This window comes from Mizuhopecten yessoensis, unplaced genomic scaffold (genome assembly GCF_002113885.1).
Source record: "Mizuhopecten yessoensis strain PY_sf001 unplaced genomic scaffold, ASM211388v2 scaffold9899, whole genome shotgun sequence".
Classification (NCBI taxonomy): domain Eukaryota; kingdom Metazoa; phylum Mollusca; class Bivalvia; order Pectinida; family Pectinidae; genus Mizuhopecten; species Mizuhopecten yessoensis.
The window spans coordinates 31271-82802 of record NW_018408278.1 but is presented as its reverse complement, the minus strand read 5'-3'; the positions used below and the strand labels follow the sequence as shown (position 1 = coordinate 82802).

The 51532-nt window shown below is 38.1% G+C and overlaps 1 protein-coding gene across 4 annotated transcripts; it reads left to right on the top strand.

Moving 5' to 3' along the window:
- Nucleotides 1-9067: 9067 nt before the first annotated feature.
- LOC110459003 lies at nucleotides 9068-43107 on the top strand. Of its 4 annotated transcripts, none has more exons than XM_021511022.1 (15): nucleotides 9069-9788; nucleotides 16032-16091; nucleotides 18482-19082; nucleotides 19299-19431; nucleotides 19647-20009; nucleotides 27512-27730; nucleotides 28026-28157; nucleotides 28689-28769; nucleotides 29361-29441; nucleotides 30723-30838; nucleotides 39108-39239; nucleotides 39774-39831; nucleotides 40021-40109; nucleotides 40506-40580; nucleotides 41811-43107. In XM_021511022.1, exons 3-15 carry the CDS (start codon nucleotides 18492-18494, stop codon nucleotides 41898-41900), a joined length of 2160 nt encoding a protein of 719 aa, XP_021366697.1. In that variant the 5' UTR covers nucleotides 9069-9788; nucleotides 16032-16091; nucleotides 18482-18491; the 3' UTR covers nucleotides 41901-43107. The 4 variants fall into 4 exon arrangements, with proteins under 4 accessions (XP_021366698.1, XP_021366697.1, XP_021366695.1 ...); XM_021511020.1 differs by having other exon boundaries at nucleotides 27960-28157; XM_021511023.1 differs by lacking the exon at nucleotides 40506-40580 and having other exon boundaries at nucleotides 9068-9788; nucleotides 27960-28157.
- The last annotated feature ends 8425 nt before the right edge of the window (nucleotides 43108-51532 follow it).

The following is a 51532-nucleotide window of genomic DNA, read 5'->3' as shown; positions in this document are numbered from 1 at the left end:
AGGTAAACATCCCTACGAGTGGGTCACGCGTACCCAACAATAGCCAAGCCGACACGAGCGAAGGTGTATATCGAGGTCAAATATGTTCAATAGAGTCCTCTCCTACGGCAGCCCATGAGCGCGATGAACATCTTGAGCAACCTCCAGACCATATCGTTGCTCTTCCGAATAGCTGTATGACGAGTGATCGCACAATTTCTTCACACAAATCGCCTTCTCATGTAACTTTACAGTCCCAAACTGTCAGTTTAAAGCATCCATTTGAGGGTGATGTCTCAGCCAACGGCTCCATGCAGCTGGAACAGGCCTCTACATCATTAAACTACGCTGCGGCAGCGCGTAAAATCCCTGTTAGAATCGGGTCGCGGGAGTCTAACGCAACTCTGCCAGTTACTAACGATCCGTGCTCACCTGATATTTTTGTTGGAGCAAACAGATCTAAAGTTGCCCAATATTATATTGGCAATATTGGTGAAACTTCGACTGAAACCGGTATTGTGAATTTCTTGTCTGCGGCTGGAGTGTCTGTGACAAAACTCACCATGTTCAACGCTAGAAATGGTCTTCTGTCTGCGAAGATTATCGTACCACGCCGCCAAGCACATATCCTAGAAAGCGAAGGTTTCTGGCCGAGGAAGATTAGGTGTAGAAGATGGCTACGTAACAAATTATGGCGTGATAAAGTCGGGCCTCAACCAGTTAGTTCATTTGGAGATATTTATGACAGGTCGTACTAAAACTCCTTCGTCAGTGTTAGCCTCTAGGTTTCTTATGACTCTGTCAATTCTTACTTGGAATGTCCGAGGGATAATCTCTTCATCCCTCTGTGTTAACAGATTATTATCAACGCATGCGTATGATGTAGCCTTTCTTTGCGAACTCCGTCTCCCCGTAAAATGTGCAGAGTTTCCTGATAGTATCCATGAACGCTACGATACATATCCTATGCTTACGGACACGGAGTATAACTCAGTGTGTTGTGGTAATGGTGGGCTCATATTTTTAGTCCGGAAAGAGCTTCGCTACTCATTTGAAGGTATACAAATTGTGCAATCAAATCGTATTATTGGAATGTGCATCCATCGTGTCAACTCAAAGCCTCTATTCCTGTTTGGAGTGTACTTGCCTAGTGACTCCAATATAGCTGATTTTACAGAAGTTATTGAAGCTCTTGGAGATATTGTTCGGTTCCACGCAGATTTGGGTGACATAACTGTAGTTGGTGATCTCAACGCACAGTATGATACGGTTCCCATCTCATACTCAGCACGGCGAAAACAAACGCTTGTCCATAGGTTTATTTCTTCCAATAACCTGATCCCTGTCAACAAATCGGATCTGTGTACAGGTCTACCTTACACATTTTCTCCCCTTGAAACTACCATCGACTATGTTTTGATAAGTGACACAATGATTGACTGTATCCAATCGTGTAGAGTTTTCGTGTCTGCCGATACAGATATAGCATCCGATCACGCGGCTTTGGAGTGTAGTATCCGGTCACCTGAAATTTTCCATACTCCGTATCACATATCACCCTCGCAGCCTAACTGGAGGAAATGTACAGTTAATCATTTGATACAATTTCAACTGGCAGTTGACAGTATCCTATGGGATTATCTTGATTTTGATATTAATGCACAGTCGGACATTGACACCTTTAATACAATCATTACAGATACGCTTCTCAGCTGTGCACATTCGTGTATTCCTAGTTCAACATATGACTCGCGGTTAAAACCATGGTGGACGAAAGCGGTGAGAGAAGCGCACAAGTATGCACGTGATCGACGAAAGGAATGGATAGCTGACGGTAAACCACGAGGCTCTCAATATCCAACCTATCGCCAATATAAAAGCGCTAAACGTCACTTCAAAACGATTCAAAGTAGAGCATATGAGGAACATCAGCAATCCCTATATCAGAACTTGAACGACGCAGCGGATTGTGATAATGCAACATTCTGGCAGGCTTTGAAGAAATTAAAAGGAACGTCCTACACTAGATCTTCAACCATAAAAGTTCAGGGCGAGTTACTTAGGTCACCTGAAGATATTGCGGAAGCATTCAAAAACTATTTTCGGAACGTTTTTAAATGTGACACTGATGCATCGGACTTGATAAATTGTGAAATTACAACTGACCCCATGTCTGTTTTGGATACGGATGAACTAAATCGAAAAATCGTGTTTAATGAAATTGAATGTGCCCTAAGAAAACTTAAGTTAAATAAAGCACCCGGAACCGATGGTGTTCGCAATGAACATCTACGTTATGGAGGACGAGCCCTGATACTATGTTTACAAAAGCTGTACACCAAATGTATCGAACTTGCTCACGTACCTGGTATATGGAAAAGAGGTTTAATTCTTCCTATTCACAAAGGTGGTAACAAGTCTCGGTGTGATCCCGCTAATTATCGACCAATTTCCCTGTTATGTTGTTCCTACAAATTATTTGAAAAGGTCATCAGCAATCGGATACAGGCCTCCCTGGCGACTTCAGTCCTTCCCTTCCCGAATCCACAACAGAACGGTTTCCGCAAATCTTTAGGATGTACGACGGCGTCTTTCTCTCTCCAGGAGACGATTTACCATAACCTTGAGTTAAACAGCACCGTTTATTTAGCCTTTCTCGATATTAAAAAGGCCTTCGACACTGTTTGGCACGGAGGGCTAATGGCAAAAGTAAAAGATCTTGGAGTCAATGGACAACTCTTCCAGTGTATTCGCGAGTCTTACACCGATATGGTGAGCGCTGTGACGTGGCAGGGAACGACGTCACCTTGGTTTCCTGTTGAGTCAGGGGTTCGACAAGGAGGAGTACTGTCGACATTTCTATACCAAACATTCATCGATTCCCTTCTTTGCAAGTTAGAGAATAGTAAGCTTGGTGCTAAAGTCCAATGCTTATTAACTGGAAATCCGACGTTAGCCGACGACATATCCTTGATCACAACTTCCCCGCTTTCACTTCAAAAGCTTCTGAACATTTGCTATGAATACAGTCGTGAGTGGAAATTCGTATTTAATCACTCAAAGTGTAAAACTGTTGTTATTGGAAATTACATCCCAAGACAGCCTGATGCTAGTTGGATGCTTGGACCTGTCACTATTGAGACCACCTCCTCTCAAGTTCATCTAGGAACTATTGTAAGCTCACAAATGTCTAACGCCGAACGCATCCAGGCTGCGTGTGACAAAGGGAGAAAGACGCTACATTCTATCATAGGGCTTTGTCCCTCAGCATGTGATATCAATCCTTTAGTAAAAATCAGTCTTTATAAGAAAGTGATACTACCTTCAATTCTATATGGATGTGAGCACTGGGTTCAACTCGGTAATACCGACCTCGCGAAACTTAGTCGCTTTCAACATTACGCTGCTAAGGTCATTCTTGGAGCTGATCGTCGTGCCAGGTCAGATATTGTTGAGCCTATACTTGGTTTGATTAGAATTTCTGCAGCTATTGATAAGAGGAAGCTAATATTTCTGGGAAAGCTTGTTCTGATGGAGCAGTCTCTCTTAACTAAGCAGATCTTCACAAGAAGACTATATTCATTCCTTCATTTGCAAACGGAAAATGTTGGAAGTGTTCGTGAAAGAGGGTTTGTTCCGGATATTGTGCAGATAATCTACAAATATAACCTGTCGTCTTACTTGGTTGCACACCTTCGTAACTACACGTTCCCCTCTAAGCTTCAGTGGAAGGGAATAGTGAGAAATTCCATAATGGCTACAGAAAACCTGACCCTAAAAGATCGACTAAGAAACAACCGTGATTTTGATATATTTAGGAACTGTCACTCCTCCTACAACCCGTACATTATGTTGCGCGCAGCAAAATCTAACAGAGACATAGAAGAAATTTATTCATTGTGCAGATTATTGGCAAAGCCTTCGCCACCTGACCAGAACGTTTGCTCCAAGTGTTCCCAGCATTTCTGTGACGTCATATCTCACTATTGCTGTACCTGTGAGTACACCAGCGAACTCCGGGCTCATTTTCTTCAGATGATCCTGCATAAGTTTGGATTGAATGTGTTCAATTACATTGATCAACATGACACTGCTACCTTTGTTCACAATTTATTAGGTGCAAAAACAGGTCCCCAATTTCAGGATGATACAACTCAAAAACTGTTTCTGATGCATGCAGCATACTTTGTCGTGCGCGCTTCGCGAACTCAAGTGAATGGAATGATTTAAGAAACCATGACTAAGACTTTTACTCGCATTCGCGAGGACACAGTTCTTTAGCTGCGCCCTACCGCGGCATTTTCTGTCCTTTTTGTAATTTTTGCTTTTTTTTCTTGTACTCAAATATCTCCTTTTTGGAGGAAATAAAGTGTGATGATGATGATGACGAGTACATTATATAAATATCATGTTATATTAACTACCGTACATACGAGTACATTATATAAATGCATCGTGTTATATTAACGATTGTACACACGAGTACATTATATAAATATCATGTTATATTAACTATTGTACTGTTTACTCATAATTTGTTCAATAAACTTTTCGGGATCACAAAAATTATATATGAGTCATCTCCCTTAGAACATAACGATAAGTCATTACTCTCAGTGTCCCAATATAACCCTTAGACAAAACAGGAGTTAGCCAAAAGTTACATGTGAGAATAGCTTATTGTCGTGCGATCAGACCTTAACTAGGATAATATTATAGTCAATGAGAGGAAACACTCGATTCCGTGTAAATTGGTCGATAATGACGGATCCATTCGTGATGAAAAGGAAACGACTGAATAGTTAAAACATGACTTCGCAATATTAACAGGACGAATTATTTTAACAAACAATCCAACTAACCGGTCACTCGAGACGGAAACTCTGGATTGTGTTCTGGTTGTTTGGGGAAAAATCGTTAAATAGATATTATGGAGTAATATAGGATGACTCTCAAATCCTACCGTTTGTTTTGTCGTTTAATTCCCTCAGCTGTTTGTATACATCTCTCTATGTGTGTGCTTACCTGAATTTTGTTTTTGTTGTTGGGTGCCATGTACGATGTCGAATGTTTATTTCAGACCGTTTTATGAGATAATTACTACTAGTGAACACGTCATACATTGTGAAAAGAAAACTTCTATTCAATGTCATTACTTCGTATGCCATGAGTAAGTTAAAAAAAAATCAAATGTCAATAGATTAATGTGAATGAAAGATGAAAGAATGCCTGATTTGACTGAAGTTGGTTGTTTAAGGGGAAGTCCAGCACACCTCAACTCTGGCCTTCCCTATTGAGTTAATATTCTAAAAAAAAATAGGAAATAAGTGAAATAAAGAGGAATATTTTCTTATCTTAACAGAATACTAATGATATAGTAGTATATGTGTTAACCTACCAGGACGTTAAGTACGTGAGGTCGTAAGACCCATAAGATTCTATGTAAATAGACTCGAAGTGATTATGAATAAATTTGATAAACGTGGTATTGCAGAAACTTCGTCTAGACCAGACTCACCTATAGACCTACAAGACCAGACTTACCTACAGACCTACTAGACCAGACTTACCTATATACCTACTAGACCAGACTCACATATGGATCTACTAGATCAGACTTACCTATATACCTACATTTTACTAGACCAGACTGACCTATATACATGTACCTACTAGACCTGACTTACCTATAAACCTACTAGACCAGACTTACCTATAGACCTACTAGACCAGACTTACCTATACACTTACTAGACCAGACTCACATATGGATCTACTAGATCAGACTTACCTATATACCTACATTTTACTAGACCAGACTTACCTATATACATGTACCTACTAGACCTGACTTACCTATAAACCTACTAGACCAGACTTACCTATAGACCTACTAGACCAGACTTACCTATATACCTACTAGACCAGACTCATATATGGATCTACTAGGTCAGACTTACCTATATACCTACATTTTACTAGACCAGACTTACCTATATACCTACATTTCACTAGACCAGACTTACCTATATACCTACTAGACCTGACTTACCTAAAGACCTACTAAATCAGACTTACCTATAGACCTACAAGACCAGACTTACCTATAGACTAACTAGACCGGACTTACATATATACCTACGAGACCAGACTTACCTATATACTTACTAGACCAGACTCACATATGGATCTACTAGGTCAGACTTACCTATATACCTACATTTTACTAGACCAGACTTACCTCTACACCAACTAGACCAGACTTACCTATAGACCAACTAGACCGGACTTACATATATACCTACTAGACCAGACTCATCTATTGACCTACTAGACCAGACTTACCTATATACCTACTAGACCAGACTCATATATGGATCTACTAGGTCAGACTTACCTATATACCTACATTTTACTTGACCAGACTTACCTATACACCTACAAGACTAGAATTACCTATAGACCTACTGGACCAGTCTAAACTATAGACCTACTAGACCAGACTCACATATGAACTTACTAGACCAGACTCACCAATATACCTACTAGATCTGACTCACCTATATACCTACTAGACCTGACTTACCTATAGACCTACTAGACAAGATTGTCATATAGATCTACTAGACCAGACTCACTTATAGACCTACTAGACCAGACTTACCTATATACCTACTAGACAAGACTTACCTATAGACCTACTAGACCAGACTCACATATGAACTTACTAGACCAGACTTACCTATAGACCTACTAGACCAGACTCACCCATATACCTACTAGACCAGACTCACCAATATACCTACTAGACCAGACTCACCAATATACCTACTAGATCTGACTCACCTATATACCTACTAGACCTGACTTACCTATAGACCTAATAGACAAGATTGTCATATAGATCTACTAGACCAGACTCACTTATAGACCTACTAGACCAGACTCACATATGGATCTACTAGGTCAGACTTACCTATAAACCTTCATTTTACTAGACCAGAATTACCTACAGTATATACATGTACCTACTAGACCAGACTTACCTATACACCTACTAGACCATACTTACCTATAGACCAACTAGACCAGACTTACATATATACCTACTAGACCAGACTCACATTTGGATCTACTAGGTCAGACTAACCTATATACCTACATTTTACTTGACCAGACTTACCTATACACCTACTAGACCATACTTACCTATAGACCTACTAAATCAGACTTACCTATAGACCTACTAGATCAGATTTACCTATAGACACAATAGACCAGACTCACATATAGACCTGCAAAACCAGACTTACCTATATACATACTAGACCAGACTTACCTATACACTTACTAGACCAGACTCACATATGCATCTACTCGATCAGACAAACCTAAATACCTACATTTTACTAGACCAGACTTACCTATATACCTACTAGACCTGACTTACCTATAGACCTACAAGACCAGACTTACCTATATACCTACTAGACCAGACTCACATATGGATCTACTAGGTCAGACTTACCTATATACCTACATTTTACAAGACCAGACTTACCTATACACCTACTAGATCAGACTCACCTATAGACCTACTAGACCAGACTCACATATAGACCTACTAGACAAGACTCACATATGGACCTACTAGACCAGACTTACCTATATACCTACTAGACCAGACTCACATATGGACTTACTAGACCAGACTAACCTATATACCTACTAGACGAGACTCACCTATAGACCAACTAGATCAGACTTACCTATAGACCTTCTAGACCAGACTTACCTATAGACCTACTAGACCAGACTTACATATAGACCTACTAGACCAGACTCACCCATAGACCTACTAGACCAGACTCACCTATATACCTACTAGACCTGAGTCACATATATACCTACTAGACCTGACTTACCTATAGACCTAATAGACCAGACTGTCATATAGATCTACTAGACCAGACTCACTTATAGACCTACTAGACCAGACTTACCTATATACCTACCAGACAAGACTTACCTATAGACCTATTAGACCAGACTTACCTATATACCTACTAGACCAGACTTATATATGGACCTACTAGACCAGACTTACCTATATACTTACTAGACCAGACTTACACTTAGACCTACTAGACCAGACTCACATATACGCCTACTAGACCAGACTTACATATAGACCATACTAGACCAGACTCACCTATAGACCTACTAGACCAGACTTACATATAGACCTACTAGAACAGACTCACCTATGGACCTACTAAATTATAAATACTTTTACATGTCTGACATTAAGTTTATAAAGAAAATGAGAAGATCAAAAGGGGGTCTTTATTGTAGCCAGCGCCTACACAAAGGCATTTACAAATGTAACTTGTCTATAAAAGACATTACGGACTTAGGTTTAATTTAGATACACATACATTTGGCTAAGAATTTGATTGATACCTGGCAATGATATTTTCATAATCTAACCTAGCCCGAGTTTCTTCTGGCGCTGACACCAGACTTAGACATGTATCTGTCAAAATGTCTAAGACTAGTGTCAGGGCTATAGGAAAACTCGCGCTACATCAAACCCGAATATGTACATCACACAATCTTGGTTTGGCCATTAGCTCAAGCAATGGGAATAGTATGTTCTCATGTGATTTTAATGTTAGGATTGGAACTTTAACAGACTTTGTCAAGTCACCTCACTGACGACGTATACCAGATTTAAACCGGAATGCCCAAGGGGAAGCTACTCCTGGAAACGTGTGGACTCTGTTGTAAATTGTACTTATTTTGACGCCAATGAAGGCCACAGTTGTTTAGATTACATTATCATATGTGACCGCTATCAAATTCCATATTCAAAATTATAACTGGTAAATATTTTCTTGCTTTGTAAAGTTCACAAAAGCCTGCGACTCTGAGTGGAGTGGGGAGGCCTCTTTGTCAAGCTATGTGAGTCATAGCTTGCCAAACGGTCCTGTCGGTCTTGAGATTGTGTAATATGTAAAACTTTTGATACATACATGTACATAGTTGTTTTGTTTTTGTGTGTGTGTGAGGGGGTGGGGGTCCGTTTTCGGAACATCCAGGATCACATGGAAACGGAAGCTACGGCCAGACACCGCCGAAAAGAAATAGTAGTTAAGTAAAAAAGAAAAGAGAGAAAAAAAATATTGGAGTTGTTACAATAGGGGCAGCAGATACCTTCGTGTTTATGCAGAAGAAACAGGGTGAAAACCCCACGTTGATGACACATTAGTCACCTTTTACGACATGCAATGGGAAAGTTACCTGAACCGACGAAGGTTCGCATTACACAGATGTTATACAGTGTAGTACATAGTTATGTGTTATGTACAGTGTAACCTATTTAATGTCTATCACATTGCATCGTTGGTATACAGTAAACGTGGTAGAGGTATGATTAGATAACCTCAATCATCGTTACACACCAGTAACATTTAACACACGTTTAGTTTGTCATTCTGGAGATGGCTAAGTTGACCCACGGTATCAAATAGCTGGGATTTTTAGAACAGTTTACCTGTAATAAACAGTACGGAAGCAGGAAGAAAAGGGAAATTCCCCTACCTTACCCTGTTTGTAACTTATTTATAGAATTTACATAATGGGATTTTTGATAAAACCAGAAAAGGAAGTGGCTCTGAGCCTGATTTACCGTATACACCTATACATCAATTAAGTCCCACGGTCAGCAACCATCACGTACGCTATGTTGATGTGAAGACGTGTGGAGAGTTACGCTGTCCCTAACGTACACGTGAGAGCTGTATCAGGTAAGTGTGTTTACATTTCTCGGGTATCATCTAACATTGACGACCCCATGGTTTAGTGTATAAGGCTTAGTAACACTAAATATTGCTTGATGTGCGATCCGCGTGCTGTACCCCTGTACGGCTGTATGATTTGTGTCGTACAGCATATCCTCCCAGTCGTACCACTGTACAGCCGTATGACCTGTGTCATATCGAATATCCCCCCAGTCGTACCCCTGTACGGCCGTATGACCTGTGTCGTACCAAATATCCCCCCATTCGTACCCCTGTACGGCCGTATGACTTGTGTCGTACCGAATATCCCCCCAGTCGTACCCCTGTACGGCCGTATACCCTGTGTCGTACCGAATACCCCCCCATTCGTACCCCTGTAAGGCCGTATGACTTGTGTCGTACCGAATATCCACACATTCGTACCCCTGTACAGCCGTATGACCTGTGTCGTACCGAATAACCCCCCAGTCGTACCCCTGTACGGCCGTGTGACATGTGTCGTACCAAATATCCCCCCATTCGTACCCCTGTACGGCCGTGTGACCTGTGTCGTACCGAATATCCCTAAAGTCGTACCCCTGTACGGCCGTATAACCTGTGTCGTACCGGATATCCACTCAGTCGTACCCCTGGACGACCGTATGACTTGTGTCGTACCGAATACCACCCATTCGTACCCATGTACGGCCGTATGACTTGTGTCATACCGAATATCCGCCCAGTCGTACCCCTGTACGACCGTATGACCTGTGTCGTACCGAATACCCCCCATTCGTACCCATGTACGGCCGTATGACTTGTGTCGTACCGAATATCCCCACATTCGTACCCCTGTACGGCCGTGTGACATGTGTCGTACCAAATATCCCCCCATTCGTACCTCTGTACGGCCGTATGACCTGTGTCGTACCGAATATCCCCCCATTCGTACCCCTGTACGGCCGTATGACCTGTGTCGTACCGAATATCCACTCAGTCGTACCCCTGTACGACCGTATGACTTGTGTCGTACCGAATATCCCCCCATTCGTACCCCTGTACGGCCGTATGACCTGTGTCGTACCGAATATCCACTCAGTCGTACCCCTGTACGACCGTATGACTTGTGTCGTACCGAATATCCCCCCATTCGTACCCCTGTACGGCCGTATGACCTGTGTCGTACCGAATATCCACTCAGTCGTACCCCTGTACGACCGTATGACTTGTGTCGTACCGAATATCCCCCCATTCGTACCCCTGTACGGCCGTATGACCTGTGTCGTACCGAATATCCACTCAGTCGTACCCCTGTACGACCGTATGACTTGTGTCGTACCGAATATCCCCCCATTCGTACATGTACCCCTGTACGGCCGTATGACCTGTGTCGTACCGAATATCCCCCCAGTCGTACCCCTGTACGGCCGTATAACCTGTGTCGTACCGAATATCTCCCAATTCATACCTCTGTACGGCCGTATGACTTGTGTCGTACCAAATATCCACTCAGTCGTACCCCTGTACGGCCGCATGACTTGTGTCGTACCGGATATCCACTCAGTCGTACCCCTGTACGGCCGTAGGACCTGTGTCGTACCGAATATCCCCAAAGTCGTCCCCCTGTACGGCCGTATGACCTGTGTCGTACCGAGTATCCCCAAAGTCGTACCCCTGTACGGCCGTATGCCCTGTGTCGTACCGAATACCCCCCATTCGTACCCATGTACGGCCGTATGACTTGTGTCGTACCGAATATCCCCCCATTCGTACCCCTGTACGGCCGTATGACTTGTGTCGTACCGAATATCCCCCCAGTCGTACCCCTGTACGGCCGTATAACCTGTGTCGTACCGGATATCCACTCAGTCGTACCCCTGTACGTGCGTATGTCCTGTATCGTATATCCACTCAGTCGTACCCCTTTACGGCCGTATGACTTGTGTCGTACCGAATATCCATTCAGTCGGACCCCTGTACGGCCGTATGACCTGTGTCGTAACGAATATCCACTCAGTCGTACCCCTGTACGACCGTATGACTTGTGTCGTACCGAATAACCCCCCATTCGTACATGTACCCCTGTACGGCCGTATGACCTGTGTCGTACCGAATATCCCCCCATTCATACCCCTGTACGGCCGTATGACCTGTGTCGTACCGAATATCCACTCAGTCGTACCCATGTACGGCCGTATGACCTGTGTCGTACCGAATATCCACTCAGTCGTACCCCTGTACGGCCGTATGACTTGTGTCGTCACAGGCCTTTATATATAGCTAGAGGAAGACACGTCATGGGCCTTTATATACAGCTAGAGGAAGACACGTCACGGGCCTTTATATATAGCTAGAGGAAGACACGAATATCCCCCCAGTCGTACCCCTGTACGGCCGTATGACCTGTGTCGTACCGAATATCCACTCAGTCGTACCCATGTATGGCCGTATGACCTGTGTCGTACCGAATATCCCCTCAGTCGTACCCCTGTACGGCCGTATGACTTGTGTCGTCACAGGTCTTTATATATAGCTAGAGGAAGACACCTCACGGGCCTTTATATACAGCTAGGGGAAGACACGTCACGGGCCTTTATATACAGCTAGAGGAAGAAACGTCACGGGCCTTTATATACAGCCAGAGGAAGACACATAACGGGCCTTTGTATACAGCTAGAGGAATACCCCTCACGGGCCTTTATATACAGCTAGAGGAAGACACCTCACGGGCCTTTGTATACAGCTAGAGGAATACACCTCACGGGCCTTTATATACAGCTAGAGGAAGACACGTCACGGGCCTTTATATACAGCCAGAGGAAGACACATCACGGGCCTTTGTATACAGCTAGAGGAAGACACCTCACGGGTCTTTTTATATAGATAGAGGAAGACACGTCACGGGCCTTTATATAAAGACAGAGGAAGACACCTCACAGGCCTTTATATATAGATAGAGGAAGACACGTCACGGGCCTTTATATACAGATAGAGGAAGACACCTCACGGGCCTTTATATATAGATAGAGGAAGACACGTCACGGGCCTTTATATACAGATAGAGGAAGACACCTCACGGGCCTTTATATATAGATAGAGGAAGACACGTCACAGGCCTTTATATAAAGACAGAGGAAGACACCTCACAGGCCTTTATATATAGATAGAGGAAGACACGTCATGGGCCTTTATATACACATAGGGGAAGACACGTCACGGGCCTTTATATACAGCTAGAGGAAGACACGTCACGGGTTTGAAACTAGAAGATTATCTATATCTTCTTTATGATTCTGTGTGTTTACACGGAGTTCATTTTCATTCTTAAGGCACACAAACATCCCATACCAAACATTACGTACTGTTTTAATGGAATATTCAAACGCCTACAATGATCCAAGATATGACAAGATACAATACATATCCAGCACACACACAGGCATACACACATAGGGAGATATTAGCCAGGTGGTATAGGACTGGTAGTTAGCGCCTGATAAGGCAAGTCCTGCGAATTCCTCAATATTGTATTGATTCATATATATGCTAATTGTATTGACTGTATAAAATTGTATATCTATGTACTGTAAAGCGCTTTAGAGTGGCTTATGTTAGCTAGACAGGGAGCTATATCAAATGCTGTACATTTATTTATTTAAGATTATATTATTAATGGGATATGATTCCTTTGAAATTGCATAACCCTTTTCAAGGAAGGGAAGTACATTTATTTTTCATATAAAAAGACCATTCAAAGTAAGATTTATTTCCTTAAAGTATGTTGGAAATAGAATCAGCCAATTGATTTACATTCTCGTTCGTCTTCCTGTCAGTGACTATGTAGGTCTACAGAAGCAGTGTATTTGTTCAACATGCAATTATTTTCTTCATTATTCAAAAGAAAATTCTACGAAAACACGTACATTTTTTAAAGGCGAGTTCCTATAAATCTTACAATAGAAAGCCGGTGACCAATGAAAAGATATGCAGATTTGACCCAGTTCCAGCAAAAATATGTTACCTCTTTAATATGCCGCGCCGGAGGGCAGATTGACGATACTATTGAGTTGAAGATTAAACACGGGACCCTTCACAGATTTGTATGATAATTAAAACAGACATCATTAACACTCTCCTCAACAATTGGGATTGAACGCTTTTTTTTTGCATTGTAATTTTGAAATTGATAAAATAAGATGGGATGACCAAGACAATGGCCTGTAGGTATACAGAGTTGATTACGTTCTCTTCTTTGGTTTAGTAATATCTTAGTTTTGGGTGGCATTTTAACCACATTCATTTTCGGATTCACTTTTTTGAATTGACCACCTGGAACGGACCATTTCTATTCTACTTATGTCTACAGTCTAATATTACTTTCTCACAATTATACCAGGATTTAATATACTTATGAAGGGTGTCGTCAATGAAGAATAACACGCGTATCCTATCTGATGGCTGATCGTATTCTCCTTCTACCGGTTTGTTAATGCTATATGGGTAAATCTTTCTTCTGCTCATATTTTGTCCTAGTTTCATCGATTTTGAGTTCTAATCAAAGTCTCGTTTTTTGTTTTTTCCCATCTTGTCTTACATCACTACTTAACAAGATCTTTCTGATGGTCAAACATTTCTTCCGACTGGTTCCATCATCCAATACATGTTATCCTTGCAATCTAATTAAAACCAGATATCTCATTACACTACGTTACGTAGTGTAACGAGAGATCTGATTTTAATTAAATTGGTTTTCCTTGGAGACAACAAAAACATACATATTTTACTCCACAAAGATGTTTAGAGATGTTCGATCACGTGACGATGATATAACATCACGTGCATATTAATCACATTCATCGTCATTTATATTTTTTTAAACATCAACACAGTAACATACTTAACAGTAGTTTTATGTATCAGTATTTTACGTATTGGATATGTATTTGCTTTAAAAGACAAACATCCTCAATTAACATTATATCAGCGGTTCTGTCTGTCATTGGCTCCCTGCAGGTAGGGCGTATGAATTGTACCTGCTGCCCCCATTGCATGATCGTAAGAGGCGACTTAATTTGGGATTTTACATTTTCTCTTCTTTCTAAACAACTTTCTTCTTCCTTGAAAATGCCTTGCTTTTGGCCTTTAGTTGAGTGTCCACCCCTGTGAGGAAGGCTTTGGGTTCTGTCCCCTGGCCGAGACATACCAGAGTCTAGATATGTAAATATGGTAGTTTCTACTCCTGCTTAACACTCAGCAATTTAGGAGTGGGACCACTGGTTCGCCCGTTGTTAATATAATGTGACCGGATGGGATGTCTTGCTGGGTGTCTTCGGCAGTATGTTTCAGTGAGATCGCACTATAAAGTCGGCATCCGTTCCGCGCTATCACAAGGAGACAGACACGAACATATCGCAGCTTCCCAAAATACATACACATACATGTATACTACACATATGCATCTTGCTCACAGGGGAGGCCGTCCTTCAATAAGCATAGCTGTTGATAGAACGTTAAACATTAATAAACCAAACCAAACTAAACCAATCATTTCCTTGGGTAATGTATACCGATTTTGTCCACACCTAGTGCGTGTTTGTAATATAAACCTTTATCAAGAGAAAATGCCACCTGGGCTTGATAACATAACAGCCTTGTCAATTGTGTTCCACCTTCTTCTGTTTCATTAAGGTTTCAGACGCTTTCAGCACGCAAGTTATGTAACACGGGGTATGTTTCTCGAATTCATTACCATAAGCCGTGAAATAAAAAAAAAATCTCTCAGTTACTGCGCTTTTAATTTCGAAAAAACAATTCATGCATTTTGAAGAAGGTATATTTACTTGTTAGGAGAAAAACACCTTCAAGTACTCATGGTTTTTGCGGAGTATCTGAAATAAACAATATAATGTTATTATATGGGACTTTCAATTGATAGATTGCATAATCTTTATAAATGTGTCTGTGAAGTGTTCCTTTTCATCCGTGACTCCTTTAAACTTTCATGTCTACTTTCCCACCGTTTTTTGTGTATCAACACGGCACTAGTTTAACTGGAAATATATAATCCGTATTACTTAGGAAAGCCATAATAGGTTTTTATTAGTTGATACACGAATGGCAAAAGTCTTCCTGTTTATTGTGGGCTGTGATGTCTGTAACAGACACCGAAGTTACTAATATGTAAATGGGGCAAGATATGTATTGCCGTACAAAGAGGAAGCTAAAGACATCAGCCAGGTGTGTCGTTTAAAGGTCGTCTTATTTCTACAGGTAGTCTGACGGAGGAGGACGCCGCGGGTATAGCTTCCCTACTAATTACACAGATAAAAGGTGAGAGACAGAAATGAGTGTAGATATACTAATATTTTAAAACTCATAGAAAGTCCCACAGTATCTGTATTTACAAAATCCTTTATTAGCCACTTATATCATCGATAATGGAAAGATACATTAAAAGTTTTGGCATGAGGAAGGGTCATCCAAGTACAGATCACCTACTTGTGTTTAAAGATCACATTAAATATGATTGGTTCTAACTGTGATATTTCCATTAAGAAGGGACATTTAAAGTGTTGATCATTTAAGAAATGAGTAGTGTTTTTATGTACAAAATCTATACTTCCGCATAGTTAGGGATTACCACAACTCTGTCTCATGTTGGTTTTTGGTTTTACTAAACATATTTACTCAAAGAAGAGAAACGAAAGCTGGACAAATGAGGAAACACTAACACGGCGATCAGAAAGAATTATTTTAATGGCCAGTTATCCCCCGATCAAAGTCAACTGGACTGCTTGTCGAGCCTAGTGTACCTACATTGTGTATTTTGTTGCTAAGATACTAGGCTTCGTTAGTGTTTTGTTATGATACCGTATAGTTACTAGGCTTCGTTAGTGTTTTGCTATGATACTATATAGTTACTAGGCTTCGTTAGTGTTTTGCTACGATACTATATAGTTACTAGGCTTCGTTAGTGTTTTGCTTTGATACTATATAGTTGCTAGGTTTCGTTAGTGTTTTGCTACGATACTATATAGTTACTAGGCTTCGTAAGTGTTTTGTTATGATACTATATAGTTACTAGGCTTCGTTAGTGTTTTGCTTTGATACTATATAGTTACTAGGCTTTAGTGTTTTGCTTTGATACTATATAGTTACTATAGTTACTAGGCGTGGTTTGTGTGTTGCTTTGATACTATATAGTTACTATAGCAACTAGGCTTCGTTAGTGTTTTGCTATGATACTACACAGTTACTAGGCTTCGTTAGTGTTTTGCTTTGATATTATATAGTTACTAGGCTTCGTTAGTGTTTTGCTTTGGTACTATATAGTTACTATAGTTACTAGGCTTCGTTTGGTTGTTGCTTTGATACTATATAGTTACTAGGCTTTAGTGTTTTGCTTTGATACTATATAGTTACTATAGTTACTAGGCGTGGTTTGTGTGTTGCTTTGATACTATATAGTTACTAGGCATCGTTAGTGTTTTGCTTTGATACTATAAAGTTACTAGGCTTTGTTAGTGTTTTGCTTTGATACTATATAGTTACTGGGCTTCGTTTGTGTGTTGCTTTGATACTATATAGTTACTATAGCAACTAGGCTTCGTTAGTGTTTTGCTATGATACTACATAGTTACCAGGCTTCGTTAGTGTTTTGCTTTGATACTATAAAGTTACTAGGCTTTGTTAGTGTTTTGCTTTGATACTATATAGTTACTATAGTTACTAGGCTTCGTTTGGTTGTTGCTTTGATACTATATAGTTACTAGGCTTAGTTTGTGTGTTGCTTTGATACTATATAGTTACTAGGCTTCGTTAGTGTTTTGCTATGATACTACATAGTTACTAGGCTTCGTTAGTGTTTTGCTTTGATACTATATAGTTACTATAGCAACTGGGCTTCGTTAGTGTTTTGCAATGATACTATATAGTTTCTATAGTTACTAGGCGTGGTTTGTGTGTTGCTTTTATACTATATAGTTACTATAGGTACTAGGCTTCGTTTGTGTGTTGCTTTGATACTATATAGTTACTATAGCAACTAGGCTTCGTTAGTGTTTTGCTATGATACTAAATAGTTACTAGGCTTCGTTAGTGTTTTGCTATGATACAACATAGTTACTAGGCTTCGTTAGTTTTTGCTTTGATACCATATAGTTACTAGGCTTCGTTAGTTTTTGCTAAGATACTATACAGTTACTAGGCTTCGTTAGTGTTTTGTTATGATACTATATAGTTACTAGGCTTCGTTAGTGTTTTGCTTTGATATTATATAGTGACTTGGCTTCGTTAGTGTTTTGCTACGATACTGTATAGTTACAAGGCTTCGTTAGTGTTTTGCTACGATACTGTATAGTTACTAGGCTTCGTTAGTGTTTTGCTACGATACTATATAGTTACTAGGCTTCGTTAGTGTTTTTCTTTGATATTGTATAGCTACTAGGCTTCGTTAGTGTTTTGCTTTGATACTATATAGTTACTAAGCTTCGTTAGTGTCTCTATGTAAAAGTCAGATATATAAATATCACTGTCCTGTGTAAATATCTATAGTGCTACGAAGGAAGTAAGCTTTTTGTTGCACGATTTCGCCATTTCGTCCACTTACGACTCATCCCTGGTTCTCATAAGTTAAATGTAGTTAGTTAGAATTGGTTGGTTAAGAATGCATTGCTATGTGGGATCCTCATACTGTTAAACGGCTTGACTTCCTGTTACAGAAGCAGCACCATGGCTTCCTCTGTTATCGGCAAGGCTGTCATACATTACGTTGAATCGGATGGATGTTCTTGGGGATCATTTCTACAGAAGAAGCTAAGCGAGGCTCAGTATAGCATACCCACGGAGCTGCACGAGATACGCGCTCCCTGGCGTGAGACTTCCAAATATGACGTCAACCTAGCTCTAGTCAGTCCGGATTTTCTTGTGTTGGATTCCATTGAAAATTTTCAAAGATGCAGTACCGTACATTCATTAGCCATACTACTTGGCACAAGTGAAACTGAATTTCATGAATCTGTGACGAGACATTTTCCCCAGAGCCGACTCCTAAAGTGGGTTTGTTACTGTCCACAACAAACCCGGGACTCGGTCAAGGGTCTCTTGCTGACCATCATAAATATGTATGAGAATCTGCATGGTGGGGATGAAATTGACGATGAAGAAAGTTGTGCGGAAGATCCCCTGTTCGAACTGGTGCCCAAAACAAGCTCTGAGGACAGAGCGTCCATGGAAGGCGAGAATAACGTTGACTATGACACTTTGCCGCCAGCCCGCCAGATAAACGCCCTTCATGACGTCATGAAACTTCCTGGCAGTGAGGTACATCTGTCATGATAAACAAGTAAATAAAGATGATATACTAGTAAATCACAACTAGCAGGTAAACAGAAGTAATTAAACTATGACATGCGATGTTTATGTGGGGAAAATTCCTTGTATCTTTGAAATAGTGACCCAAACTCGCTAGGCTAGATACGTATGTATAGAAGTTTGTATTAAAACTCTAATGACATTTTTGATTGTGTATTTTTTAAGGAAGATGAATACAAAGAGATATTGATTCTGCTAGAGCGGAGAGCTGAATCGGAAGTGATGTTGGCTTTAGATTCAGGAGAAAACATACCAACTGAAGAAATCCACAAGGCCGTGTACAAGGCTAGGATACACAGTGGGTATTTACACAATAAGACGTCCTGTTTTTCTCTGTCATTTGATTGATATTCATGGCATTATGAACTTATTAAAAAGAAATATAATAACATTTATCAAGATTTATGCAACTATAATATATGTGTGTCAGTGTACTACTCATCTGATATTTCAATGGCTCTTTAAACGTTAAAAATGTTTATTTATCAAACTTCCTTTTTTTTTATTTACCAGAAAATCTTATTCATGACAACGGCATTAAATTTTTCGCCGTCAGTAATCATCAAAGTTTCGGTTCAATGGAGTGCGAATTTGACTGTAAATCCCAAAATAACGTTCAGCAGACTCAACTTTCTAACGAAACCTTGAATCAAAGAAACAACAAGTCTTCCGAATCCTCAAGTCCGGATCCACCGTCCGGTCTGGATATCATACATGACATTCTGGAGAAGGAGACGAACCCGGTATACCTACTGTGTGAGGCTTTGAGGATACCGTATGTAGATCATGAACAACTAGATCAGTATTTGTCCGGGAAGTGCCGACGATTGAGAGTGACCGAACATTTCACGGAGCTAATGATGAAAGAGGACGCAGGTAAATACAATTATACAATTATAATTAATGTGTACAGCTAATTCAGGGAGGATTTTTATTACAGTGTTATAGTGTTCTACAATTGAAAATAAAAACAGACACATATATATAAATAACGTGACATAGTGTTTTGATTATTTACATATAAATGTAAATGTATTACTAATTTCTCCTTATCTTTTAAAACAATTCTTGTGTTCAAGCATATATATCATTTTTTTTTTATTGTATGACAGATGTTTTTTATGTAGAAGTGAAACACCTATGTGGTATAGTGTTTTTATTAATTGAAGTCCATGAGCGATTGATATGAAAATACTCAAATTGCATGTAATGATTTAGATTCTTCGTTTGAATGTTAACGAATTCGATGAAGTTCAGGGCCAGTTTTTCATGACATTTTGACTATTTATTATCAAGTTTACACCCGATAACAGAAACACGTATACACCCGATAACAGAAACACGTATACACCCGATAACAGAAACACGTATACACCCGATAACAGGTACACGTATACACCCGATAACAGGAACAAGTATACACCCGATAACAGGAACACGTATACACCCGATAACAGGAACAAGTATACACCCGATAACAGAAACAAGTATACACCCGATAACAGGTACAAGTATACACCCGATAACAGAAACAAGTATACACCCGATAACAGAAACACGTATACACCCGATAACAGGAACACGTATACACCCGATAACAGGAACAAGTATACACCCGATAACAGGAACAAGTATACACCCGATAACAGGTACAAGTATACACCCGATAACAGAAACAAGTATACACCCGATAACAGAAACAAGTATACACCCGATAACAGAAACAAGTATACACCCGATAACAGGAACACGTATACACCCGATAACAGGAACACGTATACACCCGATAACAGAAACAAGTATACACCCGATAACAGAAACAAGTATACACCCGATAACAGGAACAAGTATACACCCGATAACAGGAACACGTATACACCCGATAACAGAAACAAGTATACACCCGATAACAGAAACAAGTATACACCCGATAACAGGAACACGTATACACCCGATAACAGGAACACGTATACACCCGATAACAGAAACAAGTATACACCCGATAACAGGAACAAGTATACACCCGATAACAGGAACACGTATACACCCGATAACAGAAACAAGTATACACCCGATAACAGAAACAAGTATACACCCGATAACAGAAACACGTATACACCCGATAACAGGAACACGTATACACCCGATAACAGAAACAAGTATACACCCGATAACAGAAACACGTATACACCCGATAACAGGAACACGTATACACCCGATAACAGAAACAAGTATACACCCGATAACAGAAACACGTATACACCCGATAACAGGAACACGTATACACCCGATAACAGAAACAAGTATACACCCGATAACAGAAACACGTATACACCCGATAACAGGAACACGTATACACCCGATAACAGAAACAAGTATACACCCGATAACAGAAACACGTATACACCCGATAACAGGAACACGTATACACCCGATAACAGAAACAAGTATACACCCGATAACAGAAACACGTATACACCCGATAACAGGAACACGTATACACCCGATAACAGAAACAAGTATACACCCGATAACAGAAACACGTATACACCCGATAACAGGAACACGTATACACCCGATAACAGAAACAAGTATACACCCGATAACAGAAACACGTATACACCCGATAACAGGAACACGTATACACCCGATAACAGAAACAAGTATACACCCGATAACAGAAACACGTATACACCCGATAACAGGAACACGTATACACCCGATAACAGGAACAAGTATACACCCGATAACAGGAACACGTATACACCCGATAACAGAAACAAGTATACACCCGATAACAGAAACAAGTATACACCCGATAACAGAAACACGTATACACCCGATAACAGGAACACGTATACACCCGATAACAGAAACAAGTATACACCCGATAACAGAAACACGTATACACCCGATAACAGAAACAAGTATACACCCGATAACAGAAACACGTATACACCCGATAAAGGTACAAGTATACACCCGATAACAGGTACAAGTATTACACCCGATAACAGGTACAGGTATACACCCGATAACAGGTGCAAGTATACATCCGATAACAGGTAGAATCCGATAACAGGTACAAGTATACAACCGATAACAGGTACAAGTATTACACCCGATAACAGGTACAAGTATTACACCCGATAACAGGTACAAGTATTACACCCGATAACAGGTACAGGTACATCAGTAAATATGTTACACTGTTTCATAGTCGTTATAGATCTCATCAGGAAATATGCTACACTGTTTTATAGTCGTTATCGTGGTTTCATCAGGAAATATGTAACACTGTTTTATAGTCGTTATCGTGGTTTCATCAGGAAATATGTAACACTTTTTTATAGTCGTTATCGTGGTTTCATCAGGAAATATGCTACACTGTTTTATAGTCGTTATAGATCTCATCAGGAATTATGTTACACTGTCTTATAGTCGTTATAGATCTCATCAGGAATTATGTTTCACTGTCCTATAGTCGTTATAGATCTCATCAGGAATTATGTTACACTGTCATATAGTCGTTATAGATCTCATCAGGAAATATGTTACACTGTCTTATAGTCGTTATAGATCTCATCAGGAAATATGCTACACTGTTTTATAGTCGTTATAGATCTAATCAGGAAATATGTTACACTGTCTTATAGTCGTTATAGATCTCATCAGGAAATATGTTACACTATCTTATAGTCGTTATAGATCTCATTAGGAAATATGCTACACTGTTTTATAGTCGTTATAGATCTCATCAGGAAATATGTTACACTGTGTTATAGTCGTTATAGATCTTATCAGGAAATGTGTTACACTGTCTTATAGTCGTTATAGATCTCATCAGGAAATATGCTACATTGTTTTATAGTCGTTATAGATCTCATCAGGAAATATGTTACACTGTTTTATAGTCGTTATAGATCTCATCAGGAAATATGCTTCACTGTTTTATAGTCGTTATAGATCTCATCAGGAATTATGTTACACTGTCTTATATTCGTTATAGATCTCATCAGGAAATATGTTACACTGTCTTATAGTCGTTATAGATCTCATCAGGAAATATATTACACTGTGTTATAGTCGTTATTGATCTCATCAGGAAATATGTTACACTGTGTTATAGTCGTTATAGATCTCATCAGAAAATATGTTACACTGTGTTATAGTCGTTATAGATCTCATCAGGAAATATGTTACACTGTGTTATAGTCGTTATAGATCTCATCAGGAAATATGTTACACTGTCTTATAGTCGTTATTGATCTCATCAGGAAATATGCTACACTGTTTTATAGTCGTTATAGATCTCATCAGGAATTATGTTACACTGTCTTATAGTCGTTATAGATCTCATCAGGAAATATGCTACACTGTTTTATAGTCGTTATAGATCTCATCAGGAAATATGCTACACTGTTTTATAGTCGTTATAGATCTCATAAGGAAATATGTTACACTGTCTTATAGTCGTTATAGATCTCATCAGGAATTATGTTACACTGTCTTATAGTCGTTATAGATCTCATAAGGAAATATGCTACACTGTTTTATAGTCGTTATAGATCTCATCAGGAAATATGCTACACTGTTTTATAGTCGTAATAGATCTCATCAGGAAATATGTTACACTGTCTTATAGTCGTTATAGATCTCACCAGGAATTATGTTACACTGTCTTATAAAGCTTATAATAGCACTTTGTTGTTTCGTTGTCACTATCCATGATCTTGCAATGAGGACGGAATATTAATTTTATTTGACATAAAGTTAGTTGGTGGATGTTGTCCAATCACCGCATACCCTTCAGGAACACCTTGTCCCGTATTCATTTTACCACTTACAATTCAGGAACACCTTGTCCCGTATTCATTTAACCACTTACAATTCAGGAACACCTTGTCCCGTATTCATAAAACTGCATACCCTTCAGGAACACCTTGTCCCGTATTCATAAAAACGCATACCCTTCAGGAACACCTTGTCCCGTATTCATTTAACCACTTACACGTCAGGAACACCTTGTCCCGTATTCATTTAACCACTTACACTTCAGGAACACCTTGTCCCGTATTCATTAAACTACTTACACTTCAGGAACACCTTGTCCCGTATACATTTAACAACTTAANAGGAACACCTTGTCCCATATTCATTTAACCACTTACACGTCAGGACCACCTTGTCCCGTATTCATTTAATCACTTACACTTTAGGTACACCTTGTCCCGTATTCATTTAACCACTTACACGTCAGGAACACCTTGTCCCGTATTCATTTAACCACTTATCTCTCAGGAACACCTTGTCCGGTATTCATTTAACCACTAACCCTCAGGAACACCTTGTCCCATATTCATTTAACCACTTACCCCTCAGGAACACCTTGTTCCATATTCATTTAACCACTTACACGTCAGGAACACCTTGTCCCGTATTCATTTAACCACTTACACGTCAGGAACACCTTGCCCCGTATTCATTTAACCACTTATCTCTCAGGAACACCTTGTCCGGTATTCATTTAACCACTAACCCTCAGGAACACCTTGTCCCATATTCACTTAACCACTTACCCCTCAGGAACACCTTGTCCCATATTCATTTAACCACTTACACGTCAGGACCACCTTGTCCCGTATTCATTTAATCACTTACACTTTAGGTACACCTTGTCCCGTATTCATTTAACCACTTACACGTCAGGAACAACTTGTCCCGTATTCATTTAACCACTTACCCCTCAGGAACACCTTGTCCCATATTCATTTAACCACTTATACGTCAGGAACACCTTGTCTCGTATTTATTTAATCTTATACGTCAGGAACACCTTGTCCCGTATTCATTTAACCACTTACACGTCAGGAACACCTTGTCCCGTATTCATTTAATCTTACACGTCAGGAACACCTTGTCCCGTATTCATTTAACCACTTACACTTCAGGAACACCTTGTCCCATATTCATTTAACCACTTACACTTCAGGAACACCTTGTCCCGTATTCATTTAACCACTTACACTTCAGGACCACCTTGTCCCGTATTCATTTAAGCACTTACACTTCAGGAACACATATCCCGTATTCATTAAACCACATACCCTTCAGGAAAACCTTATCAAGTATTCATTTAACCACTTACATTTCAGAAACACATTGTCCCGTATTCATTTAACCACTTACACGTCAGGAACACCTTGTCCCGTATTCATTAAACCACTTACACTTCAGGAACACCTTGTCCCGTATTCATTTAACCACTTACACTTCAGGACCACCTTGTCCCGTATTCATTTAAGCACTTACACTTCAGGAACACATATCCCGTATTCATTAAACCACATACCCTTCAGGAAAACCTTATCAAGTATTCATTTAACCACTTACATTTCAGAAACACATTGTCCCGTATTCATTTAACCACTTACACGTCAGGAACACCTTGTCCCGTATTCATTAAACCACTTACACTTCAGGAACACCTTGTCCCGTATTCATTTAACCACTTACACGTCAGGAACACCTTGTCCCGTATTCATTTAACCACTTACAATTCAGGAACACCTTGTCCCGTATTCATAAAACCGCATACCCCTCAGAAACACCTTGTCCCGTATTCATTTAATCACTTACATTTCAGCAACACCTTGTCCCGTATTCATTTAATCACTTACATTTCAGAAACACCTTGTCCCGTATTCATTTAATCACTTACATTTCAGCAACACCTTGTCCCGTATTTATTTAACCACTTACACTTCAGGAACACCTTGTCCGGTATTCATTTAATCACTTACATTTCAGGAACACATTGTCTCGTATTCATTTAACCACTTACACGTCAGGAACATCTTGTCCCGTATTCATTTAACCACTTACACTTCAGGAACACCTTGTCCCGTATTCATTTAACACCTTGTCCCGTATTCATTTAACCACTTACACGTCAGGAACATCTTGTCCCGTATTCATCTAACCACTTACACTTCAGGTACACATTGTCCCGTATTCATTAAACCACTTACACTTCAGGAACTCCTTGTCCGGTATTCATTTAACCACTTACAATTCAGGAACACCTTGTCCGGTATTCCTTTAATCACTTACATTTCAGGAACACATTGTCTCGTATTCATTTAACCACTTACACGTCAGGAACTTCTTGTTCCGTATTCATTTAACCACTTACACTTCAGGTACACATTGTCCCGTATTCATATTCATTTAACCACTTACACGTTAGGAACACCTTGTCCCGTATGCATTAAATCACTTACACTTCAGGTGTCCCATATTCATTTAACCACTTACAATTCAGGAACACCTTGTCCGGGATTCATTTAATCACTTACACTTCAGGAACACGTTGTCCCGTATTCATTAAACCACTTACACTTCAGGAACTCCTTGTCCGGTATTCATTTAACCACTTATCTCTCAGGAACACCTTGTCCGGGATTCATTTAATCACTTACACTTCAGGAACACGTTGTCCCGTATTCATTAAACCACATACCCTTCAGGAACACCTTGACCCGTATTCATTTAACCACTTATCTCTCAGGAACACCTTGTCCCATATTCATTTAACCACTTACACTTCAGGAACACATTGTCCCGTATTCATTAAACCACATACCCTTCAGGAACACCTTGTCCCGTATTCATTTAACCACTTACACTTCAGGAACACCTTGTCCGGTATTCATTTAATTACTTACATTTCAGGAACACCTTGTCTCGTATTCATTTAACCACTTACACGTCAGGAACACCTTGTCCCGTATTCATTTAACCACTTACACTTCAGGAACACCTTGTCCGGTATTCATTTAACCACTTACCCCTCAGGAACACCTTGTCCCGTATTCATTTAACCACTTACCCCTCAGGAACACCTTGTCCCGTATTCATTTAACCACTTACCCCTCAGGAACACCTTGTCCCGTATTCATTTAACCACTTACCCCTCAGGAACACCTTGTCCCGTATTCATTTAACCACTTACCCCTCAGGAACACCTTGTCCCGTATTCATTTAACCACTTACACTTCAGGAACACCTTGTCCCGTATTCATTTAACCACTTACCCTTCAGGAACACCTTGTCCCGTATCCAGTTAACCACTTACACGTCAGGAACACCTTGTCCCGTATTCATTTAATCACTTACACTTCAGGAACACCTTCTCCCGTATTCATTTAACCACTTACCCTCACGGACACCTTGTCCCATATTCATTTAACCACTTACACTTCAGGAACACCTTGTCCCGTATGCATGGAACCGTTCAACCGTTCGCGTGCTCAAATTCAGATTATGTTTTGTTTTACTCTTCGGTATCCTGTTCAACTCTGTTTTGATTTTTTCAGGTAAAGACAGCGACAGTGAATGGCCAACCCTTCTTCATTTCTGTGCCGATACGAATTTATTACAGTCGACGAACGAGCTGCTTCAGATTCCATGTTTGGTTTCGGCCTGCCTCAAGTGTAACAGGAACCACGAGACACCCAGAGATATTGCAAGGAGGAATGGATTCACAGACATGGTCAATCTGTTGGAGAAACAACACACGACAGAGCAAACTAAAGGTACAACTGTCTTAACTATCAGTAGCCCAACTACAAATCTAATCAAATATTTTAAATAGACTTAATTAATGTTTCCTTATTTTTCTTACATCGTATTTGACAGGGGTTATATTTATTTCTCTTTCGATTATTAAAATGTTGTAATCCTCTATTTTAAATGGCATTATGTATTTTTGTCAACAAAATATCAGTAGTTTCATAAAACTGTACTCTAAACAAAACAATACAGTGGCAAGACTTAGGAGCTCAGATAGTGGAATATTGGATTCCAATGAAGACTCCTGTTTCCTCATAGATCCTACCGGCACATCACTGCGAGGCAAAACTGGTGGGAATGAAACCCGGAGCGTTGACAGCGGTGTGTCGGGCCTGCAGCAGTCGTATGTCGACACTGAAAGCTACTGTATGGACGACACGACAGCAACACGTTAGTAATATGTAACGACATTTGATAAATTTAATTTAAAAAAAAGCTTGAAATCACTCTTAATCCGCAAAATGTATTGGTTGTAAAAGTAAAAGAAAATGCTTCAATTTTTCATGCAAATGAAATACCTCTCGGGTTCCATAATACAAAACAAACGTACAAAGAACATGTTTGTTACTAATTTCGACGTTAAGCCAATAAGCATAGCACTCTTTTTTGTCGATGAAAATGTTTTCGTTTCGGCGCGATCCTTTCATCGCATTTCAACTACAGTATATAAAGATTAAGGCGACAAACAGCATTAAGCGCGTAATTACTTAATACATTGCAGTCTGAGTAAAATAATGGAGAGAAATACAATAGCGGCTGTATGAGACACCACATCGCTCTTGTTACATCGGGTCACTATCAAAATTGTGTTGTAACCATGTAGTTGTCACGATTTCCCTATACATTTCACAATAGTTACACACTCACAATTATACTTTTAAAAGACCGTAGATAGATAACCACAGCCTATTTGTGTTTCAGGGATGTCCAATGCGGCTAAGAGCGCCCCCATTATGGCCCTAAGCAGTTCCGCTAGTGACCTCCGACCCTCTGGCCACTATGGTAATTGAAGCCCTAATCGAAGCGTGTGCATGTCTATATGTATTGTATAAGAATAAAGTTTCACATGAGAGTTGTTCACTCAAACTGAAATTTATTTCTGTTATACGATATTTATCGTTGGAAAGGATAGACTATCTTGTCAGATAGACTATCTTGTCAGATAATCTTGTCAGATAGACTATCTTGTCAGATAGACTATCTTGCAGTAGAAAACTGGATATTTTCAAGCTTTGACACGGACATTTTGTTGTATATATTTCATAGTGAAATATTAAAGTGTTGTCATGATTGTGCTACAATATGTATTATACCATGTAAACACGACATTATTGTTACATTATCAATTGTATTAAAATTAGGAACACGGTTAATATAATACACTGTTTATGCGAAAATTATCTGGACTACTGACAGAATTTATCTTGAGCGCAAGTAATTCTCCTATACTGAAAATTCACTGCCGGGCATTTTTGGACTGTGTATTTCTTTGCAAATGTGTTAATAGTGCTTATATATTATGCACACAATATAGTCATTTTTACATATGGCAATGCTTCCAGCATCAAAATGGTACATCAATGAATATTTCAGATACAATGACAAAAGCATGGCAATCTAGATCATACCAAGAACCAGCAGCTTCCAACCCCCTTTCAGATGGCCAGAGAGAAGGTGATTCTTTTTTAATTTCCGAAAAATTGGCAATAAAACACGTTATTTCATATGGCGTTGAAATCTCTTACATCTTTTGATACCGGGCGACATGAATATTTATCTGTCACCCAAATTGCATTCATATCGACTGTATACTACATCTGGTAACAGTTCAATGCTTATATTTACATTTATATGTATATAGTTTGTTTTGTATAGTAACTGAAGCAAAAATACATTTGAATTTCCCGCTTATCATATCAGTGACGTCAGTAAGTTCAAATCCCAGAACAGCCGACATTTCCAGAAGAAATAATATAGTCCCATGTGTCATTGAAAATCACACGCACATAAAATTGTTTGAACACAAACTTAACTTTATTATTTATTTCATATGAGTGTGTTTATGTTGAAAAATTGTTAATGATTGCATAACTTCTGCTTGTTCAAAATCAAAGCTGTTTTTCGCGCATTGATAGATTACATGTATTTTGAAGTGATGCGGCGCTGAACGGACTTGATTGGTTTCCTCGGAAACGCTTATGTTTCCTTCGACTGAAATATTACGTTATTTTCAGAAGCATATATACTCGGAAACGTTTAATTAAAGTGGTCCTTTCAGTAGGTGATAACGATTCCAAGGACATTTCGTTTGAAATAGATTCCATGTCTAATCGGTCAGATTAGCATCGCTAGCAGACGACGTTCACAGGGGTTCGGTTTCGTGATTTTGAGTAATGGATGACATCACTGAAAAACCACAACACTTAAAAAGGTATTAATACACATTTTAAAACCTTTTCGATACCCTCGACTTTAACAAGGTTTTAGAAATGCTGAATTTTAGTGTTGTGGTTATTCACTGATGTTATGCATAACTCAAAATCTCGAAACCAATCCCCTGTGTGATGACGTTGACAAACTTGGTAATTTCGTATCTAGGATGGCGCTTACAATGATTTTATGGTACCTACACATCTTATAATAAATTTATATTGGCATAATTTGTCAAGTTGCTTTATTTTTTTTGTGATGACCTAAATTGCTAAATGCTAACGAACCAAGAATGTTTTCCGACTATAAGCCTATTGATACCGTAAGTATCGGGCGGCCATGTTTGTTTATATTGTACCAGCTGTTTTCCTACACTGGCCGTATCACTGTTACTTGTAGTATACAGTCTCATATACTGCAATTTGGTTTACTAACGACATATAGGCAAATGCAACACCGAATGTAAATATAATATGATATGCTTACAAGACTTCACAAAAGTACATTTACTATACTTCTACTAAGGCGATTCCACCTGGTTTGATGAGCATCCCCCGCAGTGCCGATTTCCATTGCGAAGGAGTAGTGAATCGGACAAGGACAGTATACGTGCAAGTAACACAAGCCGGGAAAGTCGCAAGGTATTAACTATATTGTCGTTGTGTGTTGACGGTATCGTATATATCATCGTTGTGTGTTGACGGTATAGTATATATCATCGTTGTGTGTTGACAGTATAGTATATATCATCGTTGTGTGTTGACAGTATAGTATATATTGTCGTTGTGTGTTGACAGTATAGTATATATCATCGTTGTGTGTTGACAGTATAGTATATATTGTCGTTGTGTGTTGACAGTATAGTATATATCATCGTTGTGTGTTGACAGTATAGTATATATTGTCGTTGTGTGTTGACAGTATAGTATATATCATCGTTGTGTGTTGACAGTATAGTATATATTGTCGTTGTGTGTTGACAGTATAGTATATATCATCGTTGTGTGTTGACAGTATAGTATATATTGTCGTTGTGTGTTGACAGTATAGTATATATCATCGTTGTGTGTTGACAGTATAGTATATATTGTCGTTGTGTGTTGACAGTATAGTATATATCATCGTTGTGTGTTGACAGTATAGTATATATTGTCGTTGTGTGTTGACAGTATAGTATATATCATCGTTGTGTGTTGACAGTATAGTATATATCATCGTTGTGTGTTGACAGTATAGTATATATTGTCGTTGTGTGTTGACAGTATAGTATATATCATCGTTGTGTGTTGACAGTATAGTATATATTGTCGTTGTGTGTTGACAGTATAGTATATATCATCGTTGTGTGTTGACAGTATAGTATATATTGTCGTTGTGTGTTGACAGTATAGTATATATCATCGTTGTGTGTTGACAGTATAGTATATATTGTCGTTGTGTGTTGACAGTATAGTATATATCATCGTTGTGTGTTGACAGTATAGTATATATTGTCGTTGTGTGTTGACAGTATAGTATATATCATCGTTGTGTGTTGACAGTATAGTATATATTGTCGTTGTGTGTTGACAGTATAGTATATATCATCGTTGTGTGTTGACAGTATAGTATATATTGTCGTTGTGTGTTGACAGTATAGTATATATCATCGTTGTGTGTTGACAGTATAGTATATATTGTCGTTGTGTGTTGACAGTATAGTATATATCATCGTTGTGTGTTGACAGTATAGTATATATTGTCGTTGTGTGTTGACAGTATAGTATATATCATCGTTGTGTGTTGACAGTATAGTATATATTGTCGTTGTGTGTTGACAGTATAGTATATATCATCGTTGTGTGTTGACAGTATAGTATATATTGTCGTTGTGTGTTGACGGTATAGTATATATCGTAGTTATGTGTTGACAGTATAGTATATATTGTGGTTGTGTGTTGACAGTATAATATATATTGTTGTTATGTGTTGACATTATAATATATATTGTTGTTATGTGTTGACGGTATAGTATATATTGTTGTTATGTGTTGACGGTGTAGTTTATATTGTCGTTGTGTGTTGACGGTATAGTATATATTGTCGTTGTGTGTTGACAGTGTAGTTTATATTGTTGATGTGTGTTGACAGTATAGTATATATTGTGGTTGTGTGTTGACAGTATAGCATATATTGTCGTTGTGTGTTGACAGTATAGTATATATTGTGGTTGTGTGTTGACAGTATAGTATATATTGTGGTTGTGTGTTGACAGTATAGTATATATTGTCGTTGTGTGTTGACAGTATAGTATATATTGTCGTTGTGTGTTGACAGTATAGTATATATTGTCGTTGTGTGTTGACAGTATAGTATATATTGTCGTTGTGTGTTGACAGTATAGTATATATTGTCGTTGTGTGTTGACAGTATAGTATATATTGTCGTTGTGTGTTGACAGTATAGTATATATTGTCGTTGTGTGTTGACAGTATAGTATATATTGTCGTTGTGTGTTGACAGTATAGTATATATTGTCGTTGTGTGTTGACAGTATAGTATATATTGTCGTTGTGTGTTGACAGTATAGTATATATTGTCGTTGTGTGTTGACAGTATAGTATATATTGTCGTTGTGTGTTGACAGTATAGTATATATTGTCGTTGTGTGTTGACGGTATAGTATATATTGTCGTTGTGTGTTGACAGTATAGTATATATTGTCGTTGTGTGTTGACGGTATAGTATATATTGTCGTTGTGTGTTGACAGTATAGTATATATTGTCGTTGTGTGTTGACAGTATAGTATATATTGTCGTTGTGTGTTGACAGTATAGTATATATTGTCGTTGTGTGTTGACAGTATAGTATATATTGTCGTTGTGTGTTGACAGTATAGTATATATTGTCGTTGTGTGTTGACAGTATAGTATATATTGTCGTTGTGTGTTGACAGTATAGTATATATTGTCGTTGTGTGTTGACAGTATAGTATATATTGTCGTTATGTGTTGACAGTATAGTATATATTGTCGTTGTGTGTTGACAGTATAGTATATATTGTCGTTGTGTGTTGACAGTATAGTATATATTGTCGTTGTGTGTTGACAGTATAGTATATATTGTCGTTGTGTGTTGACAGTATAGTATATATTGTCGTTGTGTGTTGACAGTATAGTATATATTGTCGTTGTGTGTTGACAGTATAGTATATATTGTCGTTGTGTGTTGACAGTATAGTATATATTGTCGTTGTGTGTTGACAGTATAGTATATATTGTCGTTGTGTGTTGACAGTATAGTATATATTGTCGTTGTGTGTTGACAGTATAGTATATATTGTCGTTGTGTGTTGACAGTATAGTATATATTGTCGTTGTGTGTTGACAGTATAGTATATATTGTCGTTGTGTGTTGACAGTATAGTATATATTGTCGTTGTGTGTTGACAGTATAGTATATATTGTCGTTGTGTGTTGACAGTATAGTATATATTGTCGTTGTGTGTTGACAGTATAGTATATATTGTCGTTGTGTGTTGACAGTATAGTATATATTGTCGTTGTGTGTTGACAGTATAGTATATATTGTCGTTGTGTGTTGACAGTATAGTATATATTGTCGTTGTGTGTTGACAGTATAGTATATATTGTCGTTGTGTGTTGACAGTATAGTATATATTGTCGTTGTGTGTTGACGGTATAGTATATATTGTTGTTGTGTGTTGACAGTATAGTATATATTGTCGTTGTGTGTTGACAGTATAGTATATATTGTCGTTGTGTGTTGACAGTATAGTATATATTGTCGTTGTGTGTTGACAGTATAGTATATATTGTCGTTGTGTGTTGACAGTATAGTATATATTGTCGTTGTGTGTTGACAGTATAGTATATATTGTCGTTGTGTGTTGACAGTATAGTATATATTGTCGTTGTGTGTTGACAGTATAGTATATATTGTCGTTGTGTGTTGACAGTATAGTATATATTGTCGTTGTGTGTTGACAGTATAGTATATATTGTCGTTGTGTGTTGACAGTATAGTATATATTGTCGTTGTGTGTTGACAGTATAGTATATATTGTCGTTGTGTGTTGACAGTATAGTATATATTGTCGTTGTGTGTTGACAGTATAGTATATATTGTCGTTGTGTGTTGACAGTATAGTATATATTGTCGTTGTGTGTTGACAGTATAGTATATATTGTCGTTGTGTGTTGACAGTATAGTATATATTGTCGTTGTGTGTTGACAGTATAGTATATATTGTCGTTGTGTGTTGACAGTATAGTATATATTGTCGTTGTGTGTTGACAGTATAGTATATATTGTCGTTGTGTGTTGACAGTATAGTATATATTGTCGTTGTGTGTTGACAGTATAGTATATATTGTCGTTGTGTGTTGACAGTATAGTATATATTGTCGTTGTGTGTTGACAGTATAGTATATATTGTCGTTGTGTGTTGACAGTATAGTATATATTGTCGTTGTGTGTTGACGGTATAGTATATATTGTCGTTGTGTGTTGACAGTATAGTATATATTGTCGTTGTGTGTTGACAGTATAGTATATATTGTCGTTGTGTGTTGACAGTATAGTATATATTGTCGTTGTGTGTTGACGGTATAGTATATATTGTCGTTGTGTGTTGACGGTATAGTTTATATTGTGGTTGTGTGTTGACAGTATAATATATATTGTCGTTGTGTGTTGACGGTGTAGTATATATTGTCGTTGTGTGTTGACGGTATAGTATATATTGTCGTTGTGTGTTGACGGTATAGTATATCTCTTTTCCTCGCTTTGACGCCATCATTATTTTTTCTCCATTTTGACGCCACTGTTTATCTTTTTTTTTTTGTTATGACGCCGTTGTGTATATTTTCCTTGTTTTGACACTGTTGCTAAAGATGTCCTGTGTGTTGACGCAATGGAGATGTTTCTATAGTATTGAAAACTATTGTACATGTAAGCATACAGTTCACATATATAAAGAAATGTATCAAGGAAGTAAACATATGAACGCAATATTGAATTTAGGACGATATTTTCTCTCTTATTACACACACTTCTTCCTGGTCACAATTCCTAACACTTTTGTGGTATCGATTGAAAGCAGCGTGCTCGTATTTCATTGTGAATACAATCCGAGGTAAGTGTTTTTGTGCCTGCTCTCCTGTAACACGTTATAACGGGTACATGTGCACTCAGGTGTTCACAATTTCATGTAGGTATCCATTGTATCGACACCCCTGCAGGTGGAGGTTCGGGAAAAGCATAAACCTGCTTGTATCGTAGGAGGCGACTAATGGGGTAACCCCCTGCAGAATTGGGTATTTGCTTTGGGCTCCTCTATTTGGGGATACAAAAGCGACCAAAATAAATCTGCTGCACCCATTGCAATATTTGGGATCTTTAAATTTCTTTCTACTTCAAACTACCTTTTCATTTTTCTAGCGCCTTGCTTGGCAACACCTCACTTTTGGCCTTAATGTTGAGCGTTCGCCCAGGTGGGGAAGACAATGGGTTCTATCCCCAGGCCGGGACATATCAAAGTCCTCAAACATGGTAGTTGTTATTCCCTGCTTAACGTTCAATATTAAGGGAAATGGCAACAACTGGTTCACCCGTTGTCAGTATAATGTGACCGGGCGGAGTGCTGTGCTTGGTGCCTTGCATGACATTTCAATGAGATAGCACTATAAAGTCGGCATCAGATCCGCGCTATCACAAGGAGGTAAGCACACCACCATACCATGTCTCTTACATACACACACGCAAGCACGCATACACTACACACATGGAGGTACGTTCTTAAATTACCTTAGCTGTTAATAGGACTTTAAACAAAGTTAAACCAAACCAAACCAAATCATTGTATCGTGTTTAACATGACTGAGCCCTAACAACTACAATTGAAACACTTAGTAAGGTGACATTTACTTCAACTGGCGATTATTATTCTCTTTATTCCCTTCGAATCGAAGATTCACAAACAGAACAATACATATATGCATTCATTGAAGATTGACAAAATTCAAAAAATAAATTGTATTGTAAAGTAAGGGTTACGCTGTTATTAACTCCCCTCTACGATCCTTAACTTATCTTAAGTTACTTAAGAGAGATGGCCATCATACGAAATACAGAAGAAGGAAAAATGTTACAATTGACACATTATAAAGATTAGGTTAAGACATCATTTGTAGTATAGTTTGCACATTCTGAATATACAAGTTACAGGTTTTATGCGAAAGTCATCTAACTCCGATGATTTCAACTCATGCCACACATTTCCTCCAATGAGGATATGAAACAGATCTTAATCAGACATGGAATGTAAGTACACACTAAACATTATGTCTTTTATATTTATAATATCACACCATAAATTATCTCTTAACTCTCCTGTAAAATCACATTGTAGAACTATATGGGTGGCTATATCACTGTACATAAAGCCACATTTATGACATAATTCTTCACCCTCACACTCTCTGATAGTTACAATTAATTTCATGACATATTGTATAGCTTCTCTTTTGGCGGGGAATTTAAACGCCAGTCTCCTTAATACATGTGGTAGTAAATGATCGTGGATAAGAGAAAATCTAGAATACTCGCCATCATTGGCCATTCTTTCTCGCCACGCTAATTCCTCTACTGAGTATACGACATTCTTTACTTTAACACGCAACATACATTTAGACGGAAAAGCACAGTTAGTTATGAAATCATTAAACACTTCAAACAATTTATACTTTTGCAGTATTCTTAGTTCATCAACTGCGAACCCTTGTCTATTTGAACTTAATTTAGATTCTATATCAACGAGAAAATATTTTGTAAAGAATACACGAGACGACACATTCGTCTTATCTAATCTACATAACACACCTAGGGACAACAATTTCTTAGTGTCTATATATGATTCTTTACTGGTCCATCCAAGTAGACTTGTACACATATCTGTACGGGTTTTAGCCTCAAAACCTTGTATTGCTTTCAAGATGAAATGTTGTGCTCTTTCAAGCATTAATATTTCTGATCTGGATAATCACCATAATTCACAACCATATAAGGCTGCAGTATACACTTTTCATTTCATAATTCCACTTATAGTTAGTGGATTCAAAGCACTTGGATGGGCTCTACATCGAATGATGCTCATGGTTCTGCTTACATGCACGTAAGGTACGCTCTATTGAATTAAATTTACTGTTCAGCATTAACACCACCAACATGGACGATATCATCAACATTCGGAAGAACACAATTATATAAATACAGAGTCTTACCTTCAATATTTCTTCTTTTACAGGAAAAAGTTTCAATTTTACTTTTAGCAGAAGAAAATGTAAATCTCCATTTCTTACTGTACTCTTCACATATAGAAAGCATGTATTGCAGATCAGAATATTTAGTACTAATTACACATATATCATCTTCTTGTGTGGGAATGTTAACTCGCAGATCTGCTATTACTGTACCCTTCTCACATTTTTCAATATTGTTCAACAATTCATTTATAAAAACAAGACACATTTTTCCTGAAAGAGCACTTCCCTGTAAGATACCGCGCTCCATTGTTACCCATCTTGATCTCAATCTGTTCACTAAAATACTACTTTGTACATTGGTTTACATATTTTTCATAATGTTCAATGAATTACATTTATTCCTAATTCGTTCAGTTTAAAAAGCAACCCAGCATGCCAAACGGTGTCGAAAGTCTTATTCCTATCGAGAAATCCTACATGTACGTCTTTTCCTGTCTAGGTGTTATACCGTATACATTCTAGAAGATTTAAAGATGTTAGCAGACAACATAACCCCTTTTGATATGCTAATTGTTGCCTGTTTGGGAAAGTATCCGTGCTAAGGACAGGATCGAATCTCTTTGACAAAATCATTTCAATCTTTTTTGAATATTACAGGTAACTCCTCAACCTTTCAGGTCATCTTTCGGTTTACCATTTCCCTTATACAGTGTTATGATAAGGCCTTTTTTTCCAATCATCAGGTATATGTTGAGACTTAATGAAAGCATTGTATAACTTCGACAAGTGACTATATAGCAATTCACTCCCGTGCTTGAAGTGTTCATACACAATATTATTAATCCCTCCAGCTTTGTTTACTTTGTATTTACAACATCTATTTTTGATTTCACGCTCTGTAACAGGGTCATCCAATTACTTGTCCTTTCCATTGTAAAGCCCAATTTCAATGTCGCTAACATATTTTGATATCTCGCTCTGAGAATTGTTATCGAAACGATTGTCTGCCTTATCAGTAAATATATCTTCGAAATGGCATGCCCATTTTCCTAATATTTCGTTTGGATTACGATAAGTGACTCCGTCGTACTTCAACTCAGTTTGAGCATATTATTTCTTTGGCGTTTTGCTCTTTAATAGTTGCTAAAATAATTGCTGGTCAATTTCTCCAGAGTTATCTATCTCTGTAAACTGCGCTGTCATGTACTTCTCAAACGCTTGCTGAAATCAGTTTTAGCCTGTTTGTACTCTCTGTAACTATCATTTAATACATCTCGTGGATTCCCATCCCTCGCCCATATCGCTCTGACCCCTATCATGGTATCGTGAAACAATGCCAGCTGTTCATTCCAGTATGGCTTTAGATGCTTTTCAAATTTTACTTCAGGTATAGACTGTTTAGCCGAATTTAGTAATGCTGACACAATTTCATTACTATATATATCGATTTCATCCTGCGCTATTACTTCAGTACCTGGTTCGCGTATACATCGTTTATACATAGCTGTGTTACATTTATATTCTCTCCTGTTCTCATACATGGATATTACCAAAAGATATTGTCATATTTACTTAAAACATGTGAGGAAATAACAGCCTTAGATTTACCATGACGGGTGTTTAACTAAGATATGTACATTTCAGGTCAGTGGATCATTCGGACAGAAAAAGCAATCATTTTCAAAAACAATCTTCAAAGTCTTTAAAATAAAGAGGAAAAATTCGATGTCATCAGCTCCGGAGAAAACCATACCAGAAGAAGCCCACATTAGCCAGGTCAGTATATTTCATATTTTCGGCAGAAAGCTTATCAACTGCTGTTCCAATTTCACGGGAGTTGCACTGTCGGTGAGACGGATATGTATGGATGTATATATGAAGTCGAAGAAACTCTTTTGTTGATTAACTTCTAAATGAAACAGTACAAATGATACCAATAATGCTTAAGTTTATAATACTAACCAATTTTTAACACTTTTGTTTCCAGATTGTCTTTTTCTGTAAACTTCCTAATGTTGTTTTTTGTATCTTTCGCTATCACTTTTCCATTTGGCATGAAAGGAAAACTTAACACATGCTATTTTTGAAAATGGCTGTTATAGTAGATATTTGATAACAGGAGGTAAATTGTCATGTATTTAAACAAAACGACATGCAATACCACAAATACTGTACACCAGTGAAATATTTTACTGTACGTGTTTAACTTTTGTGTGTTAATGCTTTCCTTTCTGCTGTTTAAATTACGATGATTTGAGTATTTTGTCGCGTGTTGTTATTAACTAGTGGTGCTATGGCTCTATTTAACAGACTGCAACAGAGGAACGCGGACGTGGATTCCCATGTAGTCCCATTGTATCCTATGATGGTAAGACACTTGTTACCAGATTTACACAATACTTTTTGTTTTTATTCACTTTTGATAAATATCATCGGTTGTTATGAAATACTTGTCAGAGGAAACAGCACTAGGAGCTGTTTAAGAATGTGAGAGAATGTTTTGGTGTTAAATGCCTCGAGATTGTACTTTTATGTACTCATGTCAACTCTATCTCAGACGTTCAGGAAGAGGAAGAGACTGTGCTGTCCCCTGAGCCGCCGATGAAAGGAACAAGCGCACTACTAAGAGAAACACAAATAATAGAGGTATATACTTCTTGTCTGTATACGTTTCACGCATTGAAAATAAATTATTGGGGTGTTATAAAAATGACCTAAATGACTTAGATACAAATCAACTTCACGTTAGTGAGAGTCGTTTGTTTCAATAGTCAGACTTTTGGATCAGTAGATAGATATAATCTTGCTAAAATTCCATCAGAGCAAGTTTAGTCGTGCACAACGCCAAACGTGAGTCATTGTTATAACACTTTATTAAGCAGATAAAATGTGTTCGGGTAAAAGATTTTGACATCTATACAGCACCAACTTTATGAAGTTGTGTAGAATATAAGTTATTGTATATACAACACTTAAAGAGAATATTTATTATCACTCATATAATAGATAATTTACTGTACTATCATATTTTAATAATTTTAGCAAACAAAAGTGGAGCATGAAGTACCAAAAAGATCCTACAAAAAAATCAAAAATCCGTTCAAAAAGAAAATTGATGTAAGTGTATAGAGATTTTATAGTTCATTAATATCTGAACCTTCTTTATGGAATATGTGATGTAAGTGTATAGAGATTTGATAGTTCATTATTATCTGAACCTTCTTTATAGAATATGTGATGTAAGTGTATAGAAATTTGATAGTTCATAAATATCCGAACCTCCTTTATGGAATATGTGATGTAAGTGTTAAGAGATTTGATAGTTCATTGATAGCTGAACCTCCTTTATGGAATATGTGATGTAAGTGTATCGAGATTTGATTTTATAGTTCATTGATATCTGAACCTCCTTTATGGAATATGTGATGTAAGTGTATCGATATTTGATTGAATAGTTCATTGATATATGAACCTCCTTTATGGAATATGTGATGTAAGTGTATCGAGATTTTATAGTTCATTGATAGCTGAACCTCCTTTATGGAATATGTGAGGAAATAAGACATTTTTATCAATTGGCAGACATGTTAGGTCAAAATAGAAAAGTATGCTACAGTGTGAATTTGTTGAGTAATTGAGCTCAGGTCAGTGCCATGCAAAACAAAAAATAATTCCTGGTGAAAAAATATTATCAATAGAGTTTGAGAATGTAATAATCAAATACGTTCCTAAGATAAAAGGAATTGTCATGAAGGCACCTATAACCGAAACCTTACACTTGGGGACAAATTATCAAGTCTTCGTTGTTTTTTGGGGGAGGTCCAAGTGATTTGTTTTGTTTTGATGTTAGTTCCAACATTTATTTTTCGTTTTAACTTAGTCTGAGTTTGTCCATATGTGATGATTGTTTAGTATGCGAATTGGTGAGGAAAATATCTGTATGTATCAGTATTTTAAATAGGAATAGATAAATTCACCAGGAAATCTTTATTAATGATGATAATTATACTCCACTTAATATGTGTATCTGGGTTACTTCCTTGTAGTGGACAAATACTAACCAAGGCTACACTCTAGTGTCAATATTGACATTAGCCTGTGATATAGATCCTCGGGTTGTAGTGCCATATTGCTGTCCACAACGTTTCCTTGTCCGTATAGAATATTGTCACCAAGGTATCAGAATAGGTTTATTTAAAGATATATCTCTATTATCTGTGGTATTAAGATAACGACAGCATATTGTGCATTCCTTTATTTTCTCTAATATTCTATTTAAAGTGTCTTTGTGTAGATACAAAAGTAAACCTCAGCTAAAATCTCACGTAATTCTGGTTGATTTTTCAGAGACGTAAATCACTGCGGGTGAGCCGAGTCCTAAAGGATAACAATGTTGTTGTACTTGCATTGCCAACTAAACATGATGTGAAGGTATGAAACGTGACTTCATGTCGACGGTATAGAAACTGATGCGTGACATTATGAGAACAGTATTCATATTGAAATGCGAATTTATATCGACAGTATAGGAACTGATGCGTAGCGTTATGCGAACAGTATATGTATGGTAGGAACTGGTGCGTGACATTAGGTGAACAGTGTTTGTATGATGCGTGAATTTATGTCGAAAAACAATATTTGTATGATACGTGAATTTATGTCGACAGTATAAAAACTGATACGTGATATTATGTGAACAATTTGTGAACTGTTACGAGATTGTTTTTCAACAGTTCTGCTACATAACTTTTAGAGGCCAGTGTGGAAACTGGTGTGTGGTTAATGTCAACAGTATGTGTACTGGGTAGATAATTGCTGTTTGACGATGGTGGATTGGTCACCTTTGTGCGTAACTGTAAAAACCTTACAGGATAAAGTGTCATCTAGTGTGTTTTCAGAAGTGACTTATGAAGATTTATTTTTATCAACGATATCCATTATCCATGTAGTTTCCGGTTAACCATTTTTTTAAACTTCATACTTGATTAAATACAATGCTACAATTCAAATTTATTCCAATATATTAAGATATATGTTTTTGCTACTAGTGTCCCATCTCTTAATGCATTGTATTCTGTTAATTCATCAAATATAAGGAGCAGGACTGATGTTGTTTATGTTTTCCTTTTCATCCCGACAGGTTCATAACAACGTTTGTTTACTTTATAGTTGGATTTAGGTTTGTAAATATGTTATAAGTATTTTGTTTTATATAATAATGTTTATGTGTATATTAAACGTATTACTACTGTCATAGTGGTAAAGCCCATGGGTAACTCAAGATTCATACAATTAACACCAACATTCTGTGCTTTAAACGTTATACGCATTGTCCAAGTTAAGCAAAATCACATTTCATTCCTCAAATGTTATCAAATATTTCACGAGTTATTCCTACAAATGCATTACCCTGGCCATGTCATTATGACAGTAGTATAGAAACAAAAACAATGCAAATTTCATTACATATCGTTATACCCTTATTTTGTTAAACATTCCAATTTAGTATAATTCGTTTACTTCATATCTCTTATTATTTTAGAAAACACGCAATATATTTGAATAGCGATATCTAAATAAATTTCTCCATAGACTTTTGTACTAAGAATGTTGAGGTATTAATTTATATGTAAATAAATTAGTCTAAAATGACTTGTGTTCCTTTATCTTCATATGATTGCTGGTCATGACACTAGCAAGAATCGTACGGCCAAATGAACGGCGAGTTGTTTTGATATGTCTACAATGTATAACACAGTTGACTATCTGCTTATACAATATAGCTAAACTGTATAGCACAGTGGACTGTCTAATCAAAATACTGTTTATACACTGTAGCTAAACTGTATAGCACAGTGGACTGTCTAATCAAAGGAGTGTTTATACACTGTAGCTATACAGTATATCACAGTGAACTGTCCAATCAAAGGAGTGTTTATACACTGTAGCTATACAGTATATCACAGTGGACTGTCTAATCAAAATACTGTTTATAAACTGTAGCTATACAGTATATCACAGTGGACTGTCCAATTAAAAATACTGTTTATACACGGTAGCTATACAGTATATCACAGTGGACTGTCCAATCAAAGGGGTGTTTATACACTGTAGCTATACAGTATATCACAGTGGACTGTCTAATCAAAATACTGTTTATAAACTGTAGCTATACAGTATATCACAGTGGACTGCCTAATCAAAATACTGTTTATACACTGTAGCTATACAGTATATCACAGTGGACTGCCCAATCAAAATACTGTTTATACACTGTAGCTATACAGTATATCACAGTGGACTGTCTAATCAAAGGAGTGTTTATACACTGTAGCTATATAGTATATCACAGTGGACTGTCTAATCAAAGGGGGGTTTATACACTGTAGCTATACAGTATATCACAGTGGACTGTCTATTCAAAAGGCTGTTTATACACTGTAGCTATACAGTATATCACAGTGGACTGTCTAATCAAAGGAGTGTTTATACACTGTAGCTATACAGTATATCGCAGTGGACTTTCTAACCAAAGGGGTGTTTATACACTGTAGCTATACAGTATATCACAGTGGACTGTCTAATCAAAATACTGTTTATACACTGTAGCTATACAGTATATCACAGTGGACTGTCTAATCAAAAGAATGTTTATACACTGTAGCCTTACAGTACAGCACATTGGACTGTTTGATCCAAAGAGTCACCTCACTTCATCTATTCTCTTTATGTCGGTCGGCATTTAAGGCCCTGATACATTCTTTTCATTTGACACGGTCTTTAGCTGTTGTCCTTGCTGTGGCCCATCTGTTCCATCCGAGTGTTGTTCTTTCTGTCTTAACAGTCCGTATCCAGGTGGTTTTGGGACGTCCTACCTTCCTTTTCCCTCTGGTTTCCATGTCAGTGCCACTGAACAGATGCTCTCGTTGTCCATTCTTAGTACATGGCCAATCCATCTCCAACGACGTTCCATAAAAACATCACTAAGTGTCTTTGTTCCAGCTCTGATGTGAAGGTTTTTTATTTGATATGGTGTTGAGCCATCTTATTTTCAGAATTTGTCTCAGACATTTAGTTTGGAAGGTGTTCAATTTCTTTTTGTCTTGCTCTGTTGTTTACTGGGTTTCACATCCATACAGTAGAACTGAAATAATTAAGCTGTTAAATAGCCTGACCTTTGTTTCGAATGACAGTACTGATGATCTCCATATTTTTCTTTACCAGCTGAATTGGCCTTTCGCTTTCTTGAACCTGTTGTCTATGTCATTGTCACAGCCACATTTTGTTGTTACTATTCCTCCTAGGTAAGTGAAGGTATCAACATACTCTAGGTCTTTCTCATTCAACTTCACTGGGTTGTTATTAGTGGTGTTCATCTGCATTACTTTAGTCTTGGAAGTATTTACCTTCAATCCTATCTTGGTGGCATTTTGTTGAAGTTTGTTTGTTTTCAGTTGTGTATGTTGGAATTTGGAAGATAGTAGTGCAAGATCATCTGCGAAATCAAGGTCTTCTAATTTGGTGGTAAATTTCCATCGTATTCCTGTTTCATGTTCTTTTGTTGTATGCTTCATGACATAGTCAATGGCTAACAGAAATAAGAGGCCAGACATCGCGCAGCCTTACTTTACTCCTGTTTTTACTTTGAACCAATCAGATTGTATCCCTTCGTCTATGACTGAACATTCAAATGTGTCATAAAAGAGTTTTATTACTGTGATGATTTTGTCTGGGATGTGATATGCTTTCATGATGTACCATAAGATTTCCCTGTGGATGAAATCAAAAGCCTTATCGAAGTCTACAAAAGTTATGTATAAAGGAGCATTCCATTCAGAACATTGTTCAATGATGTTTCGTAAAGTGAAGAGTTGCTCAGTAGTGGCTTTTCCCTTTCTGAAGCCAGCTTGTTCTTTTCTTAGCTCTTCATCTATTCCTTCCTGGATCCTTTGTATTAGGATTTTGGTGAATACCTTACTTGTCACAGATAGTAGTGTTATGCCTCTGTAGTTATCACATACCTTTCTATCTCGTTTCTTAATTATTTTAACAATAAGACCTTTACTCCATTCCTTTGGTATTTCCTCTCCTATCCAGATCATGTTGAAAAACTTAAGCAGATATTTTGTAGTTGTTATTGTATCTGCCTTTAGGATCTCAGCTGTTAAACCATCTATACCTCCTGATTTCCCATTTTTTAATCTTTTCAATGCTTTTGTAATTTCCTCTTTCCTGATAGGACCAGTATCTATCTCTCTTTCTTCAATTTTTTAGTTAAGATTGATGTCAAGTGGAATGTCTGGTCCAGTCTGTTTAAAACTTCTTCAAAGTGTTCTTTCCAACTTTCCAGTTTCTCATCATGGCTAGATAATGGATTTCCAGTCTCGCTTTGATGACTTGGGGTGGTTTTCGTTTTTCATTGCAAATTGTTCTTGTTACTTCATATACTGTTTTCATCATACCATTGCTTGCTGCTTTTTCTGCTTCTTCAATAAGGTTGTCTGTCCATTGCCTTTTGTCATTTCTCATACTTTTCTTAACCTCCTTGTCTTTTTTTACCCGTTCGGATCTACTGTTATTAGTTTTTTTTTTATTTCAGGTGTCTTCTCTCATCTACAAGTTAAAAAGAGTGTTTATACAATATAGCTGTATTGTATAGCACAGTGGACTGACTGATCAAAAGAGTGCTATACTCTGTAGCTGCAATGTATAGCGCCATACCAATGTGTTGCGTTTTGTTATACTGTATCATCCTAATATACTGCGTCTACAGTGTAAAAGCACAGTAGGTTGTCTAATCTACGGCGAGTTGATAAAATGTTTCCACATATGATCGGCGTACTGCAAGATCTAATTTGTTTTGTTGGGTAGAGTTAAATAAGGTGGTGACTATTTAAACATCATAACACATTAATATAGCTCGATTTTATTTATCAAGCTACTAGCAGGAAATAGGTTGTAAAAGGCTTTATAAGAAAGTATACATTATGTGTCCTCTTCCACATCTACACGATGTTTTAGGCTGGAATATGTTCATCAATACCTGATAAACTTGTCATTAATGTACCAACGACAGTCAAATTCATATAAAACAAGCAATATGTGGGCTTGGGAAATTGTTTAATGATGAAGTTGAGCAGCGAGTGTTTTGTTCTAGAAAGTATCAGGCATTAAGATAGCGGTACACAAGGAGTATATCGGTATAGTAATACGTTTTATTGTGATACAACATGATACAGAGTACAATATTGAAAAATAGAACCGGAAATGTTGATAGTTATGGTAAATTGTATAGGAAATGTTGATAGTTATGGTAAATTGTATAGGAAATGTTGATAGTTATGGTAAATTGTCTAGGAAAACACGATATATCAGTTTTGAAATGGTTATTTGGTTTTTTTTCACTTTGGAATGTATATTTTGCAGCTATACCGAGAAATGGTTAATCGAAGACAGTGAATGACAATGAAGATTAAAATGCAGATATGAACAAAGATGTGTTCAGTTACACTAACCTACACAAATAAAGACTGCTTAAAACAATAATATTGATTTTTTGGTTCAATTCTAAAAACGTAATGAAGTTGCTGTTCAATTTTAATCAATCTAATAACTACACATGACATATGGTTAAGAACTAAGAGAATATAAAGAGGAGAATACGGGTATAGTCATTTTGCTATCAGTAATAATACTTGTACTCGTAAATCTTCTGACCATTTGCTTTCCATAGAAACACCTTATGCAGCATTTCCAGCACAAGCATATGATGTAACAATTGATATCTGTTATACCCGAAAGTAGTATTGTTCTATTATCACTTCATAAAATGGTACAAAAATGAAGATAAACATATTATTCTAAAATGAAAAAAAGCCGAGTAAATCAGGAATAAGTGGAATCATCCAATTGTTAGGCAATCGTTCCATTTTAACAGATCTAACTACATGATAAGATAAACATAAAAAAACACGAATATACTTTCAGAAAACGCTGTACGCAGCTCAAATTTATAACATAAGAAATACTAGATTATGTTTCAAGATACGACCCAAAAACAGACATTAATTTTGATATATAATCCTCATTATGAAATATATTTCACAATCGTAATACCTGTTTATCAAGCAATGCAAATCAAATCCTTCAACTGTAAGGTTATTCTATCATTTCACAAATCAAACCCCATGACTACAAATAAGATCATAATATATATGATTATGATTTTATAGTAATTAAGAATATACTCTCAGACTGCATCTCAAATTTATAACAACCAAACAACAATATCCTCTGTTTTTTATCCTTCTAATTTACTCTCTTGCACACAACATCCTTAATCGTACTGTCCCGTGCCTGCGTATGTTGTGTATTCATGTACCCCACGCGGAGCCCGGGCTTCAATACGTTAACAGTTGAGCACGCAATTAAATCCGCCAGGCAGGCGGCAGGGATAAGGAAGGGCGGGAGTGCAGGATCGATGTCCTCCGCCTGTGCTAGCTGCGACAATTAACAGGTGACCATGCTTATCAGCTTCACTCAGTGTTGTAGAGGCAAATCCATGGGGAAATAAGGCTCACCACAGATGCATCAGCCCCATGGCAAAATTAATAGCTTCTCAGTGATGTCTAATATATATATGTGTGGGCCCTGAGGCCCACACAATTAGCTTGTTAACATTTTGACACGGATTCGGATCCGGATGCCTCGGATTCGGTATCTAGGCAAACCACTGGCTACCTAATCTCTACACAAAATTTATGTGACAGGTCAGCAGCCAAACTCAGTTTGTGTGAGAAGAGGTCCTGAATCTGTGAATGGTAATTTAGTTGTCAACCATAGAGTAGTGATGGCTTACCTTTGCAGTGGAATGATGCCATTACAGTAGGAAAAGTTCAGCAAATTTGCCAAGTGTGGAATTACATGCCAACGCTTTCGAACAAATGTGCTGCACAGTATGGGAACAATTGTAAGTTAGCTACGAAAAACACCAGTCAGCAATGCAAGAAATGAAGAAAAGTATTGGTTGTTTGAGGCATGTTATGTATGTTCATCTTGTACATAAAGAATAGATCTTTCGATCCATGTGCGACATGTGTGTGAAAGTGACGATTTGATTCTAAAATATCAGTTAGAAGTGCGCTCCGGGTGCGGGTCGCATATTTCCCGCATATTATAGAGGGCCGGAGTTCTGACGTTAATCGACGACAGAACGATATTAAACAAGTTGATAAAACGTCAGAATAATTCGGACTACCTCTTAACTAGTGGGTAATGTATACAAACCTTTCTGATGAGATCACGGGAAAACACTGTCAATACAAATGAAAGATGGCATGCAGCAAAGCCAATCACCAAGGTGATCAGTAAAATTGGAAAAGGAATGAAGAAGTCTATGGGAACAACATGGCATCCACAACTTAGAGACAAAGGGGCAGAAATTAGGAACAATGTTTACTGGGCTATTGAAAACTGCCAACAGAATGGCCAGAGGATGCGAGAGCTGATTGATGTATGCCTGTTTCATTTCCAAAACATACATAATCACTGTGATGTCAACTCAAGTTGCAGACGACAGGACCATGTACCTTCATCAACTGTTATTACCGATGAAGCTGAATTAAGATTTATTTAAGACTGATTTGTATGTGATATGAAGAACATTTCTTCAAAAAGGAACGCGGTAACCTTCCTGTTTCAAACGTTTCTGGTTTGTGAAATAATTCTTTCATATAAACCCAGATATACAGACCAGTGGGGTATCGTCCGTCAGATACATGTACAACCTCTAAACTAGGTGGCTATTTATAAAAACATTCCTGGTGAGTCCTGTTGTACAGACTAGTGGGGTATCGTCCGTCAGATACAACCTTTAAACTAGTGGGTCATTTACACAAACCTTTCTGATTAACCCTATTGTAGAGACTAGTGGGCTATCGTCCGTCAGATATAACCTTTTAATTAGTGGGTTAATCACACAAACCTTTCTGATGAGTCCTGTTTTACAGACTAGTGGGGTATCGTCCGTCAGATACAACCACTGAACTTGTGGGTTATTTACACAAACATTTCTGGTGATTCCTGTTTTACATACTAGTGAGGTATCGTCCGTCAGATGCAACCTCTAAACTAGTGGGTCATGTCTATAAACATTTCTGATTAACCCTATTGTAGAGACTAGTGAGGTTTCGCCCGTCAGATTCAAGCTCTGAACTAGTGGGTTATTTACAAACATTTCTGATGAGTTATGTTGCATAGATTTTTTGGATAATGCCCAACAGATACAATATCCGAGCTAGTACGCTACTAATAAGTATGTTGCAGTATTTTGTCCTTCAATAACCATCGTTTTATACGTTAAAATGTATCTCTAAGAGTGTGTTACCGATACGTGTAAGTACCCAGATAATGCCGTAAGCCTATACCGACAGCAGCTGACAGCTATCAGCAAAAACCTTGAATCAAAATACAAAACAGTGTCACTTAAATTTTCGTTTTAATTAATATTTTATGGATTTGAAATCAAATCAACGTTAACAACATTGCTTTACAAAAAAGGATGATGACGTATTGAACTCGCCATGCACGCAGAAAACATCTATTTTGCATCTGTCCTTGTAGTCACGGTGTGCTCATATGTGTGTGTGTACGGGTGAGTGTGTGTCAGTGTGTGTGTGTGTGTGTGTGTGTGTGTGTGTGTGTGGGGGGGGGCGTCCGTCCGTGCGTATGTGTCCTACAGGGGTCTACAAACCAAAGTTAGACATAAAAATGCATCGACTTGCTCCTAAACCTTACTTCATAATCAGGTTTTGTACTTCACAATGTAGTGTAAAACGATACATGCATTCATGCATGCTAGTGTATATGTGTGTGTGAAAGGGGTAGGGTTCGCACATGTGTGTGTGGAGGGGAAGGGGATCTCACGCGTGTATATGTGTGTATGGAAGGGGTGGGGTAGCACGTGGGTGTATGTGTGTGTGGATGGGTAGGGGGTCGCACGTGTGTATGCGTGTGTGAGTGTGTATGGAAGGGGTACGGGGTTGCACGTGTGTGTGTGGAGGTGGTAGATTGTCGAACGTGTGTGTATGTTTTTGTAGAGGGGGTATGTGATCGCACGTGAGAGTATGTGTGTGTGGATGGGGTAGGGGGTCGCACGTGTGTATGCGTGCGTGAGTGTGTATGGAAGGGGTACGGGGTTGCACGTGTGCGTGTGGAGGTGGTAGATTGTCGAACGTGTGTGTATGTGTGTGCGGAGGGGGGAGGGGCTCGCACGCGTGTGTATGTGTGTGTGTGGAGAGAGTAGGGGGTCGCACGTGTATGTATGTGTGTGTGTGGAGAGAGTAGGGGGTTGCACGTGTATGTATGTGTGTGTGTAGAGGGGGTCGGGGGTCGCACGTGTGTATGCGTGCGTGAGTGTGTATGGAAGGGGTGGGGTAGCACGTGGGTGTATGTGTGTGTGGAGGGGTAGGGGTCCCACGTGTGTGTATGTGTGTGCGGAGGGGGGAGGGGCTCGCACGCGTGTGTATGTGTGTGTGGAGGGGTAGGGGTCCCACGTGTGTGTATGTGTGGGTGGAGGGGGTAGGGGTCGCACGGGTGTGTATGTGTGTGTAGAGGGGGTCGGGGGTCGCACGTGTGTAGGCGTGTGTGAGTGTGTATGGAAGGGGTGGGGTAGCACGTGGGTGTATGTGTGTGTGGAGGGGGTAGGGGGTCGCACGTGTGTGTATGTGTGTGTAGAGGGGGTAGGGGGTCGCACGTGTGTGTATGTGTGTATGTATGCTTACAATTTTTACTTTGTTATGCCACTACATCACATTTGAATAACTTGTAAATAATTGAATTAAACAGGTTTAAATAGATGACATTATAGACAACTACATCCGTTATGTGCAGTTAATATATTACGGTNTAACTATGTAACACACGAGTACATTATATAAATATCATGTTATATCAACTATCGCACACACGAGTGCATTATATAAATGTATCATGTTATATTAACTATCGCACACACGAGTACATTATATAAATATCATGTTATATTAACTATCGTTCACACGAGTACCTTA

What these genes read in the sequence shown, in the direction of transcription:
- LOC110459003 (XM_021511021.1), top strand. Translation starts at nt 18,492, where the DNA reads ATGGCTTCCTCTGTTATCGGCAAGGCTGTCATACATTACGTTGAATCG. An exon ending in GTACAAGGCTAGGATACACA is followed by an intron (nt 19,432 to 19,646) that starts GTGGGTATTTAC and finishes TTTATTTACCAG; the next exon opens with AAAATCTTATTCATGACAAC. An exon ending in GAGAAACACAAATAATAGAG is followed by an intron (nt 40,110 to 40,505) that starts GTATATACTTCT and finishes TAATAATTTTAG; the next exon opens with CAAACAAAAGTGGAGCATGA.